This window comes from Lithobates pipiens, unplaced genomic scaffold, assembly GCF_037356315.1.
Source record: "Lithobates pipiens isolate NorthernLeopardFrog02 unplaced genomic scaffold, aLitPip1_a1.2 Scaffold_19, whole genome shotgun sequence".
In the NCBI taxonomy this organism is placed as follows: Eukaryota; Metazoa; Chordata; class Amphibia; order Anura; family Ranidae; genus Lithobates; species Lithobates pipiens.
The window spans coordinates 18,520,932-18,593,020 of NW_027507764.1; the positions used below are offsets into that span (position 1 = coordinate 18,520,932).

General features: G+C 45.8%; 1 protein-coding gene across 1 annotated transcript; it reads left to right on the forward strand.

Annotated features, from left to right (window-relative positions):
- Window positions 1–23,322: 23,322 nt before the first annotated feature.
- LOC143997940 (pentraxin fusion protein-like) lies at window positions 23,323–32,393 on the forward strand. The gene is made up of 3 exons (XM_077493759.1): window positions 23,323–23,395; window positions 24,622–24,895; window positions 31,909–32,393. Exons 1-3 carry the CDS (start codon window positions 23,323–23,325, stop codon window positions 32,054–32,056), a joined length of 495 nt encoding a protein of 164 aa, XP_077349885.1. The 3' UTR covers window positions 32,057–32,393.
- Window positions 32,394–72,089: the final 39,696 nt, after the last annotated feature.

Below are 72,089 nucleotides of genomic sequence, written 5' to 3' on the forward strand. Positions count from 1 at the left end.
TGGGATGAATAGTGCCTTATCATTGGTGTCAGTGGGAGGAATAGTGCCCCATCATTGGTGTCAGTGGGAGGAATAGTGCCCCATCATTGGTGTCAGCGGGAGGAATAGTTCCCCATCATTGGTGTCAGTGGGAGGAATAGTGCTCTAAGGGCCAGATAAAGGAAAGCAAAGGGTCACACCTGGCCGCAGTTTGGAGACCTCGGTTCTAGACATTTCTTTTCACCTCATTCCGGTAGACACAACAGAAATTGAGATGAGACGTCTCCAAAATGAGGGACATATTAGACATATTGCAAAGGTATAAGCACAAATGAACATCCTAGGTATACCGTTCCATATAATAAAGGTCACAACTTATTCATGATATATTGAAGATGGGATAGCCTGCAGAGAGGTAAGCCTACAAGGTGGGAGTCACAATAGTTAAAGCGAGAGATAATACGGGAGAAGACCTGGAGAGGAGCATGGGAGGAGGAGACAAGGGAGCTAGAGAGCAGAAGGTCTTGGGCGGAGCGGAGGGGATGGTTTGGGTGATATTTGGCGATAAGTTTGGGGATGTAGCTCGGGACAAAGTTGCGAATGGCTTTGTATGTTATTGTTTTGAATTTTATTCGTTGGCAGAGAGGGGTGGAGGACACTGAATGGTTGGTAAGGTGTATGGGTCTGGCAGGGGCATTCATGATAGATTGGAGATGGGATAGCCTGCAGAGAGGTAAGCCTACAAGGTGGGAGTCACAATAGTTAAGGCGAGTGATAATACGGGAGTAGAAAAGCTGCTTAGTGGTGTCAACGGTTAGAAAGGGGTGTATTTTGGAGATGTTTTCGGAGGTGAAGTCTGCAAGATTTGGACATATCTAATTTTAGTTTACTTATTTTGAGTGCAGAGTTGGTCATGTAACTAGATAGTATGGTTTTCTGTTTCCCATGAAAAACACTTTTTTATAATAATTCCCCCCACCTCTCCTCAAGATAAGCCTGGATTATGGCTCTAATTCTTTGCTGGTTCCCAACCCTCAGTGTGGAGGGAATGTGGTTTCGGGAGGTAATATAAAATGCAAATTGCTCTATAAATACACAGCAGAGGCAGGTCAAGTTTCAAAAGCTGCAGGACTCTGTACAGGTAAGCACCTTCTTATGCAGTAATACCAGTTGGCGTGCATAGGGGGAGGGGGAATAATAATAGAAACTACTTAGGGTGCACAGCACATGGCACTCAAAGTCATCTATGATATTAAAGTGTACCTAATACCAAAACAGTTTTTTTTTTAATTTTCTAAGAGGCTCTAGAATATAATAGTTAAAGCTCCATTCACTTTTTTTTTTGGGGGGGGGGGGGGGTGCTATCTCTGCCATATTGTACAGCAGGGACCACCAAACTCTCTAAACAAAGGGACACTTTACTGTTCTTCAGACATTGAGGAGGCCAGACTGTGGCCATTGGGAGTAGAAAATGCCCTAGTGTCAATGGGGGTTAAACAATGCCAAATCATTGGTATTACCTGGAGGGTAACTGCACCATTGTTGGTCATAATAGAAGGAATAGTGTCCCATCATTGGTGTCAGTGGGAGGAATAGTGTCCCATCATTGGTGTCAGTGGGAGGAATAGTGTCCCATCATTGGTGTCAGTGGGAGGAATAGTGCCCCATCATTGGTGTCAGTGGGAGGAATATTGTCCCATCACTGGTGTCAGTGGGAAGAATAGTGTCCCATCATTGGTGTCAGTGGGAGGAATATTGTCCCATCATTGGTGTCAGTGGGAGGAATAGTGTCCCATCATTGGTGTCAGTGGAAGGAATAGTGCCCCATCATTGGTGTCAGTGGGAGGAATATTGCCACATCATTGGTGTCAGTGGGAGGAATATTGTCCCATCATTGGTGTCAGTGGGAGGAATAGTGCCCAATCATTGGTGTCAGTGGGAGGAATAGTGCCCCATCATTGGTGTCAGTGGGAGGAATAGTGCTATAAGGGCCAGATAAAGGCAAGCAAAGGGTCACACCTGGCCGCAGTTTGGAGACCTCGGTTCTAGACATTTCTTTTCACCTCATTCCGGTAGACACAACAGAAATTGAGAGGAGACGTCTCCAAAATGAGGGACATATTAGACATATTGCAAAGGTATAAGCACAATTGAACATCCTAGGTATACCATTCCATATAATAAAGGTCACAACTTATTCATGATAGATTGGAGATGGGATAGCCTGCAGAGAGGTAAGCCTACAAGGTGGGAGTCACAATAGTTAAAGCGAGAGATAATACGGGAGAAGTCCTGGAGAGGAGCATGGGAGGAGGAGACCAGGGAGCTAGAGAGCAGAAGGTCTTGGGCGGAGCGGAGGGGATGGTTTGGGTGGTATTTGGTGATAAGTTTGGGGATGTAGCTCGGGGCAAAGTTGCGAATGGCTTTGTATGTTATTGTTTTGAATTTTATTCGTTAGGCAATGGGAAGCCAGTGGAGGGACTGGCAGAGAGGGGTGGAGGACACTGAATGGTTGGTAAGGTGTATGGGTCTGGCAGGGGCATTCATGATAGATTGGAGATGGGATAGCCTGCAGAGAGGGAAGCCTACAAGTTGGGAGTCACAATAGTTAAGGCGAGTGATAATACGGGAGTAGAAAAGCTGCTTAGTGGTGTCAACGGTTAGAAAGGGGTATATTTTGGAGATGTTTTCGGAGGTGAAGTCTGCAAGATTTGGACATATCTGATTTTAGTTTACTTATTTTGAGTGCAGAGTTGGTCATGTAACTAGATAGTATGGTTTTCTGTTTCCCATGAAAAAAACTTTTTTATAATAATTCCCCCCACCTCTCCTCAAGATAAGCCTGGATTATGGCTCTAATTCTTTGCTGGTTCCCAACCCTCAGTGTGGAGGGAATGTGGTTTCGGGAGGTAATATAAAATGCAAATTGCTCTATAAATACACAGCAGAGGCAGGTCAAGTTTCCAAAGCTGCAAGACTCTGTACAGGTAAGCACCTTCTTATGCAGTAATACCAGTTGGCGTGCATAGGGGGAGGGGGAATAATAATAGAAACTACTTAGGGTGCACAGCACATGGCACTCAAAGTCATCTATGATATTAAAGTGTACCTAATACCAAAACAGTTTTTTTTTTTTAATTTTCTAAGAGGCTCTAGAATGGAATAGTTAAAGCTCCATTCACTTTTTGGGGGGGGGGGGGCTATCTCTGCCATATTGTACAGCAGGGACCTCCAAACTCTCTAAACAAAGGGACACTTTACTGTTCTTCAGACATTGAGGAGGCCAGACTGTGGCCATTGGGAGTAGAAAATGCCCTAGTGTCAATGGGGGTTAAACAATGCCAAATCATTGGTATTACCTGGAGGGTAACTGCACCATTGTTGGTCATAATAGAAGGAATAGTGTCCCATCATTGGTGTCAGTGGGAGGAATAGTGCCCCATCATTGGTGTCAGTGGGAGGAATAGTGCCCCATCATTGATGTCAGTGGGAGGAATAGTGCCCCATCATTGGTGTCAGTGGGAAGAATAGTGTCCCATCATTGGTGTCAGTGGGAAGAAGAGTGTCCCATCATTGGTGTCAGTGGAAGGAATAGTGCCCCATCATTGGTGTCAGTGGGAGGAATATTGCCACATCATTGGTGTCAGTGGGAGGACCAGTTTCCCATCATTGGTGTCAGTGGGAGGAATAGTGCCCCATCATTGGTGTCAGTCGGAGGAATAGTGCCCAGTTGTTGGTGTGAGTGAGGGCAATAGTGCCCCATCATTGATGTCAGTGGGAAGAATAGTGCCCCATCATTGGTGTCAGTGGGAGGAATAATGCCCATTCATTGGTGTCAGTGGAAGGAACAGTTTCCCATCATTGGTGTCAGTGGGAGGAATAGTGTCCCATCATTGGTGTCAGTGGGAGGAATAGTGCCCCATCATTGGTGTCAGTGGGAGGAATAGTTCCCCATCATTGGTGTCAGTGGGAGGAATAGTGCCCCATCATTGGTGTCAGTGGGAGGAATAGTGCCCCATCATTGGTGTCAGTGGGAGGAATAGTGCTCTAAGGGCCAGATAAAGGCAAGCAAAGGGTCACACCTGGCCGCAGTTTGGAGACCTCGGTTCTAGACATTTCTTTTCACCTCATTCCGGTAGACACGACAGAAATTGAGAGGAGACGTCTCCAAAATGAGGGACATATTAGACATATTGCAAAGGTATAAGCACAAATGAACATCCTAGGTATACCGTTCCATATAATAAAGGTCACAACTTATATATGACTGCGGGCCAAACTGCTAATATACACTATATTACCAAAAGTATTGGGACACCTGCTTTTACACGCACATAAAATGTAATGGCATACCAGTCTTAGTCCATAGGGTTCAATATTGAGTTGGCCCACCCTTTGCCACTATAACAGCTTCAACTCTTCTGGGAAGGCTGTCCACTAGGTTTAGAAGTGTGTCCATTGACCATGTTTGGCCATTCTTCCAGAAGCACATTTGTGAGGTCAGGCACTGATGTTGGACGAGAAGGCCTGGCTTGCAGTCTCCACTCTAATTCATCCTAAAAGGTGTTCTATCGGGTTGCGGCCAGGACTCTGTGCAGGCCAGTCAGGTTCCTTCACCCCAATCTCACTCATTCATGTCTTTAAACCTTGCGGACGACCTTCCCAGAAGAGGTGAAGCTGTTATAGTTGCAAAGGGTGGGCCAACTCAGTACTGAACCCTACGGACTAAGACCGGCATGTCATTCACCACTTGAGCCCCAGAAAGATTAAGCTACTTGTACAACTGGTAATTGTGCAGTCATGCAATGCTGTATCCAAACGAAATTTGCGTCGTTTTTTCCCCACAAATAGAGCTTTAAAATTGAATTTTATTTATTTTTTTGCACAAAGTTGTCACTAAATGATATATTGCTCACACATACCATAGTTATATGTGTAATTACACCAAAAAATGAATTCTGCTTCTCCTGAGTACGGGGATTCCACATGTGTGAGACTTTTTGGGAGCCTAGCCACGTATGGGACCCTGAAAACCAATCACTGCCTTCAGGATTGTACACCTATACCAGTCCTTACAAGGACCTTTGTGGACCTAGTAGCTAGTGATTTGCAGACTGTACCTCAGTCCCTACACTGATAAAAGACAGCTGCAGAAACCAGCAGTAATCTGCAGCACAGTCCTGCACCAGCACCCTATATATTGTACACCTATACCAGTCCTTAAAAGGACCTTTGTGGACCTAGTAGGGCGTAAAATGGTGATTTCACTTCCTCACTACCTATCATAGTTTCGGGGGCCATTAAATGACAAGATAGCACACACCCCCCCCCCAATGACCCCATTTTTAAAATCAGACACCCCAAGGTATTTGCTAAGAGGCATGTTGAGTCCGTGGAATATTTTATATTTTGCCACAAGTTGCGGGAAAATTAAATATTTTTTTTTTTTTGCACAAAGTTGTCACTAAATTATATATTGCTCAAACATGCCATGGTTATATGTGTAATTACACCAAAAATTGAATTCTGCTGCTTCTCCTGAGTACAGGGATACCACATGTGTGAGACTTTTTGGGAGCCTAGCCGCGTACAGGACCCTGAAATGCAATACCCGCCTTCAGGCTTTCTAAGGGCGTAAACTGGTGATTTTTACTCCTCACTACCTATCATATAGTTACAGAGGCCCTAAAATATGCAGATAGCACAACCTCCCCCCCCCAAATGACCCCAATTTTGGAAAGTAGACACCCCAATGTATTTGCTAAGAGGCATGATGAGTATTTTTGCAGCTTGCATTTGTTTTTGAAAATGAAGTAAAGAAAAAAAAATTTTTTTCTTTTTTCAATTTTCAAAACTTTGTGACAAAAAGCGAGCTCTGAAAACTACTCACTATGCCTCTCAGCAAATAGCTTGGGGTGTCTACTTTCCAAAATTTAGTCATTTGGGGGGGGGGGGGTTGTGATATCTGGACATTTCAGGGCATCTGAATCTGTGATAGGTAGTGAGGAAGTGAACCATTTTACGCCTTTAGAAAGCCTGAAGGTGGTGATTGGTTTTCGGGGGTCCCGTATGCTGCTAGGCTCCCAAAAAGTCTCACACATGTGGTATCCCCGTACTCAAGAGAATCAGCAGAATGTATTATGGGGTGTAATTCCACATGTGCCCATAACATGTTTGAGCAATATATCATTTAGTGATGACTTTGTGCAAAAAAAAAAAATAGCTTGGGGTGTCTACTTTCCAAAAAGGGGTCATTTGGGGGGGGGGGGATTTGAACTGTCCTGACATTTTATGCACAACATTTAGAAGCTTATGTCTCACCCACTCTTCTGACCACTTGAAGACAAAGCACTTTCTGACACTTTTTGTTTACATTAAATTTTTTATTTTTTTTTTCAAGAAAATTACTTTCAACCCCCAAACATTATATATATATTTTTTTTTTTTTTAAAGCAAAGGCCCTACAGATTAAAATGGTGGGTGTTGCCATTTTTTTTGTCACACAGTATTTGCACAGCGATTTTTTTTAAAAGCAATTTCTTTGGAAAAAACATACTTTTTAAAATTTGAATGCACTAAAACACACTATATTGCCCAAATGTTTGATGAAATAAAAAAGATGATCTTATGCTGAGTACATGGATACCAAACACGACATGCTTCAAAATTGCGCACAAACGTGCATCAGCGACAAACTACATACATTTGTAAAAGCCTTTACAGGTTACCACTTTAGATTTACAGAGGAGGTCTACTGCTACAATTACTGCCCTCGATCTGACCCTCGCGGTGATGCCTCAAGTGCATGGTGCAATTGCAGGGGTGCTTTTTTTAATATTTATTTTGCCTTTTTATTTTATTTTTAAGCTGTTCCTTTCATTTTTTTTAATAATTTTTATTATTATCTCAGGGAATATAAATATCCCCTATTATAGCAATAGTTAGTGACAGTTACTCTTTTTTGAAAAAAATGGGGTCTATTAGACCCTACATCTCTCCTCTGCCCTCAAAGCATCTGACCACACCAAGATCGGTGTGATAAAATGCTTTCCCAATGGCACTGTGTATATCCGGCAAAATCAAAGTCATGAAATGCTCGTAGCTTCCGAGTTCTTAGGCCATAGAGATGATTGGAGCCGTTCTGGTCTCTGATCAGCTCTATGGTAAGCTGGCGGAACCACCGGCTGCATTCTTGGGTTCCCTTTTGGGATAGGAGAGCCAGAGAAAACTAAATAGCTGCTAGGGTTGCTTTTAGATAAAAGCCGACTGCTGGCTGAAAAGAATGATACCAAGATGATACCTAAACCAGCAGGCATCATTCTGGTATAACCACTCAAAGTCCAGCAACATACCAGTACGTCGCCGGTCCTTGTTGCATATATTGTAATGTTCTTTTTTTCTTGCAGCCTGTGGACTAAACAAAAAAAAGAGATTGACCGGTGGGTATACCCACCATTAGAATAATGCCCTTTATCCACCCACTTCTAATGATGGGCATACATGCACTTTTTTTTTTTTAACTGTGGTGGTGAAATCACCTCCGACAGCACTAGAGTCATGTCTTTACGTATCGTGGGAGCAAACACTGTTGCTGTCAAGATAAACAAATCTGTGCTGCAGCTGAATGACGTACCTGCTAAGCAAATGATGGATAACAATAAAACAAAGTAACATTACAGTATAACAGTAAGTAAGAAGGATGTTCAAAGGGTTGAGATCTTAAGCTAGACCTCATGTTCCTACTTGACTTTGGAACTGCCACCATTTAATTGTCTGAAAAAGAATGAGCCCATAACTTCTGCTCCAAGAGCAAATCTATGCATGTCAGACCCAGACAGTCCCAAAAAGTGCCCTTAATCTACCAGGTTTCTGCTGGCAAAAGATGGAACAAAACCGCCTCAGAGACTGCCCTAAGTCTGACTGGACTGAGATACTCTCAAAAAAACAAACAAAAAAAATCAGCAACCTCAGATGCTTCCCTTACCCCGGTGGGGAATAGCTTACAGAATTTTGTCTCCCATCTGTATACTCAGGGCCGCTGATAGGCCAGTACAACTGGCCCTGCTGTACCGGGCCTGACCAGCAGGGGGGGCCCGGGCAACCTGAACTGCAAAGTAAAAAAAAATTAAAATTAAAATAAAAAAAAGATTCTCCTCCACCGATCATCGTCCGCACAACCCCACCCCCGTTCGGTAGGGTTTTTTTTTTTATTGAAATTATAAGAATATTATCGGGTTAATTGGCGCTACCTAGAAAACAGGTCTCCATTACAAAAAGGGTCTTATGGAGAATCAATGAATGGGGAGCCAGGGTACGGTCTTTGCAAAAAGCACAGTATTCCCTCTCACCCTATTTATAATGACACTGTATACTGCCAACCCCAGAATCACATAAAGAGCTAAGGACACCAAGAAAAGCCCCAGCTCCGCCCAAAGGAAGATTTGAATCAAACACTAAATGTAATAGCCCACAGATTTATTACATTTAGTGTTTGATTCAAATCTTCCTTTGGGCGGAGCTGGGGCTTTTCTTGGTGTCCTTAGCTCTTTATGTGATTCTGGGGTTGGCAGTATACAGTGTCATTATAAATAGGGTGAGAGGGAATACTGTGCTTTTTGCAAAGACCGTACCCTGGCTCCCCATTCATTGATTCTCCATAAGACCCTTTTTGTAATGGAGACCTGTTTTCTAGGTAGCGCCAATTAACCCGATAATATTCTTATAATTTCACTTTTAAAAGGAACCCTTCTAAGGGGTTTCCTTCCGTCCGGGGGGCAGCAGCCTATGTAGTGTTTTTACATGCAGGTACTTTAGATTCATACAGAGCTTTTTATTTTGATTTGGTTTAAGCCTCTCCTGGTGCTGATTAGCGCGGTTTTTTATATAGATTTTTATTTCTCATTATTTTTTTTTTTATTAGATGCGATTAGTCTATGCTGTATGAGGCTGCAGGGGAGGGACTATTTGTTGTATTTCGGGCGCGGAAGAATACACCTTCTGCGCCCGCTCCTCCTGCTCCGCACACCGCACAAGTCCCCCGAGTCTCTTATCTGGTGCTGTGGCTGTGTTTAAATGGGAGAGAGAGAGAATCGCTCGCTATTCTCCAATTGGGGGAGGAGGCTTCCGCCTTCAATCCACACCCCTTGTCTCTCATTGGCTCCAGAGAAGCTGAATTTGTGGCGCCAAATCTGAGTCCTGAGCAGGAGAGGAGCTAGCTGAAGGAAGCATCGGAAATGTCAGCACTGACAACTCGCACACATAGGACACTGAGCTGAACCGACTGAGTGAGTGAGGGAGGGAGGGAGGGAGGGAGGGGGAGAGCACCACCCAAGGAGCCTGGACATTGTCACTAGTCTGCTCATATAAGACACTCAATGGATAAAGGTGTAACTCGATCTCTTCCATGCTTGTGTGTGTCAGGCAGCACCCGAGCCTCCTCCCCCCTTCCCCTCCTGGGGGGGAGAACAGAGCAAGCAGGACAACACAGTAGCGATCATGGCTACCCATAAAGTAGTCACTGGAGCTCCCCCAAGACAAGATAACAGGACGGATGGCAGACTGCATTCTTCTACTGTGAGTCACAATTGTTCTGCCTTCCACACTGTATAAATATGTGCTTTAAACTTGTCCTGTACATCAGCAGGACAGGTCTGGTGAAAGTAAAATTCTTGAATATGTTAAGAATCAACTGGGACTTTTCACCTACTACATACATCACATGCATTTTCACAAAATAATTCTTTTTAATATGTGTATGTACAATATTTCTGTAGCACCTGAAAAGGCCCAATATATTTCTAACGTATTCATGAATTTGTGCAATAACAGCAAAGGACGTGGTGCCACAATACAGCCCATCTCCAGGAAATTAAGATAAAGTCAATTTTTGCAGTGTGTGTGTGTGTGTGTGTGTGTGTGTGTGTGTGTGTGTGTGTGTGTGTGTTTGCTGTTTTCATGCTCCAGCCAGCTGCACTGCTCTCTTCCTCTAAAACTCCAGCCTCATCACATACCATAAAGTAACATTAACCCTGTATGGTATGATGAGGGGGGCTGGAGTGTCCTCTGCACATGCACCGCCGCCGCGTGGGCAAGCCCTTACACGCTCAGTCATTTTCAAACATGCATGCGCAGTGACATAATGGCACCGGGCGGCACCATTTTTAAATGTAAGGCAGCAGTGGCATTTTGTGCGGTTTCAGGAGTGGCACGCACCTCTCATCACAGCCTAGTAAGACCCCTCCGCAGCCTCTGACCCCTGTACCATGTCCGCAGCCTTTGCAGTGTGTGTGTGTATATTATATATACTTTCTTTACTTTGCTGCTATGGGCTCTAGCCTCAGAATCGAATTTCTCCATCAGTTTAGGCCAATATGTATTTTCTACATGTTGGTAAAAATCCCAATATGCTATGGGATATTTTTATAGAATTTTTTACTAGTAATGGTTAACTATACTAATGACACTGGTAGGGAAGGGGTTAACACCAGGGGAAGATCAAAGGGTTAAATGTGTTCCTAGGAAGTGCTTTCTAACTGTGTGGGGGAGGTGCTTTTAAATGTGGGAAGACATATCTGTGTTCCTGTTTAGCAGACACACAGGATCTCGGTTTTCCTACTAACAGAATGGCAATCTAACTTGTTTACATCGGCAGACCACCGTTCTGCCTCTGATGGAAACAATCGTCTGGACCCAGTGGACATTGGGTCCACCAGACCCACTAATTAGCTCTCGGTGTGTCCAATCAAGGCGGCAGTGGGTCAGACAGCGCACGTACCCGCAAGTGTAGAAGTACCGTACCTGTACGTGATTCTGCTCACAGGAGACGCAGCCCCACAGAAAATGTACGTGGTTATATGTGCGTTTTTTGTTCTTTATTTTCTTAACTCTTTAAACATTTATTTTGAACATACAGTAGAGAAATTATGTGACCAATGCATGTAATGTAACAGTGCAATATATAGGTGTGGCTTGTGCGTGGTGACAAAGGGGGCCCCATGATCCCCTATTGCCCGGGGGCCCCATGAGTTGTCAGTCCACCCCTGCCTATAGTGTTGCGGAGTGATATTTCTCTCTGTCTCTCTGTCTCTCTGTCTCTCTGTCTCTCTGTGTCTCTGTGTCTCTCTGTGTCTCTGTGTCTCTGTGTCTCTCTGTCTCTCTGTCTCTCTGTCTCTCTGTGTCTCTGTGTCTCTCTGTGTCTCTGTGTCTCTGTCTCTCTGTGTCTCTGTGTCTCTCTGTGTCTCTGTGTCTCTGTCTCTCTGTGTCTCTGTGTCTCTCTGTGTCTCTGTGTCTCTGTCTCCCTGTGTCTCTGTGTCTCTCTCTCTCCATGTGAGAAGAAGTAGCAGAGTGCAGGGGCCGGGCGATCGAGCTATTGTGGACACTCAGGAAGAGAGAGGAAGTGATCTCTGCTGCCCTGCTGGAGCTAACAAATACACAGGTGAGGTGTATGCTTGAAGTTCAACATCTACTCATACTCTGCCAATGCTCTGCAATACTTACCCTGCCAATACTCTGCAATACATACCCTGGCAATACTCTGCAATACATACCCCGCCAATACCCTGGCAATACTCTGGCAATACTCTGGCAATACTTACCCTGCCAATACTCTCCAAAATACCATTTTATTTATTCATTAATGGTTTGTATTACATATAGATATTAAAGAGGTATATTCTCATCTGAAAACAGTATTTCTTTTGGATAATCAAACCTATAACTGACTGGAGAAAAACAAATATCACTTGTAGACAAACCTACACTTTGTTTCAAGGCGGGGTCTGGGGAGGGGCAATGGGTGGGGTCAGGGGTGGGGCTAAAGGAGGGACCAGGGGCGGGGCCAGGGTGGAGCTGAAGGGGGCCCCGTCAGGTAGGCTGTACGGGGCCCCATGATTTCTATCAGCGGCCCTGTGTATACTAACCAGGCTTGATCCTGTTTAGGCTTCAATCAACCGAGATCAGGCATGAACAAGGTGATGTGGCCGCAGTCTGCCGAAAAATTCATGCGCCAGGACACCCTGCAATGCCAAACACCATAGTGGTTCCGATGCACCCAAAACCACTGTCCATTGTGGGATGTGGATACCTGCCAGATCACTGAACCTGAGAGCGATGCTCCTGCTTCCCCAGCCTGCCTCTCTCTTTTTTTTTTTAAACCGTTTAACGGGTATAACAGCCATAGGGCAAACCGGGCAATTTCCTGGTGGGCCGCGGCTTCCGGGGCCGCCATGCTGCATGCACAAGGCTCTTTGAGTCTGCGCCGCTCATGCAGCCTCTCCGCGGCTGCGGAGCTGCCAGGTAAACTCATCCCATCGGCGCCGGGGGGATGTAAACATAGAGGGGGTGGAGCTAGATGAGAAGCCTTCGGCTTCTCCGCGGCTGCCCGTATAGGTCGGCCATCGGTGCCAGCCTGCCAGGGGGCGTGACTGTGAAGGGTGAGGAGCCAGAGCAGACACCTGCTGCTGAGTCCTGGCAGAACACCAGATAACAGAAAACGTGAGTTTCGCCCCGTGCTCTGTGCTCACCCCCTTATAACCTGGATATGAGGAGCGGTGGGAGCGGCTGCATATAGAACAATCTCTCCATCTTCCTCCTGCAGTATCAGAATGCCTGCGAGAGGTAGAGGAGAAGCAGAAGAATGCAGGATGAAGATGGAGAGAATGATTGTTCTATATGCAGCCGCCCCCACCGCTCCTCATATCCTGCTTATTACTGCTGCCCCCCCTCCCGGGCTCTCACACCACCCATACTCTTTGCCTCCTCTTGCACTCTGCCACCCCCAGGGCGCTCCACCTCCCCCATGCTCTCTGCCACCCCCCAGTGCGCTCCACCTCCCCCATGTCCTCTGCCACCCCCCCAGTGCGCTCCACCTCCCCCATGCTCTCTGCCACCCCCCCCCCCCAGTGCGCTCCACCTCCCCCATGCCCTCTGCCACCCCCCCAATGCTCTCTGCCATCCCCCAGTGCACTTCACCTCCCCCATGCTCTCTGCCACCCCCCCCAGTGAGCTCCACCTCCCCCATGCTCTCTGCCACCCCCACAGTGCACTCCAGCTCCCCCATGCTCTCTGCCACCCCCCCAGTGCGCTCCACCTCCCCCATACCCCCTGCCACTCCCCCAGTGAGCTCCACCTCCCCCATGCTCTTTGCCACCCCCCAGTGCGCTCCACCTCCCCCATGCTCTCTGCCACCCCCCAGTGCGCTCCACCTCCCCCATGCTCTCTGCCACCCCCTCAGTGCGCTCCAGCTCCCCCATGCTCTCTGCCACCCCCCAGTGCGCTCCACCTTCCCCATACCCCCTGACACTCCCCCAGTGCGCTCCACCTCCCCCATGCCCTCTGCCCCCCAGTGCACTCCACCTCCCCCATGCTCTGTGCCACCTCCCCAGTGTGCTCCACCTCCCCCATGCTCTCTGCCTCCCCCCAGTGCGCTCCACCTCCTCCATGCCCTCTGCCACTCCCCCAGTGCGCTCCACCTCCCCCATGCCCTCTGCCCCCAGTGCACTCCACCTCCCCCATGCTCTGTGCCACCCCCCCAGTGTGCTCCACCTCCTCCATGCCCTCTGCTACCCCTCCAGTGCGCTCCACCTCCCCCATGCTCTCTGCCACCCCCCAGTCGGCTCCACCTCCCCCATGCTCTCTGCCACCAACACAGTGCGCTCCACCTCCCCCATGCCCTCTGCCACCCCCCCAGTGCACTCCACCTCCCCCATGCTCTCTGCCACCCCCACAGTGTGCTCCACCTCCCCCATGTTCTCTGCCACCCCACCAGTGCGCTCCACCTCCCCCATGCCCTCTGACACCCCCCAGTTCACTCCACCCCCCATGCCCTCTGCCACCCCCACAGTGCGCTCCACCTCCCCCATGCTCTCTGCCACCCCCCAGTGCGCTCCACCTCTCCCATGCCCTCTGCCACCCCCCCAGTGAGCTCCACCTCCCCATGCTCTCCACCGCCCTCCCTGTGTTCTCCACCACCCTCCCTGTGCCCTCCACCTCCCCCATGCCCTCTGCCCCCCAGTGCACTCCACCTCCCCCATGCTCTGTGCCACCCCCCCAGTGTGCTCCACCTCCTCCATGCCCTCTGCTACCCCTCCAGTGCGCTCCACCTCCCCCATGCTCTCTGCCACCCCCCAGTCGGCTCCACCTCCCCCATGCTCTCTGCCACCAACACAGTGCGCTCCACCTCCCCCATGCCCTCTGCCACCCCCCCAGTGCACTCCACCTCCCCCATGCTCTCTGCCACCCCCACAGTGTGCTCCACCTCCCCCATGTTCTCTGCCACCCCACCAGTGCGCTCCACCTCCCCCATGCCCTCTGACACCCCCCAGTTCACTCCACCCCCCATGCCCTCTGCCACCCCCACAGTGCGCTCCACCTCCCCCATGCTCTCTGCCACCCCCCAGTGCGCTCCACCTCTCCCATGCCCTCTGCCACCCCCCCAGTGAGCTCCACCTCCCCATGCTCTCCACCGCCCTCCCTGTGTTCTCCACCACCCTCCCTGTGCCCTCCACCTCCCCCATGCTCTCCGCCACCCTCCCTGTGCTCTCCACCGCCCTCCCTGTGCTCTCCACCGCCCTCCCTGTGCTCTCCACCACCCTCCCTGTGCCCTCCACCTCCCCCATGCTCTCCGCCACCCTCCCTGTGCTCTCCACCTCCCCCCATGCTCTCCACCACCCTCCCTGTGCCCTCCACCTCCCCCCATGCTTTTTGCTGCCTCCCTGCGCTCTCCATCTCCCCCGATGCTCTCCACCAGCCCCCTGTGCTCTCCACCTCCCCCATGCTCTCTGCCACCCTCCCTGCACTCTCCACCTCCCCCCATGCTCTCCGCCACCCTCCCTGTGCTCTCCACCGCCCTCCCTGTGCTCTCCACCGCCCTCCCTGTGCTCTCCACCACCCTCCCTGTGCTCTCCACCTTCCCCATGCTCTCTGCCACCCTCCCTGCACTCTCCACCTTCCCCCATTCTCTCCACCGCCCTCCCTGTGCTCTCCACCTCCCCCCATGCTCTCTGTTGCCCCCTGTCCTCTCCACCTCCCCCCATGCTCTCCACTGCCCCTTGTGCAGTTCTCTTTCTCCCTGTACTTTCACCCCACCCCATGTTGTCAATGTTCTTCCCTGTGCTCTCCATCCCCCATGCTCTTTCCTGGTCCCACCTCACCTCCCCCCCCCACACCTCTGCTGGGTTCCCCCCTCCACTCTCTCAGGGGATTTGTCAGGGTGGAGAGTGGGGAAGGGACCGGTTAACATGTCATGGACTGCTCAATCCAAAATGCCTGGGCCTATTTTTTGTCCCAGTCCAGGCCTGATAACAGGTATCCCAATAAACAGTCCTCAAAGGATACAGGCCTAAAGCAAAGATGGTTTACCTTTATACAAGCCCTTAGGTATGCAAGCCCTAGGCATGAAAACATGCAGGTATACAAGTGCTCTTGCCATTCATGCACTCATGTATGCAGTACAGTGTCAATACGCTCATACGTATGTACCCTTAGGCAAACATGCACCCCGGAAAATAGGCCCATATGCATGTAGTCCTAAGTAAATAAGTGCATAGGTAAATAGTCCCGGAGAAAACAAGTACATATGAACAGCTTAATGTAATAAACACAGAGCCACTTCCGGACGGCTTGCAGGGCCCTACCACCACACCAGCAACAGATTAAACCTCAGTGAGTAAGCCCTGGCTATGGGGGTTTTATACTTCACCCCAACCTTGCCTTTTCATATATTTTCTATCTCTCCTCTTATCTCTACAATAACTTTTAGCTCCTGACGAGTGGCATTTAAGCCACAAAACGCGTAGAGATACTGTTACTGTTGCCGTGTCCTTGCCAATCTTATCAAGACTCTTCAAGCGACTATGTAATTTTATCCCCCCAGGTCCAGTGAGGCAATAGGTTCTGCAGGCAATATCATTTGAATTTATTTCTATATCTATTTTCTTTGAGGTGAATTAAGGAATTTAATGAGTTTATACCATGAAAGATTATCATTAACTTCATTGTTAGTATCTTGTTCATTGCATATCATTGTTATTACTATATGCTTTTATGGACTGTGCCCAATGGTCTAATCATTATATGTATGTAACTGTTTATTATTGTTACCAGGAATATGCATGTTCTCAATTTAGCTTTCTAATAATATTCATCCTAGTACTCTCTTGCTGCCCGATGCTTCATATAAAGTCCCACCCTCCTTGTAAATACGCCCTCTTCTCTTAATGCAGTACAAATGAAAACATGCCAGCATGTGTTTAAGCAATATGCTTCTATTTAAGCATGTGTTCATGCAAATATGCATTTGGGCAAATATGAGATATGAATATGTGAATGAATATGTGAGCTATATACACGCATTCATGCAACCCGTGCCCAAGGAAACAGGCATTCTTGCAATAAACAAGCATGCTTTTATGAAACTTGTTTATGCAACATGTATCTATGTAGACATATATAAACATGCATCTTTATGAAACCATATATTTTTATGTGCGATTTATTTTTATATGATCCAACATCTATATGCGATCCGGCATTTTTATGCGATCCAGCAATTTTATACGATCAAGCAGCTTTATGTGACCAAGCAGGTCTAACTGAAGTATTCTTATGCAACTACAGGGGTTATTCACCAAGGGCAAACCCACCCTGCACCACAAGTTTACCGCAAGTGCACTTGGAAGTAAAGTCGCCAGAGATCCGTGGGGGATATGCAAGGAAACTAATAAACAGCATTTCAGCCTGCACATGACTGGATGACAAAATCAGCAGAGCTTCCCCTATTTTCATATCAAGTGCACCCGCAGTGCAATGTGAACATGTATAACCATGTATATTCAAGCAAACATGTATATTTATGCAATCAAACATTTTTATGCGATCAAGTATTTTTTATGCGGCCATGCATCTTTATGTAAAATCAATGTCCATTTATATAAACATGTCCAAACCTGCATCTTTATGCAAGCATTAATAACCATGCATCTCTATGTGATGATGCATTCTATGCAACCATGAACATGTATCTCCATGCAAACATGTAAATTCTTGTACATTTCTGCAAACACAAATAAACATGCATCTTTGTGCATCCGTGCATGCTTAAGCAACCATGCATTCTGTGCAACCATGATCATGTATCTCTAGGCAAACATGTATAACCATGTATATTTATGCAAAACATTCATCTTTGTGCAATCATGCATTCTTGTGTAACCATGCATTTTTAGCAACCGTGCTGTTTCAGCAGGTTTTGCAAGCACCTGCTTAACGGAAGTTGGGCCCAACTAGACCTGCCCATGTTTTCACAAACGTATATATTTAAACATGCATTTAAGCAACAAGATTGCAAGCATGTATACTATGCTGCACCTGCTTATAGAGCAGTCAACACTTTAAGTGAACTGCTAACCATCCAGGGGTGTTTTAAACTTTCAGTTGTACAGTCCCCCCGGATAAGCAGTAAATATGCAGCATAAAATCATGACTTGTCTACACATAGTTCTCCCATAGTAAGTACTTACACTTTGTTAGTATCTTTAGGCTGCTGCTATGTCTTCAGAGGTCAACTGAACCTGTTGCCACATGGCATGACCACCCTTCCATTTCCTGCCTATATAAAAATTGGCCTTACTGAGCGACCCGTGTCTTCTAGTGACTGGAGGATAAACCGCAGTCCATATGAGTAAGAGTACATAGCATGAATAAACAACACACTGCTCCCAGTGGCCACCAGGAGAACAGACAGTCGGGTTTCTCTCTCTCTCTTTTTTTTTTCTTTAAAAAGAGAAACTGCAAACAAATGCAGACTTACCATTCCTGCTGCAGGATTCTGAACACAACAGGAGTCCAATATTCACATATCGTGGTGAGCTTTGTCATAAAGACCTTCAGAGACTGGTCCCCCTCAATCTGGGGGATTGAGGGGGACCAGTATAGCACCCTGCAGGAAAGCACCTTGGTCAGAACAAAGCATAGGCTTCCATCATGCAGGGTCCAGCGCCTTAAGGCTGCATTACAGGCAATACCTCAAGTAATCTTCTCTCTTTCCCATGAGGCTTGGGTTCCATCCATTTTAGTCTTCATTCCATCCGAATGGATCTGATCATAACGCCCTTTACTGGGACATCATTAAGTTTTGAAGAGCTTCAAACAGCTATGACCATGACCTTCAAGACACTGGCGAAAAAACAGAGGTACTTCCTGTATGGGAGGGGTTGACATGGGGGGAACTTTCTTTCTATTGGTTGCCAGTGTCCATTCACCTAAAGGTAGCATATAACCCAGTCATTATTATGGTGCTCTGTGTCCTGTGATGTACGATAAAGAAAAAATATGAACACTCCACTGGGTGACTGTCATGGTTTTGCAATAGTTTGCTTACCTGTTTCCATGTGTTCATCTCTAGAGACCAGCCGACCCTCACCTGACTGCTTTGTAATCCATCCTCTGGCATGACTCCACCCTAGCTCCTATCAGAGAGCTCTATATTAACCTGTGCACTGCAGGCCAGCCCTGCTGATCAACCTTTGTGTGTTAGCTTCCTGTTACCTGCCGTGTGCTTGTCTGTTGTTCTGTTACCGACTTTGGCGTGTCCTTGACTATCCCTGTTTGCCTGTGATCCTGACCTTTTGGGGTGTCCCTGACTATTCCTGTCTGCTTGTGGCCCCGACCTTGGCTTTGTCCCTCACTATCCCTATCCTCCTGTTGCCTACTGTGGGTGTGAGCTGGGGGACCCTGGGGGTCGCAACCTGGAGCCAGTTGCAGCCAAAACCATCCTCACCACTAGAGGCGCTGGTGAACACCTGCTGGCTCTTAGGCCGCGTACACACGGGCGGACTGTTCGCACAACTTTGTCCGCTGAACAGTGTTTCAGCGGACAGTCCGCTCGTGTGTGGGCCTCAGCGGACAGTTTCAGCGGACAGTCTGACGAACAAAGTTTTTCGGAAATCCCGTAAAACTGTCCGCTGAAACTTGGTTTGAGCGGACAGTCCGCTCGTGTGTAGGCTTGTTCGTCAAACTAAGTCTCGCGCATGCTCAGAAAGAATTTACACGCCGAAGGTTGCATTGCAGTGTATAGGACGTCGTTTTTCTAGTCCCGTTGTACGTGCCGTTCACGTCATCGCGCACGGTTTCAGCGGACTGTTCGTTCATCGTGTGTGGTCAAGTCCGCTCATGCTAATTTTGAGCGGACTGTTTGTCAAACTGTTTGACGAACAAGGTTGGGCGAACAGTCCGCGCGTGTGTACGCGGCCTTAGACTCCGCGCCCCAGGGAATCTTACTTTCTAACCCCAGTGGGATCTGTCTCCCATCCGCAGCAGTCAGCCGTAGGGTCCACAACCTTGCGGTGCACTCCTGATCCCTACGGTGTGCATCTGTCACCTCGCCTCAAGGTGACCTGACAGTGACTCAGTGACAGGGGGTGAAGGGGTTAACTGGGGGGGGGATTGGGGGGTGACAAGTGTACCTATGTGAACTGGTGTCAGTGTAGTGTTGGTGCACCTACTGTGAGATGTCGCCTCTCCTCTCTCTGGAACGGAAAAGAGTTCCACGAGTAGAGATGACATCACTTCTTCTGCTGTGTTTATACTTACATATGCTGGGGACGGATTGAATTTGCCAGGACCGATCACCAGGTCCAGGCCAGGGCCTGGAGACTGATCGGTTCCGAAGTGAATCCAATCATTGCTCCCTAGGCGGCTGCACATGCCACATATAGCTATGACCGCTTCACCCAGCTGGGCCAACCTGCCGCAGTGTAAGTGCGGTGGCTGGTCCGGAACTGGTTAAAAAAAATTAATAAAAAATAATTTCTGGGTGTTGGCGGCAAATTCGAAAAGCCGCAGAACACCCTGTACAAGTCTATGAGAGAAATCTAAAGTGCGAATTTTAAAGGCTAATATGCAAGTTACTGTCCTAAAAAGTGTTTGGGGACCCGGGTCCTGCCCCAGGGGACATGTATCAATGCAAAAAAAAGTTTTAAAAACTGCTGTTTTTTTGGGAGCAGTGGTTTTAATGACGCTTAAAGTGAAACAATAAAAGTGTAATATTCCTTTAAATTTCGTACCTGGGGGGTGTCTATAGTATGCCTGTAAAGGGGCGCATGTTTCCTGTGCTTAGAACTGTCCCTGCACAAAGTGTCATTTCTGCAGGAAAAAAAGTAATTTAAAATCACTCGTGGCTATAATGAATTGTCGGCTCCTCGTAATACAGAGAGGTCATTGATAAAAAAAAAAAGCGTGGGGTTCCCCCAAATTCAATTACCAGGCCCTTCAGGTCTGGTATGGATATTAAGGAGAACCCCACATCAATTAAAAAAAAAAATGACGTGGTGTTCCCCCTAAATATCCATGGTATGGATTTTAAGGGGAACTCTACACCAAATTTTAAAAATAAATGGCGTGGAGGTCCCCCAAAAAATTACATACCAGACCCTTTATCTGACCACGCAACCTGGCAGGCCACAGGAAAAGAGGGGGGAAGAGAGAGCGCCCCCCCTCCTGAACCATACCAGGCCACATGCCCTCAACATTGGGAGGATGCTTTGGGGGTCTGTGACCCCTCAAAGCACCATGTCCCCATGTTGATGGGGACAAGGGCCTCATCCCCACAACCCTGGCCAGTGGTTGTGGGGGTCTGCGGGCGGGGGACTTATCAGAATCTGGAAGCCCCCTTTAACAAGGGGACTCCCAGATCCCGCCCCCCCCCCCCCCTGTTTGAAATGGTAAGGGGGTACAAAAGTACCTCTACCATTTCACAAAGAAAGTGTAAAAAATGTTAAAAAAGACAAACACACTTTTGAAAAAGTCCTTTATTAAAAAAAAAATGTAAAAAAGATTCCAGCTGTGGTAAACCACTCTTGCTATCCAGCGACGGACGATCATCTCTCAGGGTCCAGCGATGGCTGATCTGTTCCAGCGATGGGTGATCTCTCCCTCCAGTACAGCGAATCCATCCATCGTCTGTCTCCACCGGAGGAGACACTGCGGGGATCCCGGCGCCTGACATTTCTTATATGAGGAGGGTGGGGCCACCCATCACCTGACCCCGCCCCCCTCTGATGTAACGCAGATTTCCGTTACACCTGGGGTGGAGGAACCTGTAGACCCAAAGATTAGCTGGACTCCTCTGAGTTCCATCTAATTTATCACAAACTTAGAAAAAATGTATATATTTTTTTTTATTTGCTTTGCTTTCAGATGTGTCTTATACAATGCCTTGAAAAAGTATTGATACCCCTTGGAATCTTCCACATTTTGTCATGTTACAACCAAAAACTTCAATGTCTTTTATTGAAATTTTTTGTGATAGACCAACACAAAGTGGCACATAATTGTGAAGTGGATGGAAAATGATAAATGGTTTTCAACATTTTTTACAAATAAATATGTGAAAAGTGTGTGTGGGGGGGGGGGGTACATTTGTATGGCGCCCCCCGAGTCAATACTTTGTAGAACTGCCTTTCACTGCAATTATAGCTGCAAGTCGTTTTGGGGATGTCTTTACCAGCTTTGCACATCTAGAGAGGGAAGTTTTTGGCTATTCTTCTTTGCAAAATATCTCAAGCTCTGTCAGATTGGATGGAGAGCGTCTGTGAACAGCAATTTTCAAGTCTTGCCACAGATTCTCAATTGGATTTAGGTCTGAACTTTGACTGGGCAATTCTAACACATGAATATGCTTTGATCTAAACCATTCCATTGTAGCTCTGGCTGTATGTTTCGGGTCGTTGTCCTGCTGGAAGGTGAACCTCCACCCCGGTCTCAAGTCTTTTGCAGAATCTAACAGGTTTTCTTCTGATGCCGCATACACACGACCGGACTTTCCGACAAACTAGATCCGACGGTCTTCCCGACCGCCTTTCGCCGGAGTTCCGACGGACCTTCCGAACTAACAGACTTGGCCACACACAAACGGACTAAGTCAGTTTGAAACTCCGTTAGTTTTGAATGTGATGACGTAAGGCGGGACTAAAAAAGGAAGTTCAATAGCCAGTAGCCAATAGCTTCCCTTGCGTCGTATTTGGTCCGTCGGACCAGCATACAGACGAACGGTTTTCCCATTGGAATTGAGTCTTGTGGACAGATTTGAAACTGATTCCATCAGACCTAGTCTGCCAGAAAGTCCGGTCGTGTGTACGCAGCATAAGATTGTCCTGTATTTGTCTCCATCCATCTTCCCATCAACTTTGACCAGCTTCCTTGTCCCTGCTAAAGAAAAGCATCCCCACAACATGATGCTGCCACCACCATGTTTCATGGTGGGGATGGTGTGTTCAGGGTGATGTGCAGTGTTAGTTTTCCACCAGCATTTTGATTTTAGGCCAAATAGTTTAATTTTGGCCTCATCTGACCAGAGCACCTTCTTCCACGTGTTTGCTGTGGCCCCCACATGACTTCTTGCAAACTGCAAACAGGACTTCTTATGGCTGTCTTTCAACAATGTCTTTCTACTTGTCACTCTTCCATAAAGGGCAGATTTGTGGAGAGCACGACTAATAGTTGTCCTGTGGACAGATTCTCCTACCTGAGCTGTGGATCTCTGAAGCTCCTCCAAAGCTACCATGGACCTTTTGGCTGCTTCTCTGATGAATGCTCTCCTTGCCCGGCCTGTCAGTTTAGGTGGACGGCCATGTCTTGGTATTTTTGCAGTTGTGTCATACTCTTTCCATTTTCGGATGATGGATTGAACAGAGCTCCATGAGATGTTCAAAGCTTGGGAGATTTTTTTATAACCCAACCCTGCTTTATACTTCTCCACAACTTTACCCCTGACCTGTCTGGTGTGTTCCTTGGCCTTCATGATGCTGTTTGTTCACTAAGGTTCTCTAATAAACCTCAGAGGGCTTCACAGAACAGCTGTATTTATACTGAGATTATATTACACACAGGTGGACTCTATTTACTAATTATGAGATTCTGAAGGCAATTGGTTGCACTAGATTTTAGTTAGGGGTATCAGAGTAAAGGGGGCTAAATACAAATGTACCCCCACACTTTTCACATATTTAGTTAAAAAAAAAGTTGGAAATCCATTTATAGTTTTCCTTCCACTTCACAATTATGTGCCACTTTGCGTTGGTCTATCACATAAAATCCCAACAAAATACATTTACGTTTTTGATTGTAACATGACAAAATGTGGAAAATGTCAAGGGGTGTGAATACTTTTTCATGGCACTATATATGAAATTACAGATCTGATCGAAAGAGAATTTATTTTAATACTAAGAAAAGGTATTTCGAAGTACCAGAGAAAGAAGAGATGATACTGAGGAAGAGATGCAGAATCACCTTCTCGTGTAACATACTATAGTAACAGACTCCTTGTGTCTTGGTTTCTCCTCCAGAATGAAGACTTTGGTGGCTTTGCTTTTCCTGGGGTCGTTGGGTCTGGCTTGGTGCTGCAGCCGTCCACCTGGAGGTAAGAAAAATATAAAGGTAAAAAAGTACATAAAAATGACTTTGGTGCACTAGATGAGGAGGAGGGTCTGAATACACTCTTATGGCAGCAGGTAGGTCATCAAAAGAACTCCTTCAGGTATTTTAAAGAGGAAAAGGAGCAAAAAAGGAGCAAAAATGCAGCAGGAAAAGCAGCATAGAAGCAGCAAAAAAGGTTGGGACTTTATATGAAGCTCATGGTAACAAAATGAATAGAACGGTGGATAGTAAAATATTTAATGATACATAGATACATGTTTACAGACACTAAAATCTCATATACATAGAAATGCACATTTCCATGGAGCCAATTTCTAAAACGGTAATATCTGGTAGTAACATATTTATAAGCATTAATCATGTATCCATGATCAAAAAAAATCACAAGATATCTCATTGCCCTTAGCACCATATGATGCAAGTGTATGCATGACCAGCAATCAGTTTCCGCTGCCTGTGTGTGAAGTAGCGGCACGTTTAGGTGCAATTCTGTGTGGGAACATGCTCGTAAGGTTGGCCCCAAGGACCCTGCAAGGGAACGGAGCCAACCTAAAAGTGATAGCAACTGGCAACACTTACAGGATGAAATTGCGAGGAGTAGCATTGTAAGGTCTCCAGTGTGCTGACAACGTCAGTTTTGAGGGGCAGAATGTGGCCTGGCTGATCCATATCCAAGTGGGGAGAATTCCAGGAAGGATGGCATGTTCCTGCACTTCCCCTACCTGTCTGGAACCTCTCCCTGATGTGAATCACTGTCCCTGACAGATGGGTGACCTGTCCCTACTCTAATCACAACATGAAATGCGCACCAAACCCGGGTGCCAGGGTCTTGATTAGACTCTTCCTGGCCCAAGATGTCCACCAATGCTATATGGGATGCCAGCATGCAATCAGATGCCACCTCTCTGTGACTAAGGAGACCATAGGGGTCTCAAGTACCTACAGAAAAAGGTGGAAAAACCGACAATATAAAAATTAATCTGCATGATCCATATTTTTTATTTGGTTAAAATAAGTATACCCCTAAATTTACCCGGAAGCTGATTTTGAACTCTCCAGCTATAGTAAATCTATCCCACTGTCTCAGTCAAATTATTGACACCATTGCAGTCTACAGTTCTTTTTTTTTGTGAAGGCCCCTTTAGAACAATGGAAATACTTTGTACACGATGTATAATTACTGAGTGTGTTTTGTTTTTCTTTCTTCAGCCACAGATATCGCCAGAAGCGGGGAAGCCTCGGAGAGTTCAGTTTTTGAGGTTGGTCATGCTTACCACGCCATTGATGGTGTGACAGATACCAACTGGTATCATGGCTTCTGTACCCACACATATAAGGACACATCGCCCTGGTGGAAGGTAGACCTGAAACAGAAATACAAAGTGAATGTCGTTGTAGTCACTGGACGAACAGATGACTTTATGGAACGGTTGATGTGCGCTGAGGTCCGAATTGGAAATTCTCCAGACAATAACAACCCGGAGTGAGTACCACGGGGACAGGACACTGTACGGTTACCTGTGTCAATGGGCTTTGGGCTTGTGTCGATGGCATCAGTTTGAGAGGCTTCAGAGATCATTCAGAATTCATTGACAGGTGACCTTTTTCTGGTCTGCATTGAACTCAAGAGAGTTTTGCCTTCTGATAGACTTGTATTATAATAAAAAACACATCTGATGCAAATAAAAGCCCAATGACAAAGGTCCTATGCAGTACCCTGAACCCAAAATAAGAGACATTACTGCATGACTGAATTTGACCTATGAATATATTTAAAGAGAAAGTAAACATTCTAAGCCCTTGTACACACGGTCGGTGATTCCGACAACCAAATCCGACGGATTCTGTCCGTCGGATTTTGTCCGACGGATCTTGCCCGAAACTGTTGCATACACACGGTTGGACGAAGTTGTTGAAAATTCCAATCGTTCAGAACGTGATGACGTTGTTTCGTTACGACGGGACTACGTTCAGGCTAGTAGCCAATAGCTTTGGTGTAGGAATTTGATATGAGCATGCGTGGCACTTTGTCCGATCAAAATTCTCTACACATGATTGGAGTATGTCCGATCAGACCAGTTTGTCAGAAAATATTTCCAGCAAGTTGGAAAATTTGGTCCGATGGATATTCCGACGGAAACAGTCCAATGGAGACCACACACAGTCGGATTATCCGACAAAACTGTCCGATAGGACACATTCCGACTGTTTCTCCGTCCGTGTGTACAAGGGCTTAGGAAACCATCATATTAAACACAAATAAAATGTATATCAAGCCTCCTGGCTTCCCATTACAGAACTACTTCTCAGGCCTCAAGCATAGGTTTTAAGTCTGGTCCCTCACATCACCTTTTAGCACCACTGTGCTTATGTGCAGCCCTGCACCTCTCGGCTCTTTCTCTTGCAGCTCCCTGCTTCTCTATCCAACTCCCTTGATGCTGGACAGGGACCATTTTGTCTCCCGGGTGGAACCCTAAATCAATGTCAGTCCCAGACACAGTCTGCTGGCTTTCATTAATACCTCAACCCAGGGTTAGAGGCTTTTTCCTTTCCTCAGCTCTTTGAAGTCTCTGAACTCCAGAACCCAATCTAATGCCCCGTACACACAATCTGACTTTCCGATGGAAAATGTGCGATCGGAGCTTGTAGTCGGAAATTCCGGCCGCGTGTAGGCTCCATCGGACAGTTTCCATTGAAATTTCCAACACGCCCAGAGTCCCCTCCATTAAAGAATGGTTTACCAGAATCAACAAAACAGCCGAAATGGAAGAATTGATCCATATTTCCAAGGACACCCCCTCGAAATTTAGCACGAAATGGGCCTGTTGGAAACACTTTCAGACCACCACAACCTACGCAGAAGTGTACAACTAATGACATCAGGTCCACAGTTTTATGACCTTGGCCTTACAGGGCCTAATCTATCTTTCTACCATTGAGCTTTATGGTACAGATACTGAGAGAAGGATATAAATCCAAGCTACAAATCCATTACTCTACTTCGGGGGGGGGTCATAGGGAAGGGGGATTCCCCCCCTTCACTTGATCCCCTTTTTGCCTTCCTCCTCCCTCCCCCCCTTCCCCTTTCCTCCCCTTTTTCCCCTCCCTCTCTCCCTGTCTCTATATCTCACTTTCCTCCACCCTCTTCTCTCCTTCCCCCCTGCCCCATCCCCCCATCCCAGTCCGCTACCAGACCACCCCATAGCAGACGTTCACACATGCGATCTCTCACGAATACCACACGCCTCCAACTACGAGTCACCTTCCCCATTCTAGGTAGACCCCTCTAGGGGTCTCCCTAGCGATGTCCCATAACACGCGCTGACCCCTTGTCCCCGCGAAGATTGACCCACCTTACATTACTATTGGCCCCTTGTCCCTCCTTCTCATTGGCCCTTTTACAAGCCTTGGGGCAATTCTTCATAGAGTAATACGACTTGGTGGGCCACGTCTGATGGTTTGCAAACCACCTGTACTCCGGACATGCACCTAACTGGCTTCTTTTTACACACAGATCTGGTCCTGTACTTTTCGAGATGTTCCCGTGCCATGAATATTTTATTACTCTGTACCTATGCCGATTTTGTATCCTACCTGTTGTTGGAAATGCCTGTTCGTCTGTATTTCTTGAACTATTTTCAAAATAAAATGTGTTTTAAAAAAAAAAAAAAAAAAAAAAAAAAAAATTTCCAACACACAAAATTCGAGAGCTGGATCTAAAATTTTCTGACAACAAAATCCGTTTGCGTAAATTCCGATCATGTGTAGACAATTCCGTCACACAAAGTGCCACGCATGCTCGGAATCAAGCAGAAGAGCAGCACTGGCCATTGAATTTAATTTTTTTCGGCTCTCTGTACGTGTTGTACGTCACCGCGTTCTTGACGTTTGGAATTTCCGACCGACTCTGTGTGAACGTGTGTTTGCAAGACAAGTTTGAGCCAACATCCGTCGGAAAAAATCCAATGGAATTTGTTGTCGGAATGTGCGATCGTGTGTACGTGGCATAAGAGTTATAAAAACCGAAGAAGACTGGAAACACAATTTTCTCTGCTCAGAACAGATATTCTGGAGCCCCCACAATTTACATTAAAGAGAACCCTGTGTGCCATTTACTTCTAAGCCCTTGTACACACGGTCGGAGAATCTGTCGGAATGTGTCCTATCGGACCATGTTGTCGGATAATCCGACTGTGTGTGGTATGCATCGGACTGTTTCCGTCGGAATATCCGTCGGACCAAATTTTCCAACTTGTTGGAAATATTTTCCGACAAACTGGTCCGATAGGACATACTCCGATCATGTGTAGAGAATTCCGATCGGACAAAGTGCCACACATGCTCAGATCAAATTCCTACATCAAAGCTATTGGCTACTAGCCTGAACGTAGTCCCATCGTAACGAAATTACGTCATCACGTTCTGAAAGATCGGATTTTTCGTCAACTTTGTCTGACCGTGTGTATGCAACAGTTTCGGACACAATCGGACGGACAAAATCCGACGGATTTGGTTGGCAGAATGTCCGACAGTGTGTACGGGGGCTTACACTGTGGTAGGGCCTAGCACTATATATACACTCACCAGCCACTTTATTAGGTACACCATGCTAGTACCGGGTTGGACCCCCTTTTTCCTTCAGAACTGCCTTAATTCTTGTTGGCATAGATTCAGGATTGAGATGTGGTGACTGTGGAGGCAATTGGAGTACAGTGACCTCAGAAGATGGGGACACTGTAGTCATAAAGGGAAGGACATGGTCAGCAACAATATTCAGGTAGGCCTTGGCATTTAAACAATGCTCAATCGGTACTAAGGGGCCCAAAGTGTGCCAAGAAAATATCCCCCAAACCATTACACCACCACCACCAGCCTGAACTGGTGATACAAGGCAGGATGGATCCATGTGCCAAATTCTGACCCCACCACCTGAATGTGGCAGCTGAAAACCAGACCAGGCAACATTTTCCAATCTTCTATTGTCCAAGTTTGATGATCCTGTGTGAATTGTAGCCTCAGGCCGCGTACACACGGGCGGATTGTCTGTCCAACTTAGTCCGCTGAACCGTGTTTCAGCGGACAATCCGCTCGTGTGTGGGCTTCAGCGGACTTTTTGAGCGGACAGTCTGACGAACAAAGTCTTACGGAATTTCCGTAATTTTGTCCGTCCAAACTTGGTTTTGTCCGTCCAAACTTGGTTTCAGCGGACAGTCCGCTCGTGTGTAGGCAAGTTGGACGGACTAAGTATGGCGCATGCTCAGAAAGGATTTACACGGCCGAAGGTTGCATTGCAGTGTATTGGACGTCGTTTTTCTAGTCCCGTCGTACGTGCTGTATACGTCATCGCGCAAGCTTTCAGCGGACTGTCTGTTCATCGTGTGTGGTCAAGTCCGTTCATTCAAAAGTTGGACGGACAATCCGCCCGTGTGTACGCGGCCTCAGTTTCCTGTTCTTAGCTGTAGACCATCTGCTTCAAGGTTTGATGTTTTGAGATGGTATTCTGTTGACCTTGGTTGTAACAAGTGGTTATTTGAGTTACTGTTTCCTTTCAATCATCTGGAACCAGTCTGCCCATTCTCCTCGGACATAAACAAGGCATTTTTCTCCACACAAATGCCGCTCACTGGATATTTTCTCTTTTTCGGACCATTCTCTGTAAACCCGAGAGATGGTTGAGCGTGATAATCCCAGTAGATCAGCAGTTTTTAAAATACTCAGACCAGCACGCCTGGCACCAACAACTCAAAGTCACTTAAACCCTCTTTCCTCCCCATTCTGATGCTCAGTTTGCTGTCGTGTGATTGGCTGATTAGCAATTTGTGTTACCAAGCAATTGAACAGGTGTACCTAATAAAGTGGGCGGTGAGTGTATATCCTAGAAACAAATAAAGAGATTCCCTCCCAAAATAAATCTCCAAGCCGCAACAGTGATGTTGAATGATGACATTCGCTGTGCACATGGAATAGGTATTTGAAAATTCTGGTCTCCAACCAGAAATATCAAGAAAGAATGCAAACACGGGACTATTAAAACATTAGAACATTAAATCAGCACATTAAACACATCAGCGCATTAAACATATGAACACATTGAGAAAAGAAATTGTGTAAAAGGATTTTGTCTCAATTTATTTGAATATAAAAACAATTCACAATACAACAAATCAATAGCTCATGGGGAAGGTGAGGTATTTCGACTAGTTTCACTTCTCAGCTTCTTCAGGAAATACATACATCTAAGGATATATACATAAACCACAATTAAATCAATAAAAACTGTATGAAGTGACCTTCAGTAACAACAACAAAAATTGGAGAAGACATGTTTACAATACATATCAACATTTTCAGAATCTTACCCAAACGTCTTAGCCCCAGGATAGCTCAAACAAACCGGGGGGAGCCTCCCCCCTGATGACTGTGAGGGGAATTACCCCCGACACAAGCCGATATCTATATAGGAACATTGATATTAAACTTACTGATTTAGGCATTATAACCTCAAAGCCTTTCACAGGTGGTGACCCAATGTGAGATCCATGTGTATTGCCACAAATATTTATATTTTTTTTAACAAATAATAAAAAACACAGAGGTGATCAAATACCACTAAAAGAAAGCTCTATTTGTGGGAAAAACATGATAAAAATGTAATTTGGGTACAGTGTTGTATGACCGTGCAATTGTCATTTAAAGAGTGACAGCACTCAAAGCTGAAAATGTGTCTGGGCAGGAGGGGGGTTTAGGTGCCCCGTAAGCAAGTGGTTAGCCACTTCCCATCTGGCGCACCTGATGTACGTCAGCAGAATGGCATGGACAGGCAAATGGGCATACCTGTGCGTCCCTTTAAATTTGCAGCTGTGCCATCGCGTGCGCACTGCCGGTGGCACACGCGCGAGCCGGCTGTAACCTCCGTGAGTCGGATCGCGGGTCCCGCAGACATGATCGCCGCGGGGATACCCGCAATCGTCTCACAGGGAGGAAGAACGGGGAGATGCTAATGTAAACAATCATCTCCCCATTCTGCCTAGTGACAGTGTCAGGCCGCGTACACACGGGCGGACTGTTCGCCCAACTTTGTCCGCTGAACAGTGTTTGGCGGACAGTCCGCTCGTGTGTGGGCTTTCAGCGGACAGTTTCAGCGGACAGTTTGACGAACAAGGTTTTTCGGAATTTCCGTAAAACTGTCCGCTGAAACCTTGTTTCAGCGAACAGTCCGCTCGTGTGTAGGCTTGTTCGTCAAACAAAGTTCCGCGCATGCTCAGAAAGGATTTACACGCCGAAAGTTATAATGCAGTGTATAGGACGTCGTATTTTTCGTCCCGTCGTACGTGCCATTCACGTCATCGCGCACGGTTTCAGCAAACTGTTCGTCCGTCGTGTGTGGCCATGTCCGTCCATGCTAATTTTGAGCGGACTGTTTGCCGAAACTGTTTGACGGACAAAGTTGGGCGAACAGTCCGCGTGTGTGTACGCGGCCTCACTGTGTCAGAAACCATGAATCAGACCGAGACAGAAGTACAATTAAATCACACTTGTTTATTAAATAGAAATAATAAGGTAAATAGAGTAAGCATAGTCAAAGCATAGCCAGAGTCCAGTAACCGGATCGAATAGTCAGCCAGGCCAGAGTTCAATAACCAGATCGGGTAGTCAGCCAGGCCAGAGTCAGGGATCCAAGTGAAGGAACAGCAAGCAGGATAAGGAGCCAGAAAGGATGTCAGCAAGCCCGTCTTTAACCAGGTACGCAGGAGATGGTTTCTTGTGATGTGACCAAGGCGAAGGCAGAGGTGAAGGGAGCTGGACAGCTTTAAGTAGGCAGGTCAGACGAGCATCATCAGGAACAGCTAGGTAACTGTGGAGAGAGATGAGAGCTGGCAATTATCCGACAGCTGAGCGGCCAGCCCAGAGAAGGAAAGGCTAAGCCAGCCCTGACACACTGATCATAGCTCCCTGTTATCGGAGCAGAGATCAGTGTCGTGTCACACATAGCCACACACCCCCCACAGTTAGAAACACGCCCCAGAACACACTTAACCCCTACACTGCCACCTAGTGGTTAACCCCTTCACTGCGAGTGATTTTTTTCCCCAAAAATATGTAGAAGAATACATATCGGTCTAAACTGAGGGAAAAAAATATTATTATTATAGCAAAATGTAAAAAATAATTCGTTTTATTCAAAATTCTCGCTCTTTTTTTGTTTATAGCGCAAAAAATAAAAAATGCAGAGGTGATCAAATACCACCAAAATAAAGCTCTATTTGTGGGAAAAAAAGGACGTCAATTTTGTTTGGGAGCCACGTCGTATGAATGAGCAATTGTCAGTTAAAATGACTAAGCACCGAATCACAAAAAGTGCTCTGGTCTTTGGCCAGCAACATGGTCCGGGGCTTAAGTGGTTAATGAACACTTTGGGCGCCTTTAGTAAACCTCCTACAATTAAACAAGTGTATTTTCTGTATCATTCTGTTGATCCTTGTTTGTTCTCCACAGGTGCGGTATGATCACCCAAGTTTCTGATCCTACGACAATTTTCTGCTGTAATGGAATGGAGGGTCAATACGTCAGCGTGGTGATCCCGGGGCGCAGTGAATACCTGACCCTGTGCAATGTGGAGGTCTACGGTGACCCCGTAGCTTAGAAGAAGCGTGTCTGCTGATAAACCTCAGAGGACCACGACAGAAGAAATCCTAAAGTTCATCATCAAATTTCACATCCATCATGATGATACGTCTGTTCTCCTATCTAGCTAGAGGAGGACATCCAATTATGTGAATCTTGGATAAAGTTTGCGTGATTCTTGTGGGAAATCATCTATGAATAGACCACTTAAAAATTAGCTAAAGTCATCTACTTTTGTATGAAGTGTAGAAGGGTTGGAACCACTGCTGTCTGTGTCCTCATTGGGGAAATTTTCTTTATATATTTGTTTCCTTACCTAGGTGCTTACTAAAGACAATAAAGTTTCTTTCACACTGTCTTATTTTTTTCTGTGTCATCCATCCTTGTTTTTTTTTTTTTTTATGTATTTTTTTATTTTCAGGTCTATTGTAATTGGTCTTGTTAAAATAAATATTAGATGGGATTATTGTTAAGGGTGTCATTAAAATGCAAAGAAATTCTAACTTTTCTTAAAAAATGTCTGCATAACCCCCCCATCCTACCTTTCCTGCATAACCTGTATACAAAAACACATATTCTTTATACAGGTTAGGCAAGATAGATAGGAGGGGGGGGGGGACTTTTTTCCACTTTAAGCACAAATGTGGAATCACTGATTAGTAAATGGACAGTAATAGCAGTGATCTCTAATAGTCTCATGTAATGGGTCTCTAGTCTATGACTGTCTTCTGAAGAATTTCTCCAGTTTAAAATAACTCCTATAGTATGTGTTATCTCCTGTTACATGTCCAGAGTCTCTGAGTATTTTCTGTAGCATTTTATTTACTGAATATGGAGTACATGATGTCAGGGGCTCCTTATATCAAGAAAGTTAAAGTGACACTAAACTCTGATTTAAAAAAAAATTATAGCCAAATATGTATTCTTAACTCAAAAAAGTCCCTTCTATTACTCTCCTCCAAATCCTCAAATTCCATTTTTTGCTGCTATGGTCCCATTTCCCGTTAGAGGGTAGCTACGTTTGTTTTCCATCAAACACAGGCACTGTACCATCAAACACAGCGACTGTGCCATCAAACGCAGCCACTGTACCCGTCAAACGCAGCCACTGTGCCCATCAAACTCAGCCACTGTGCCCATCAAACGCAGCCACTATACCATCAAATGCAGCCACTGTGCCTTTCAAACGCAGCCACTGTGCCTGTCAAACGCAGCCACTGTGCCATCAAATGCAGCCACTGTGCCCTTCAAATGCTGCCACTGTGCCATCAAACGCAGCCACTGTGCCCATCAAACGCCGCCACTGTGCCCATCAAATGCAGCCACTGTACCATCAAACGCAGCCACTGTGCCCATCAAACGCAGCCACTGTGCCCATCAAACGCAGCCACTGTGCCCATCAAACGCAGCCACTGTGCCATCAAACGCAGCCACTGTGCCATCAAACGCAGCCACTGTGCCTGTCAAACGCAGCCACTGTGCCCGTCAAACGCAGCCACTGGGCCATCAAACTCAGCCACTGTGCCCATCAAACGCCTGTCAAACGCAGCCACTGTGCCTGTCAAACGCAGCCACTGTGCCATCAAATGCAGCCACTGTGCACTTCAAATGCTGCCACTGTGCCATCAAACGCAGCCACTGTGCCCATCAAACGCCGCCACTGTGCTCATCAAATGCAACCACTGTGCCCATCAAACACTGCCACTGTGCCATCAAACGCAGCCACTGTGCCCATCAAACGCAGCCACTGTGCCATCAAACGCAGCCACTGTGCCCGTCAAACGCAGCCACTGTGCCATCAAACTCAGCCACTGTGCCCATCAAACGCAGCCACTGTACCATCAAACGCAGCCACTGTGACATCAAACGCAGCCACTATACCATCAAACGCAGCCACTGTGCCATCAAACGCAGCCACTGTGCCCATCAAACGCCGCCACTGTGCCCATCAAATGCAGCCACTGTGCCCATCAAACACTGCCACTGTGCCATCAAACGCAGCCACTGTGCCCATCAAACGCCGCCACTGTGCCCATTAAATGCAGCCACTGTGCCCATCAAACACTGCCACTGTGCCATCAAATGCTGCCACTGTGCCATCAAATGCACCCACTGTGCCCATCAAATGCTGCCACTGTGCCTCCCCCACCCGCCGTCTGCCCGGCACTTACCCTGTCACAGTGGGGCAGTGGGTCATGGCGGCAGGTGACGTCCTCAATGTCTTCTTCTGCCGTCCTCTCCTCCCATCCTCTCCTATGATTGGACATCTGATAGGCGTCCAATCACAGCGCCTGTCGTTTCAGCCAGTCGGGTGATGGGTAACAAACCCGAGCACCTGATTGGCAGAGAGGCGGTTCAGTGTTAGAAAAGCGAATGTTCATTCGCTTTTCTAACACAGCTGGGGGAACTGCGAGCGCCAAGCATAGCGTTCCCTGTTTACCTTTTTTGAGGCCTATCACAGCCTATGGCTCTAATCAGGTGCTTCAAAAACAACCTCCACGCCACTGTAATTCAGGCGCCCTGGGCCCCGAAAATGAGCCAGGCGCCTGAATAGGGGGTGGCAGTGGCGGTCATAGATAGATTCATGCAATGCATAAATCTATCTATTGGTGATAGAACGGGGTGGCAGGAGAGAGGGGGCAGTGCCCGTGTGCCCTTATAGATGCACCGCCACTGGCACAGTATATAATAGTCATTTCTAAAATTTGGGAATACTGCAGGGATGTCAAGCCTCACTTCTGTAGCAGATTAGGAGGGGCGTCACCAGGAAAGAATAAGTGACTTCAGTCATTTTTATAACTTTCCATCTATTAAATCTTCTGCCCTTGTTGTTGTTTCTTTGGATAGTAAAACATTTTTTTTTTCTGCCAGTAAATCCCTTATACAGCCCACTTCCTGCTTCTTGTCTGGTCATTGGCCTAGGCTTATGACATCATGCTGTGTATGAAAGAAGAAAAAAGGCGCGTGACCTAACGCATGAATAAAAATAAAGAAGTTTATTCTAAAGAAATTGGTATATACAAAAAAAAAATACTACGTGTTCATGAATAAATAAATTACAATATTCTCATTTCATAAAATTGTAAAAATTGATGTGTTTCGAGGGGTTTCCTCTTCATCAGAGCCTTGGAAAACGAAAAATGGTCCGTATACTGTGGTAGGCCTATATAGAGAGAAACCACTGGATGGGTGATGTGTCACATGATAGATGTTATATTTCTATAGGCGGATTCTCCTTTAACCTAGCAGTATTTCTTTCCACATCACAGTGCTCTCAGTGCCATAAAGTATATACAAATGTTGTCGTTTATCGATAATTAGTGTTGGTCGTCAGGACCTGCACACTGGCTAATTACGATGCTACAGCTTGTGGTCAGTGATTACGCACCCAAGTCGATCCTTGGTTGACCCTGCTATCCTCCTGTCAGGATGTTGTGTTGTTGTCAGGAAAATGTTCTCCCATTGGTGGCACTGTCGGTCTCTTGCTTGTCAGTTTGTGCTTTTGGGTTCGTATCTGTTCTTCAGTGCATGTTGTCAGTTCGTTCCTGTCTTTCAGTGTGTTCTATTTATAGTTCGGTTCTGTTTTTCAGTATGTTCCTGTCTGCCCATTTCAGATTTTCAGCTCGTTCTTCTCAGGTCCTTTCTGATTTTCTAGCCATGTTGTGGTAGCGTTCTCGACGGAGACCTTGTGCCATTGTTGGGCTTGGTGTTGGAGTTCTTGCTTTGACCCAAGTCCAGTCCATGAACAGGGGGAGGAGGAGTTCATGGACCAAGAATTGGTTACTTAATCATGACCAATTCTCTCACATGCCTTTGTTGTGGGAGCTCCAGGAAATCCCTGATGATTTCAGGATTTATCTCCGGATGACGGACCCTGTTTTTCACTGTCTGTTGGCTTTGCTTACCCCTTATATTACCAAGCAAGACACCTGCATGCGGCAAGCCATCACTCCCGAGCACAATCTCGTTGCCACCTTGTGGTACTTGGCGACGGGGAGAAGTCCCCAGGATATTACGTTTATGACTGGGATTTCCCCCCAGCCTCTGGGAATCATTAATCCAAAGACCTGTTCTGCCATTATTCAGGTCCTGCGGAAGGACTATATTAAGGTAAGTTTTATCATTTAGCATCACATTCTATGTATTTAATGTTTGCTAATGTATTGGATTTATTTCATCATTCCCTAATTACAGGCAGTCCCCAAGTCACGAACACCCGAGTTATGAACGTCTGCTACTTACGTACGGCCTCAAATGCCGGCCACTTGTGCTCCACGTGGGTCCTGGATACCTTTCGAGCACTTCCGAACACATCCTACACTGCCTTGCTATGCCCCAGATAACATAACAAGTGCCTGGAACATCACACATCCATGCATAGGCGGCAGTTACACTTAAGAACGCAGTGTTCCAACTGGAAGTTACACTTACAAATGCAGTGTTGTGACTTACGAACAACTTCGACTTATGAAGAAACCTATAGTCCATATTGTGTTCATAACCCAGGGCACTTCTGAAAACATCCCACACTGCCATACTACGCCCTAGATAACATAACAAGTGCCCGGAACATCCCACATCCATGCACAGGCAGCAGTTACACTTACGAACGCAGTTTTCCAACTGGAAGTTACACTTACAAATGCAGTGTTGTGACTTACAAACAACTTCGACTTATGAACAAACCTATAGTCCATATTGTGTTCATAACCCAGGGCACTTCTGAACACATCCCACACTGCCATAATACGCCCTAGATAACATAACAAGTGCCCGGAACATCCCACATCCATGCACAGGCAGCAGTTACACTTACGAACGCAGTGTTCCAACTGGAAGTTACACTTACAAATGCAGTGTTGTGACTTACGAACAACGTCGACTTACGAACAAATCTATAGTCCCTATTGTGTTCGTAACCCAGGGACTGCCTGTACCATGATTGTAATATGCTGTGAATGTCCCCTTTGTCCTCATGCATGCTGTAAGCTTTTAATGCTCCTTTTCTGTCCTTCATGCATATGTGCCTTCACTAATCTCCCCAGCATGCTATCCTGGGCCCATAAACAACTAGCCTAGTCACTTAAAGAGGGATTCCACCAAAAAAAAAAATATTAAAAGCCAGCAGCTATAAATACTACAGCTGCTGACTTTTAATAAATGGACACCCACCTGTCCCGGGTTCCAGCGATGCCGGCAGCCGAGGCCGATCGATCGCTCGGCTCTCGGCTGCTGTCGCCACCATTCTAGGTGAGGGAATCAGGAAGTGAAGTGAATCGGCTTCACTTCCCGGTTCCCTACTGCGCATGCGCGAGCCGCGCCGCGCAATAGGAAATCTCCGCGCTGTCACTGGGACCCGTGTGTGTTCCAGCAGACAGCGTGGCAGGGCAGGAAATGGCGTAGACTCCCACGGGAGTCTATGCCTGGAAGTGGGTGAAAATACCTGTCTTTGACAGGTATCTCCACCCCCCTCCCCCCTGAAAGGTGTCAATTGTGACACCGGAGGGGGGGAGGGATCCGATCAGTGGAGGTTCCACTTTAGGGTGGAATCCCGCTTTAACATTGTATTTTGTCTGCTCCATTGTAGTGCTTACGCTTAACACCCCCTAAAATGTGTCCAAATTTTATTGTCCTTAAATTCAGGCAGAGTGCAAGAGGCTTTTTTTGGGGGGCCTAAACGCAGCTCGAACCCTCCGCCCCCCCCCAACCGCTAAATCCCCCGATACCAATCCTCTATCTGCTGAATTTGCCAAACCCATACACACTATACCTACCTCTTTTGTGGTCATATTTATGGATGAATTCACCAAAGCATGTAGTCCAAGTGCCTAAACAATATAATGTATAAGTCCTATGACGAAACATGTCGGGGGCGTGGCTATCTGGCAACTATTGATTGAACCTACTCTGCAAACAAGGCGGAAGTGTAGGGATGAGCTTCGTGTTCGAGTCGAACGTACGTTCGACTCGAACATTGGCTGTTCGTGCGTTCGGCGAATTCCGAACGTTTTGGCCGTTCGCGTCAAAATTCGAGTGACGCGCGCGCGGACCACAATGCACTGCGTTGGCGCAGTGCATTGCTGCCCGATGATTGGCCAAGCATGCACTGTGACCCCACATGCTTGGCCAATCGCAGCGCCGGCAGCGAGGAGAGCCATGATTGGCCACAGGCATCCTGCCTGTGGCCAATCATAGCTCAGGCTGTGTAGTGCACGCCCCACACTATATAAGGCCGCCTTTAAGGCGGCCTCCTGTAGTGTGTTACTTTGCATCTGAAGCAGTGGGTGTTCTGTGTACCTTCAACACAGTACACACCAATCGTTTTTGGCTGATTTCCTATCTTGCTGCTGTGTAGTGGTTGTTGTCTGTGCCCTGACTGCAGTATACACCACTATATTCACCTCACCTATATAGCTAGTGATCTAGCTTTAACCACTTAACAACTGCCCATTGCCGATTAACGGCTTCAGGGCGGTTGTTTAACTCAGAGAGGCCGTTAATTAACGGCCTCCCAGAATTCTGCTCTCGCGTGCCCCGAGGTGTGCGCACTCGAGAGCATCCGTGGCTCATAGCGGCCGTTTACCACGTGATTGCTCCGTCAAATGACGGAGTGATCACTTGGAAACAAACCGGCGTCATGTTATGACGCCTGTTCCTCCCTCCCCTTTCTGTACCGATCGGTACAGCGGAGGGGAAAGAGATCGGTGTCAGCAGCGATGTGGGCTGCATCTGCAGTGCCCACATCGCTGCTCACCGAATTTAACCCCTCAATTCCCTGCCAATACTCTGCAATACCAGTGCATACTCTGCAGTACCCTGCCATTACTCTGCAGTACCCCGCCATTACTCTGCAGTGCAGTACCCCGCCATTACTCTGCAGTGCAGTACCCTGCCATTACTCTGCAGTACCGCGCCATTACTCTGCAGTACCCCCCATTACTCTGCAGTAACCCCCATTACTCTGCAGTACCCCCCAATACTCTGCAGTACCCGCCATTACTCTGCAGCACCCCCAATACTCTGCAGTACCCTGCTATTACTCTGTAGTACCCCGCCAATACCCCGCCAATACTCTGTAATACCCTGCCATAAATTGCCATACCCAGCCATACTCAGAGATACCCAGCCATACTCGGTGATACCCTGAAATACCCAGCCATAGACGCCCCCCACCCCTCACCGCCCTCCGGTGCTTCTACCAACTCGCCAGTACAATCAAAGCCAGAATCTTTTTTTTATTTTTTATTTCAGGCTTCCCAGCCTAGAGGTGAGATGTGGGGTCATATTGACCCCCCAGATTTCACTGTAAAGAGGACCTGTCACCCCATATTCCTATTACAAGGGATGTTTACATTTCTTGTAATAGGAATAAAAGTGATAAAAAATATATTTTTGGGGAAAAAATGTCAAACTAAAATAAATAAAGTAAAATGAACAATAAAAAAAAATAAAATTAAAATTAAAGCGCCCATGTCCCCATGTCGCCGAGAATGTTAGAGCGAGAGCAATAATTCTAGTCCTAGACCTCCTCTGCAACTCAAAACATGTAACCAGTAAAAAAATATTTAAAGCGTCGCCTATGGGGATTTTTTAAGTAGCGACGTTTGGCGCCATTCCACGGGCATGTGCAATTTTGAAGAGTGACATGTTTGATATCTATTTACTCAGCATAACTTCATCTTTCACTTTATGCAAACATTGGGCTAACAAGTGGTTAATAATAGAGCTTGCAGTTAGTAGTGTTAGGAGATAGTGCGTGCTGTCTGCGTGCTCTGTACCCAGTACATACCGCTATAATATAGGGCAGGCCCCTACTTTCAAACATCCAACTTACAAACATCTCCTACTTGCAAACGCAAGGAGACAGCAGCAAGTGAGATGAAAAAAGATGGACGACAAAACAAATTATACAGGGGTGATAATCCTTCCCTATGTTTTCCAAAAAGCTTACAGATATTTTTTTTGACTGGAGCTACACTTTAAAAATGTACCGGTTGAAAATGACAAACAGATTCAACTTAACACAACAAACCTACACAGTCCCTGTCTTGTTTGCACCGCCTGTATACTGCTGTTCTGAGTATATAGGGCCTGGGGGCCACACGCATTTCCTTTTTTTAATATGGGTACGGGGTTCCCCTTAATATGTGTACAAGACCCAAATAGGCTGGTAATGGGCAGGGAGGGCTACCCATGCCATTTTTCTGAATGATTTTCAACCATATTGCAGGAACCAGATATAACATTAAAACCGCAAGCAGTTTTAAATGGTGTTATTTCCGTTTAATGTCATTTTGTGCAGGGACTGTTCTAAACACGAGAAACACATGGCACTTCACAGGCATACTACAGACACCCCCCAGGCACCATATTTAAAGGAATATTTCACTTTTTTTTTTCACTTTAATCGTCATTAAAATCAGTGCTCCCGCCAAAACGGTAGTTTTTAAATCTTTTTTTTGCAGTGACCCATGTCCCCTGAGGCAGGAGGCAGGTCGCCAAACCCTTTTTAGGACACTATCTTGCATATTAGCCGTTAAAATTAGCACTTTCCAATTCGAACGTTCGAGTCCCATAGACTTCAATGGGGTTCTAACGTTCGTACCGAACGCGGGGGTCGTTCGCAAGTTCTGGTGCGAACCGAACCGGGGGGTGTTCGGCTCATCCCTACGGAAGTGTGTGTGCCTCTAACACGAGGAACAGGACTGGAGGGAGAGTGTCACTGAGAGTCTGGCTGTAGGGTACCATACAGCAGGAGGAGGGGTGAGAGATATCACTGACACTGCTACTGTAACCAGTATCCACTGTAACCACCAATGCCTTAGATTGAAGTTTTGCTGATGTGAAGTATTGCAGTGACTTTTAAGTGCTTGTTACAAGTTTTTTTTACATGTGAGTGCATTACCCAGTGGCTTTTAAGTGTGCTATTAAAGTTGTTTTATAGTATTACACCATGGGAAGCCTCTGTTTTTCTTTTTGAGGAACTTGGGGAAATATTTCTATTGGAATCTGCAAAGAGGAATTAATACTCTCTGAATACCGTGTGCCGGACATCTGTGATCCTCAATAAAGTAATTTGAAACGCTTGTTGAGCCTGGTGCGAGAGTGCTAGGCAATCCATCTGGTGAGTGCTCCATCTATAGGGGGTCACTGTTGGTGTGGTGAAGGATTTTCATCGTTTGGGGACACTCATAAGAAAGCACACAGGAGAAGGGTGTGCTGATTTTTTATTCATCACTACGTACTGCTCTTCTTTGGGACACTTCTATTTGAGGACTTGTTTTCTCTGCTTTTTTATAAATAATTGTTTTTTTATATACAAATAATTGCTTTTTTCTTTTTATGCTAAAAACACATGTGAAGTTGTGGTATACACATTTGCATATTATTTTTTTCGTATATTTTTTGAATATACTGTGTTCTTTAAGGGATATGGACACATTTTAATGTGCTATTTAATAGTATTTACTTTTGCACATACACTTATTGAGTGATTTAAGGTCATTTGATTTTTGATTTATATGCTTGTTTTTTTCTTTTTCGCATATATATATATATATTTTGTTTGAGATAAATTGAACAAAGGTTGGAAAGTCCCTTCTGTACACTGTCATTAGATACTTTTGGAAGTGTTTACAGGGGGACCGACCTTACATATTTAGCCCCACAAGGTGATAGTAATTTGACACAGTGAAGGTGTGAGGTTATATTTTCCTTCTGATTGATTGAGTGATATATATACAAGTGGCAGCTGGGGGAGGGTGGGGGCTGGCGCAGTGTTGACACACATAGGTGGCGATATTTGAGGTGTGTATAGTTTTTGGAATATAATGTATGTGTAGGAAAAATGCTGTGAGAATATGTGTAACAAAAACTTTGAAAAGAAGAAGGAAAGACTAATAAAGTCCAAATATTAAGTGAGTACAATAGTCCTTGAGATCCACATAGGACACAGAATGTGGTGTTTCACACGGTGCAAAAACTAGAAAGTGGTCTTGGAGACATCTCACATCAGTGACATCTAGGTAGGTAAAAAGAAGATGGGTACTCTTACCGAAACCACCGGACCTGTGTATGTACACAAGGTCATGCATGCATATATGGATAGATGAATCCCCGCAGGTCTATCCGCCACTGGAATTGCTGTGGGTCCTCTGGTCAAAGAAGGAGTAGTCTGTATCATCCATGAAATTCCAATTCCTCAAAGGTCCCAATGGAATGGACGAGAAGAACCAACTCCAACCCAAAAAAACGGGGTAACAAACAAGGCCAAACTCATGTAGGGGATCACATTTGAGACAAAAAAGAAAAACAGCTTCCCATAGTGTAGATGAAAATATAAAGGTAGCTGTTTATTGGTATAAAATCAGCAAATACAAAATAAAAAGATTGAATAAAAACGTGATCACATAATAAAAAAGGCAATACAGGGAACATGACTACCACGCCCTACGCGTTTCGTCCCATAGGACTTCAACAGATGCCACAGTGCCAGCACCATGGCTGAGGATCAGCACTGGACTGGCACCTCCGGACCACCACAGTGGAGCCCTGCATAGGTGGGGGTAAGGGCCGGGCAGAGGGAGGGGCTCAAGCACAGGTTTGCACACTGGGACACTGGCACAGGACTGTGCTTCCCTGGCTGTGGCAATGATCATCTCCTGCAGCCCCTTCATAGCCTGCCCTGACCTTGCCTCTCCTCCATGGCCTTCATGCGCTCCTGAATTGTCAAAATTTCACAGATAAAAAAAGAGTGCTTGTCGTTGTCAATCCCAGATTCACTTAATACTTAATAATGTGTGCACAGCTAGTATTTTGTGGCTGAAAATATGACCTGGAGGTTTTTAAGGTTCGCCTGCCATTAAAGTCAATGGGGTTCGCCCTGCGAACCTTGTGGTTCGCGAACTTTTGGCCGCGTTAACAGTTTGCATTCGCGAAACATCCCGTCGGAAGTTTGTCCATCACTACTCCTCAAATGGTGATAGGACAGTGCATGAATCCTTGATCAGTAGCCACTGGCGTGGCAAAAAAATCCAAGATCCCCTGACCCTGTCCTGGTGCCATACTCACATAGGTACTCATTGATGGTCCACTGCTGCGAGTGCAGCTGCTGCAGCATTGCCAACGTTGGGTTCAACCTGTCACAAATGAGGTGGTTGGTGGGCAAGTGGCATTCCCTTTGAATGTCAGCCAGTTGAGCACTGGCATTGTATGACCAGCGGAAATGACCATAGACTTTTCTGGCCTGCTTTAGGAGATTGAGTGGGTGGGTACCTACTCAAGAACTGCTGCACCACCAAATTCAAGACATGTGCCAAACATGGAATATGGGTCAAGTGTCCCTGTTGGAGGGCGGAGAGATGGTTGGTGCCATTGTCGCCTACAACCATTCCTGGCTGAAGCTAGCGTAGCATCAATCACCTCTGAACCTGCTCCTGCAAAATTGACAGAATCTCTGCCCCAGTGTGGCCCCTGTCCCCTAAGCAGACCAACTAAAGCACTGCATGGCCTTTTTTTGCCTGAGTGCTTGCATAGGCCCTTGAGTGCTTATGGAGCACTGCTGGTTTAGAGTAGAAATTGGAAGAAGTGGTCATAGAGAAAGAAGAGGAGGGAGTGGAGGAGAGAGCTGTGGCAGAATTGGCACTAGCATTTTGGAGACATGGTGGCGGAACAAGCTTCAACAATACTGAACTATACTATTCAGTTCAAAAAGGCAACGTCCCTGCCCATGCCTGCTGGACCATGAGTCAGCGGTAATATGCACCTTACTGCTGACCGCCCTGTCCAACAAGGCCAAAACATTGCTTTCCACATGCTGGTAGATAGCCAGAATGGCCTTCCATAAAAAGAAATGGCGTTTTGGAAACTGCCACTGAGGTACAGTACATTCCACAAATTTATGGAAGGGGACAGAGTCTACCAGATGAAAAGGCAGCAATTGCAGTGTTAGCAGTTTGGCAGAGCTAGCATTCAGATGCTGTGCATGTGGATGGCTGGGACTGAATTTATTTTACTGGTTTAGCAACTGGGGTAGGGACATTTGCCTGCTAAAATCAGATGGAGGTGTACTGATAGCAGATTGGCTGCAAGTACTTGAGACACCTATTGCTATACCTTCATTCCTCTCAGTGCAGGTTTTTGAGAGGACTGGAGGTATTGTGGTATTGGAGATCCCATATGAGGAGCAAGGAGATGTCCGCCTTTTTCTTTGATGTGGGTCTTTCAAGTGCTGTTTCCAATGGACTGCATTAGAGGTCATCATATGTCTGGTCAAGCATGTGGTGCCCAAGCAGCTGCTGTTCTGGCCATGCTTTATCTGCTTCAGACATAGGTTGCAAACAGCAATGGTGTGATCTGCTGCAAACGTGTCAAAAAAAGGCTCACACCAAGGAACTTTTCAATAACAGCGGGGAGTCAATAGCAGTGTCTTGCACCTGCAGAGCTCTGAGGTGTGAAGCAGTAGGGTGGCTGCCCTTACGCTTCGGCCTAGAGGACATCCTGCCTCATTGGAGTTGTGCCTCCTCCTCTCTTCTATCAGGCACCCAAGTAGAGTCAGTGACCTCATCATCCTCTCCCTCCTCGTCACTGGAGCAAACTTGGCAGTATGCTGTGGCTGGGGGAACATGACTTCTAGTTTCTAGTCCTTCTTGGGCACCCCCTCTCTCTAGGCTCACGTTACTCCCTTCCTCAACCTGGGAACCAACATCAGAGCCTTCTAATCGCTGCACATCCTCCATCAGCATGTACCCGACACTGTGGTTAAATAGTTCAGGGGCTCCTCCATGCATAATTGTGGGGCTACGGAAGGAGTGACTGTGGACAAGGAGCTGGTGGAGTGCTTTGGCAGCTGCATTGGAAGGCAAACTACTCTGAGCCTGGATGACAGAGGATGAGGACAGCTTTGTTATCCACTCCACCAACTCTTCTGCATGTTTTGGCTCAATAACATGGCCAGCAGCAGGAAAAAAGGACAAGCGTGCCCCACAGCCACCTGCAGAGGATGCACCATGTCCATGACCAGCACTGTTGTCTGTAGACACAGAGCCTGCTTGCCCTCTTTTAGTGGCCTGTGAGCATCTGCCACTCTTGGTGGCCTTCCGGACATGATGTATATTTTTTTTGGCAATGCCACACTGCACTGTGTTGTGTGCTGTGTACACCAACAGAAAAGTAGTAGCAACTGCACTTTGGTTGCAATGTTTTGTGTGCTGTGTACTCCACCAGAAAAGTAGTAGCAACTGCACTACGGATGCACTGTTTTGTGTGCTGTGTACACCACCAGAAAAGTAGGAGCAACTGCACTATGGTTGCACTGTATTGTGTGCTGTGTACACCACCAGAAAAGTAGTAGAAACAGTACCCCACAGAATGCACTGTAGATATATACGCTACACTGGATGCTGCAGAGTGTGTATGGAATGTACTTTAGAATGTAGACCTCTAGGTTACACTGACTGGATGCTGCAGAGTATATATATATATATATATATATATATATATATATATATATATATATATATATATATATATATATATATATATACTATACTGTGTATGTGTGTGTGTGTGTATGTATTTATATATATTAAATACACTGCCACTAACTGAATAACCTGCCTGCTCAATCTAAATCAAGCTAAGTCTCCATTCACAGCAAAAACACTACACAAGGCCGCCTTATATAGTGTGGGGCGTGGACTTAGTCCCCCTGAGCCATGATTTGCCAAAGGAACCCTGCCTTTGGGTGGGTTTGGCCAAAGCATACAGGTCAGGTGCATGCTTTGGCCAATCATCATATAGCAATGCACTGCAACCTTGCAGTGCATTATGGGGCATTCTGCACATTCAGATTCTGCAAATTTCCCATAAACGACCCATATTGTTCGATATTCGGCGAACAGGCAAGCACCCGATGTTTGAGTCGAACTCATGTTTGACCCGAACATCAAGCTTATCCCTATTCATCGCCCAGACGGAATTCTACAGGCGTCTCCAGACTGGCAGCTTGGGCTTGCCACCTCCAGCAGACAATGTGGCAGGCCTCCCATTTGTGTTTGTGGCAGATGAGGCATTTGCGCTGGGGGACCATCTGATGCAGCCATTCCCAATGAGGACCCTCACCCCGGACCAGAGGATTTTTAACTACCGGCTATTCCTAACATCAAATCAAAACATCAAATATGGCAGAATACAAACTTAACCATATTATTCTCTGCTGCTGCATTTTGCACAATTTTATGAGAAGAAATGCAGCCAACTATCTGGCCTATGACTCTTGAAGCTGGCCGTCCTGGCTTCCCCCCCCCCCCCCCACCCCAAGTGCCTGTGAAGTACGGCAAAGATATCTAGAATATTTCATGAGTAGGGGGGGCAATTGGTAATCTTTTTTTAATACTTTTTGGTGAAAAACTAAACTCGTATTTCATTTGATTTACTGCTTATGTTTCTTATCTGTCTCCTAGCTTCTCCAATGGCCTTTTATTTTTGGTAATTTTCTTCTAGTGCAAACATAACTTATTTGATACATGATGTGACAATCTCTTCTTCAGCTAACTATTATGTTCTGTTGAGCTATGGGTCTGCTACACACATACACACAATGTTTTTGTTGTTAATGTATGTAATGCATTAATGATAAAAATAATCATCCTTTTAAACTCCATGAATTAATTGCTTGTAGTCCCTAAAATGGCCTGAAAGTGCACTTGTAGTGCAAAGTGGATTTGCCTTTAGTAAATATTCCCCATTGTCCCTGTAACTACAACAACTTACTAAATAAAATGGTATTGAGCATTTTAAGAAGAAGCCACACATTGTTGAGTATAAAACATTTTACTCCAAGCACATTCACATATAAAAGGGTTTTTAAACAAACCAACATATTTGGTGTATAACATGTATGTTTGACAGTAGATATAGGGGGTTATTTACAAAAGGGGTAGATCTGAAATGAGTGGAAGCTCTGCTGATTTTTTCATCCAATCATGTGCAAGCTAAAATGCTGTTTTTTATTTTCCTTGCTTCTCCCCCTCGGATCTACAGCAACTTTACTTCCAAGTGCACTTTCAGTGCAAAGTGGATTTTCCTTTAGTAAATAACCTCCATAGCCTTTTTTATGGCTAAACAGGCATGTTTAAAAACATAACATCCACACCCCCAACTTAGGAACTTACAAAGTTCAACTTTGATAAAGTGAAGGCCATATGAGACATTAGCATGTAAAAACTGTGTTGATTTTGCCTTCATCAGATGGGGTCATTTCACTCCTGTAAAAGCCAAATTTTGAAGATGCACACAAATTGGGACACAAAATCAGTATTTCCATCATGATCCCATGATCAGCATGTCTAAAATGTGTGTCTTTTCCCTACATCTATTTTGATAAAGGCACAAAACACACACAGTGGGGGTTATTTACTAAAGGAAAATCCACTTTGCACTGCAAGTGCACTTGGAAGTAAAGCCGCTGTAGATCCGAGGGGGACATGCAAGGAAAATAAAAAAAATAGAATTTTTAGCTTGCACATGATTGGATGATAAAATCAGCAGAACTTCCCCTCATTTCAGATCTACCACTTAGATTTAGAGTGACTGCACTTCTAAGTGCACTTTCAAGTGCACTTGCAGTGCAAAGCGGATTTGCCCTTCGTAAATAACCCCCAGTGTGTCAACATGTGCTATCTGCCATCGTGGGATATCAATGTACGCGTTTTGTGGGTGCAACCCCTTCCTCGCAACTAAAGTAGATGAGAGGAAAGGGTTGTACCCCCGAAAAAACACATTCATTGATCCCCCATGATGTGAGCTAACACATGTTGACACACTGGCCCTTATTTCTTGTTAAATATATTTATTGAGTTTTCACAAAGGAAAATAAAATAATATAAAGCATGGATACACAGCATACATTCAAAATGTTTTACATTATAGTGGTAAGTATAGAACCATCTTACAACTGTGTTTACTTTATATATACTGTAAATAAAAGATGTAAGAGTAATAATGATAATCAAATAGACTGAATAAAATTGTCTAGTTGTAAGGTAAGCAGTGTAAAAAAGAAGGATAAAGAGTAAGTATTCCTATTTTATATAATGTATTTATAAAAGAAAATAACAAAGAGGGGGAAAAGGGAAAGATAGAAGGAAGGAATTGTCCGGGGTGATGTCCTGGCTCATGGCAGATATGCACATTTAATTGGTAAATATACTATATAACCTAGTGTGGTAGCAACAAAGATTGGTCAAAGTCGGTGGGGAAGTAGTGTTTAACCCATGGTTGCCAGATCTTGCAAAATGTATTGATCTTATTCTCTTCAATAGCTGTCATCTTTGCGTATATGAGTGCTCTGTTCATTCTGTATTTAGCTTTGGCTACAATTAGAGTTTGAGACTCCCATGCCTTGGCAATCATTTGTTTAGCTGCAGTACTAAGTTGAATAAACAATTGAAATTGGGTGTGGGTGAGTGTAGTGGGTTTAAGATTTAGATGTACTATAGCAGGATCTGGAGGAATTGCAATTTCCAGAGCTTTAGAAGCCATAAGAAATATGTTCTTCCAGAATTCTTTGACAACTGGACATTGCCACCATATGAGGAAATGTGTACCTGCCGTGTCACACCCTCTAATACAATTAGGTGAATATGCGGAGACCAATTTAGCTATTCTAGCTGGTACTAGGTACCAACGTGCTAGAACCTTGTAATTTGTTTTGACAGCAAAACAGTTTGGAGAGGAGGTTTTAGTGACTAACCATACATTAGACTAAACTTTATTATCTAACTCTCGATTCATATCCTGCGCCCATTTAATAGCGTATGTGGATAGAAATTTGTTGGAGATCTCATTGAGTTGATGATTTAATAATGAGATAAGAGAGACCCCCACACTCTAATGTGTGGGTCTCTTATACAAATCCGCTCAAATTTAGTCATTTGTTTGAGAGTTGAGCCTGTACTAAGAAATGGTTCGTAGAAATTTTTAATTTGTAAATAACTAAATTTTTCCATTCTAGGTAACCCAAAGGTTTCACATAGTACAGGAAAGTTATGTATAGTGGTTGGAGAGCATAGATTGTATAAGTGAGTCAGGTTCGTAGTAGACCATACAGAGAAGGATCTTGGAAATTTCCAAGCAGGATAAAAGGCTAGATTATTAAGGAATGAAAGCAGGCGATTATGTGGTGATTGGAGATTATGCAAACACTTAAATTTATCCCAAATTGCCAAGGTATGTTTTGTTATAGGATTGGAAAGATGTACTCTATCAGCAGGGCGAAGCCATAACATATTTTCCACCGACACAGGTTCACTATCTACCGATTCGATAGCTACCCATAGGGGTGTTTCAACCATAGCATGATATTTGGGAAGAAGTGCAATCTGTGCAGCATTGAAATAAGAGGAAAAGTTGGGTAATCCCAAACCTCCTCTCAATTTATTGAGGTTTAACCCCTTCCCGCCGAGCGTACGCAGAACTGCATACTCGGCTTCCGGGGGGTATACCGGGATGATGCCCGCACCTGCAGGCATCATCCCGGTACCGTTTTTTACAGCGGGCGATCGGCTATCCAGCCATAACAACCAAAGCCGCTAAAAGACGCTCGGTTGTTATGCCGGAGGATCGGGAGTAAACACGGGAGTAAACACGGAAGCGACGTCATGGCGTCACTTCCCGTTTACACGGCTGCCAATGGCGCCGGTTTTAAAAAAAATATACGGTATTCAGAATCACCATGAAAACAATTTATTAATTTTAAAATAAATTTAAAAAAAAACATTTTTAAAGCGCCCACTGTCCCCACGAGCTCGCAAAGCAAAGAAAACGCATACGGAAGTCACGCCCGCATATGTAAACGGTGTTCAAATCACACATGTGAGGTATCGCCGCAATCGTCAGAGTGAGAGCAATAATTGTAGCACTAGACCTCCTCTGTAACACTAACCTGGTAACCATAAAAAAATTTAAAGCGTCGCCTATTGAGATTTTTAGGTACCGAAATTTGTCGTCATTCCACGAGTGCGTGCAATTATAAAGCGTGACATGTTTGGTATTTATTTACTCGGTGTAACATTATCTTTCACATTATGCAAAAAAATTGGGCTAATTTTACTGTTTCGTTTTTTTTTAATTCATGAAAGTGTCCCTTTTCCCAAAAAGTTGCGTTTAAAACACCACTGCGCAAATACCGCGTGACATAAAATATTGCAACAATCGCAGTTTTATTCTCTAGAGTAGGGATGAGCCGAACACCCCCCCGGTTCGGTTGGCACCAGAACTTTAGAACGGACCCCAAATTCGAACGAACTTTAGAACCCCATTGACGTCTATGGGACTTGAACGTTCGAAATTAAAAGTGCTAATTTTAACGGCTAATATGCAAGATACTGTCCTAAAAAGGGTTTGGGGACCTGGCTCTTGCCCCAGGGGACATGGGTCAATGCCCAAAATGTTTTTAAAAATGGCCGTTTTGGCGGGAGCACTGATTTTAATGATGATTAAAGTGAAAAAAAAGTGAAATATTCCTTTAAATATGGTGCCTGGGGGGTGTCTGTAGTATGCCTGTGAAGTGCCACGTGTTTCCCGTGTTTAGAACTGTCCCTGCACAAAATGACATTAAACAGATATAACATCATTTAAAACTGCTTGCGGTTTTAATGTTATATCTGGTTCCTGCAATATGGTTGAAAACCATTGAGAAAAATGGCATGGGTAGCCCTCCCTGCCCATTAACAGCCCCTTTGGGTCTTGTACTCATATCAAGGGGAACCCTGTACCCATATTAAAAAAAGGAAATGCGTGTGGCCCCCAGGCCCTATATACTCAGAACAGCAGTATACATTCGGTGCCAACAAGACAGGGACTGTGTAGGTTTGTTGTGTTAAGTTGAATCTGTTTGTAATTTTCAACTGGTACATTTTTAAAGTGTAGCTCCAGTCAAAAAAACTATTTTTAAGCTTTTTGGAAAACATAGGGAAGGGTTATCACCCCTGTATAATTTGTTTTGTTGTCCATCTTTTTCGTCTCACTTGCTGTTGTCTCCTTCCGTTTGCAAGTAGGAGATGTTTGTAAGTTGGATGTTTGAAAGTAGAGGCCTGCCCTATATGCTCTGCAGAAATGGCGGAACAAGGTGTTGGTTTTGCCACAACATTGTAAGCCCTCAAAGTGACTCTTGCTGGGCGCTGGAGCGCCCTGCTGTGAACGATTATATCAAGAATTGTAATTACATGCCATTGTTGAACAGTGGTAGAAAAATTGACCTTTGGTGGTTGTGGTGCTGGTGCCACAACACTATAAGTCCTCACAGTTACTCTGGGTGGGCACAGGAACGGGCCCTCCTGTGAAATATTATATCAAGAATTGTAATTACATGTCCCTGTTAAACAGGGGCAGAAAAATTGGGCCTTAGGCACTGGTGCTGGTGCCACCACACTGCAACCTCTCCCATATACTCTAGTTTTATTGCAGGAATTAGCCCTGCTGCAAAGCATTGCATCAAAAATTGTAATTAAACGCCCCTGTTAAACAGGGGCAGAAAAATTGGGCCTTAGGCACTGGTGCCACCACACTGCAACCTCTCCCATATACTCTAGTTTTATTGCAGGAATTAGCCCTGCTGCAAAGCATTGCATCAAAAATTGTACTTAAACGCCCCTGTTAAACAGGGGCAGAAAAATTGGGCCTTAGGCACTGGTGCTGGTGCCACGACACTGCAACCTCTCCCATATACTCTAGTTTTATTGCAGGAATTAGCCCTGCTGCAAAGCATTGCATCAAAAATTGTACTTAAACGCCCCTGTTAAACAGGGGCAGAAAAATTGGGCTAATGGCATCAAACAGAACCAGAAATGTTCTTCCAACATATCAGCGGAGGAGGAAGAGGATAGACAATCAACATAACAGGACAGCCACTCAGCATCAGCATAGGCAGTCTTGAAGGGATGTGATATTTCAAAAAAAATTATTCGGTTACATCAGCTTCAGGTGCTTGGTAGCTGTGAGTGATCCAAGACTGATTCATCTTGATGAAGGTCAGTCGATTAACTGATTCGGTGGACAGGCGCACCCTGTGATCGGTAACAAAGCCACCAGCAGTACTGAAGGTGCGTTCCGAAAGAATGCTGGATGCAGGACAGGCCAGTAACTCAATTGCATACTGTGCAAGCTCTGGCCAGTGATCCATCCTCAAGACCCAGTAAGCCAGAGGATTTTCGGTGGGAAAGGTGTCCAAGTCTGAGCTTGCCCCTAGGTATTCCTGCACCATGTAAATCAAACGCTGGCGATGGTTGCTGGAACCGATCATACTTTGGGGCTGCGGACTAAAAAATTGTCTGAAAGCATCAGTCAGACGGCCACCTTCTCCACCGCTCCTTCTGACCGATGCCTCAGCAACACGTTGTCCAGGACCAGGAGTTTGTAACCTCCCAGTCTCTGGGAACGCATTGCACAGACCTTTCTGCAAGGCCTTCCGGAGATGTCTCATCCTCTGCTCCCTCTGCGATGGCAAGATAAGGTCGGCAACCTTACCCTTGTACCGTGGATCAAGGAGAGTGGCCAGCCAGTAATGGTCCCTCTCCTTGATCCGAAGAATACGAGGATCCTTCCGCAGGCTTTGCAGGATCAGGGAGGCCATGCAGCGTAGGTTAGCTGAGGCATTCGGTCCGGAGTCCTCTGGGTCACTAAGGGCAACATGATCCGCAGCTACCTCCTCCCAGCCACGTACAAGTCCACGTGTTTCTTGGGACTGTAAATCATCCCTACAAGACTGCTGCTGCTGCTGATGCTGAGTGCCAGCCTCCACCTCCATGCTGACACAATCATCCTCCTCCTCCTCTTCCTCCTCCTCATCCTCTTCCTGTGTGATGGGTGGCACAGCAGGAACACTGTCTGGATAAAGGGGGCCTTGAGAGGCAAGGAAGTCCTCCTCTTCCTGCCTCTGTTCTGCCTCAAGTGCCCTGTCCATTATTCCACGCAGCGTATGCTCCAAGAGGTGGACAAGAGGTACAGTGTCACTGATGCATGCACTGTCACTGCTCACCATCCTTGTGGCCTCCTCAAACGGTGACAGGACAGTGCATGCATCCCTGATCATGCCCCACTGGCGTGGTGAGAAAAAACCAAGCTCCCCTGACCCTGTCCTGGTGCCGTAGTCGCACAGGTACTCATTGATGGCCCTCTGCTGCGTGTGCAGCTGCTGCAGCATGGCCAACGTTGAGTTCCACCTGGTGGGCATGTCACATATAAGGCGGTTCTTGGGCAGGTTCAACTCCTTTTGGAGCTCAGCCAGCCGAGCACAGGCATTAAATGATCGGCGGAAATGCACACAGACTTTCCTGGCCTGCTTCAGTACATCCTGTAAGCCGGGGCACCTGCCCAAGAATCGCTGCACCACCAGGTTAAGGACGTGAGCTACACAGGGCACATGGGTTAGTTGTCCCTGTCGGAGGGCAGAGAGGAGGTTGGTGTCATTGTCACAAACCACCATTCCTGGCTTAAGCTGGCGTGGCGTCAACCACTTCTCGGTCTGCCCCTGCAGAGCTGACAAAACATCCGCCCCAGTGTGGCTCCTGTCCCCCAAACAAACCAGCGCAAGCACGGCATGGCATTGTTTTGCCTGCGTACTTGCGTAGCCCCTGGAATGCCTACGGAGCACCGCTGGTTCTGAGGACAGAGCACTGGAAGAGGCCATGGAGGAAGAAGAAGAGGAGGGGGTGGAGGAGAGAGGTGTGTCACAACCAATAGTAGCATTTTGGAGGCGTGGTGGCGGAACAACCTCCAACACTACTCCACCTTGTCCTGCATCCTTCCCAGCTGCCAGAAGAGTGACCCAATGGGCCGTGAAAGACAGGTAACGTCCCTGTCCATGCCTTCTGGACCATGAGTCAGCGGTAATATGCACCTTACCGCTGACTGCCCTGTCCGGCGAGGCAAGGACATTGCCTTCCACATGCCGGTAGAGAGCCGGAATCGCCTTCCGTGAGAAAAATTGGCGTTTGGGGACCTGCCACTGAGGAACCGCACATTGTACAAACTCACGGAAGGGGGCTGAGTCTACCAACTGAAAAGGCAGCAGTTGAAGTGCTAGCAATTTAGCCAAGCTAGCATTCAACCGCTGGGCATGTGGATGGCTGGGAGTGAACTTCTTTCGCCGGTCCAGCAGCTGGGGCAGGGACATTTGCCTGCTATAATCGGACGTGGGTGTACTGCTAGCAGAGTGCCCGGAAACACTTGGCTGTGACACACCTAATTCTACACCTTCATTCCTCTCAGAGCAGGTTTCAGAGAGGACTGAAGGTCTAGTGGGGTTGGAGATGCCAGCTGATGAGGAGCAAGGAGAGGGCCGCTTTGTTCTTTGGTGTGGGTCTTTGAGGTACGCTTGCCAACGAGCTGCATGGCAGGTCAACATATGTCTGGTCAAGCATGTGGTGCCCAAGCGGCTGATGTTTTGGCCACACGAGATACGCTTGAGACATATGTTGCAAATAGCAGCGGTGAGATCTGATGCACTCGTCTCAAAAAAGGCCCACACCAAAGAACTTTTAGAATAACGTGCAGAGGCAGTGCCCTGCACAGGCGGAGCTCTGCGGTGTGATTCAGTCGGTGTGCTGCCCCTAAGCTGGCCCCCGGAGGGCATCCTGCCTCGTTGGACATGTGCCTCCTCCTCCTCCTCCTCCTCTCTCCTACCAGGCACCCACGTGGAGTCAGTGCCCTCATCATCCCCTCCCTCTTCATCGCTGTAGCAAACCTGGCAGTATGCTGCAGCTTGTGGAACATGACTGCCAGATTGCTGTCCTTCTTGAGCATCCCCTCTCTCTGCATTCACGCTACTGCCTTCCTCTAGCTGAGTGTCATCATCAGAGCCTACAAAACACTGGGCATCCTCCTGGAGCATGTACCCAACACTGTGCTCAAAGAGTTCAGGAGACTCCTCAGGATGACGTGGTGGGTCTAGGGAAGGAGTCACTGATGATGACATTGAGAGGAGGGAAGACGATGCGTTGGCAGCTGCTTTGCTAGTACCCTGAGACTGGGTGAGAGAGGATGAGGAGGATGAAGAGGGCTTGGTCATCCACTCTACCAAGTCGTTGGCATGTTGCGGCTCAACATGTCCAGCTGCCGAAAAGAAGGACAAGCGTGTCCCATGGCCACGTGCTGATGACAATGTGCCGCGTCCACGACCAGCACTGTTGTCTCTAGACACAGAGCCTGCTTGCTCTCTTTTATCGGCTCGCACCTGTCTGCCTCTCCTTGCTGGCCTTCCAGACATGGTAATGGCCTGAAGGGAGTTGGGTAAAAAAGCAGTTGGGTAGTGTATATTGTGCTAGAGGCACACAACACCCACTAACTCCTGCAGATGCCTTTTTTATAGAACACCAGAGATAAAGGGGTATATACAGATGTATACTGTGCTGTGCTTGAGGCACACACAACTTCCAATAACTCCTGCAGATGGCAAGTGGGCTCAAATAGAGAACAGCTATGTAGGTGGATATAGCGGTATGTACTGGGTACAGAGCACGCAGACAGCACGCACTATCTCCTAACACTACTGACTGCAAGCTCTATTATAAAAGATAGATCACTAGCTATATAGGTGAGGTGAATATAGCGGTGTATACTGCGGTCAGAGCACGCAGACAACAACCACTACACAACAGCAAGATCGAAAATCGTCCGAAAACGATCAGTGTGTACTGTGTTGAAGGTACACAGAACACCCACTAACTCCTGCAGATGCCTTTATTATAGAACACCAGAGATAAAGGGGTATATACAGATGTATACTGTGCTGTGCTGGAGGCACACACAACTTCCAATAACTCCTGCAGATGGCAAGTGGGCTCAAATAGAGAACAGCTATGTAGGTGGATATAGCGGTATGTACTGGGTACAGAGCATGCAGACAGCACGCACAAGCTCCTAACACTACTGACTGCAAGCTCTATTATAAAAGATAGATCACTAGCTATATAGGTGAGGTGAATATAGCGGTGTATACTGCAGTCAGGGCACGCAGACAACAACCACTACACAACAGCAAGATCGAAAATCGTCCGAAAACGATCGGTGTGTACTGTGTTGAAGGTACACAGAACACCCACTGCTTCAGACGCCAAAACACTACACAAGGCCGCCGCGCTGGCGGCCTTATATAGTGTGGGGCGTGCACTACACAGCCTGAGCTATGATTGGCCACAGGCATCCTGCCTGTGGCCAATCATGGCTCTCCTCACTGCTGGCGCTGCGATTGGCCAAGCATGCGGGGTCACAGTGCATGCTTGGCCAATCATGAGCCAGCAATGCACTGCGCCATCGCAGTGCATTGTGGGCCGTGAGCGCCACACGAATTTGGCGCGAACGGACCAAAATGTTCGGACTTCGCCGAACGGACGAACAGCCAATGTTCGAGTCGAACGTATGTTCGACTCGAACACAAAGCTCATCCCTACTCTAGAGTCTCTGCTAAAAAATATATATATAATGTTTGGGGGTTCCAAGTAATTTTCTAGCAAAAAATATGGATTATAACTTGTAAACACCAAATGCCAAAAATAGGCTTAGTCTTGAAAGGGATAATGTGGATTTAGGTATACGAGGTTTGGTGGTACTCCAAATAAAGGACATAACTCTAAGTTGAGTACGTCTTATGCCGCATACACACAATCAAACTTTCCGGCAAACTTGGTCCGGCGGACCGGAATCCGTCGGACAATTCGATCGTGTGTAGGCTCCACCGGACTTTTTTTTCCCCAAAAAGCACTTTCCCCTTAAAAAGCACAACATATATAAATGGAGGCACTGATGAGATAACGTCGATATTTTGTACAGGATCAATCATAGTTACGGTGGGGACAGAAATAATATTTTGCATGAAATTATTAATTATTAACTTTTAAAATATATATATATATATTTTTGCCAAGAAAAATGTCTGGTCAAAGTGAATTTTATGTTGATGGGGATTGTCAAGAGTCAGCCCTTAGTGGTAATATGAGTACTCAGACAAAATGGATACAAATACAGGAAATGTTGGATATAATGGCAAAAATTTACATTATAAATCATGCCGAAAAAAGTTTGTCTAACGAGACTGGTCTAGAAACACGCAATGAAAGCCTTATAAACCACACCCGTCAATCAATAAAAGACGTGTGGAACGTGGAAGGTCAAAGCGTTGAACTCACAGACAGCTCATCTGAGACAAAGGAAATAGAAAGGCCTGATCACATGCATTTTGAATTAAGAACTAAACTGATGTATCTTTGTAGTAAGTTTAAACGTCAATATACCCAACAAGAGAGTGATATCTTAGAATCCCAATCCCATTTAATAGAAGGGGAATGTGAGCTCACTAAAAAGCTAAAGGAGGTTAATGATAAGGCAGATTATTATGATGAGTCTATAGTGACAATGGTGAAATATGAAACAGAACAGTTGCAAAATAATGCAATAATGCTGGACGAATATCACCAATTAAATAAAAAGTATAAACAATCAAGAGAGAAGGAGAGGTTTTTACAGGAAACCCTAATTAAAGCAGAACAGATGCAAAATAATACAATATTAATGCTGTACAAATGTTACCAATCAAATAAAGAAATAATAAACAATATAAGAGAGGAGAGGGAAAATTTTCTGCAGGAAAACGAGTCTCCTGACGAAAGTTGCCGAGTAATATACAGTGGAAATTTAAAAGAAGAAACAAATCAGCTTAGGTCAGGACAGGAATCCCTAATTAAGCAACCAGAAGAATTAAAAGAACAAGGGGAGTTTATGCCTCAGGATAATGCTTAGATCAGGGGTGTCCAAACTACGGCCCTCCAGCTGTTGCAGAACTACACATCCCATGAGGCATTGTAAAACTCTGACATTCAAAGACATGACTAGGCATGATGGGGATTGTAGTTCCTGAACAACTGGAGAGCCGTAGTTTGGACACCCCTGGCTTAGATGCTTAACCCTGAAAGTATAGAGTCTGACAATACTCCAAAATCTGACTCTCAACCTAAAATTTGGGAGTTACATAATGAAAAAGAATTAGAAAAAGAAACCATATTCTACCCCAAGCCACCGGTAGAGCAAAGGGGGGTAAAAATTGAACCACCACATGAAAGTAAGCCTAATCAGTTTTCCTTGGGATCAGAGAAAAATACAGGCACCCCTAAACAGGACGCCTCAGAAATAATACAATTTTTAAAAGATGCTGTCCCGGTGTTTAAGGAAGAGGGATCCATGCACATTATTGACCACATTGAAATCTATGAAAATGCTTTATCAGTTTTAGGCCTAAATGATGACCAATCTAGGATTAATTTCTTACCGTGGGTATTTGAACCTAAACTCCGTCCATTCTGCGAAGATGTAAAAAGTCTGTTGGGTACTGCCTGGCAAGCAATTAAAAACGCCTGTCATACAGGATTTGTCCCACACAAAAATGTTAACGCAGCTAGAGTGGATATACACAATATCACATGTACCAGTGATCAAAGCCCCACCGAAGTTATGGCTGTGCTCAAAGGTGCTGTCCACTTAGCAGAAAAGGAGCCAAGTTATAATAAACTTGGATTTGAACCCATGTTTTTCGAGGCCCCGCCTACCCACATAAAAGTGAATTTAGCGAAAGACTACAAAGGGGGGTGTTCACTGGAGTCTTTGGTAAAAGAGAGTAACAATTTGTACTCTATCCAACAAACTGGTGAAAACAATGGAAGGCCTGAAAGCCCTATAATGAAATTTGAGGAAGAAGTTTATGTATCTCCTCAATCATTACAGTCCAAATCCAAGAAAAAGAGATACGCTGATATAGTCAGAGGAGAGATGCTACCGAGTTTCCCCAGCGGGAGACCAATGTCCCCACCCATCAGAAGGGGGAAGCAGAGACCACCCTTTAGAGGGGGAGTTCAAAGACCACCTCAGGAGTCTCATCCAAAGGATCCAGACCCGAGGTTTAGGAGAAACTATAGGGTATATCTCCAACGGGTCAGATTTAAACCTAAGGGTAGACACCCTCACCTTTACCGGTGTAATTGGCTTCGGGGGCCTACAAGGGTAAATAGGGAGAAAATACAGGGTAAGACACCCCAAAATCCCCAGAACAATAGGGAACAACTAAGGCCCAGACAACTATCCCAGAATCAAGACAATGTTTCTGATGGTGATATGTCTGATCAACCTGAGCCAGTAGTCCCCAGAAAGTACAGAAACCGGGTCCCACGACCCAATTCTGATCAGCCTGTAAGCAATAATACCAAAATAGACAAAATTATGAATATATTACACGGTTTCGTTGCTATATGGAATGAGAATAACACTTCTTCAAGGGGCAAATCCTGTGGCCAGCCCAAGGGCCACGGAGCCTTTTAAGCACCTATGTTAAAATAAATCAGAGGAATGCACTGAATAAAGATATAGGGAGCAGAGGTTCTACCGAGGGATTGTGGTTATTAGATATTAATTATTCTCCTATTTTTCAGTGGTCACTTCATTCCTCTGACATAAACAGGTCGCTCCAACAGCCCAATTTCAAGAAGTCCCGAAGACGGTAATTCCAGAGGAAGACCGAATCCTAAAGACATAAATATCAGGAGGCCTAAATGGTTTGATATTTTGGTAAAAGATGAGGAGTCAGCCGCATAAGGTAGTTTGATTGGCTCAAATGAGTTGTATTGACACCCCAAAAGGGGGAGATTTTATCTGTTTTATTCCTCCCAAGTAGAAGGTTGACTATGATGTCAAATATTTTGTTACTGACAGTAAGTGTCACATGTCAAACTGAAATGTTTTTAATTGTTATTATTCCAGAACCGCTACAATTAAGCTATAAAAAAAAATGGTTCTGAAGAACATAAGTCAGTCAGAAATGTCTGGTATCCACAGATATTAATAAATGGCCTCATGATAATGAGCCCTGGAGCTTGATCTCCCATAGCAAATGTGTCATACATTGTCTTGATTTCCAGAGTGTTTAGTTTAAGGACTGATAACATAATGGGAAAGAGGAGGGCTCTGAGTAAGCCCAGGATACCAACTTTCTTTTTTTTTTTGCATCAGTATATAGCACGCCTTAAACTCTCGTCAACAAATTGTGGCAAACTTTACGCCCTTATCCCTTCAACTCATCGCCACCGTTTTGCCTGTTGGCAGTGCTACTTTCACATCACATGCAATCCTTTTCAACATTTTCCTCTATTTTATTCTTTATTTGTTTTGTTAAAGTTTATGAAAAAAAAAAACAGAGAAGGAATGTATTACAAAGATATACTTCCTATTCCCTTATATATCCCCAACCTCCCTCCCCCCCAATCTCTCTCCCCCTCCCTCCCCTCTCTCTCTCCCTCTCTCTCTCTCTCGCTCTTCCTCTCACTTCCCCTCAGGTCTACTCATTCTGAGATATTCCCTTGTTTTCTTGAACTCCAGCCATTTTCCCCATTTACTATAGTAAATTTCCACTTGATCTCCTCTTCTAAATATTGACTCCTCCATTGAGCTTAACCACTCTATTTTGCCTAACCATTCCCTCACAGATGGGGGTTCGGGAGTACCCCATCTCTTTGGGATCAGGATTTTTGCTGCTATCAGTAAGTGAGGAGTCAACGAGTTTTTGTATTCCCCTAATGATTTGTCAGTATCATGAAACAGGCATGTCCACGGTTCCTTCTTTACCTGTTCCCCTGTTATCCGGAAGATGTTTTCTATTATTTTCTCCCAGTATGGGCCAATCTTCCCGCACTCCCACCAGATATGTGCAAAGGTTCCCACATTGTCGCATCCCCTCCAACATAATGCTGATGTATCTGCTCTTCTCTTGTGTGCTCTTTGTGGGACAATAAACCATCTTGCCATTAGTAGGGATGAGCCGAACACCCCCCGGTTCGGTTCGCACCAGAACTTGCGAACGACCCCCGCGTTCGGTACGAACGTTAGAACCCCATTGAAGTCTATGGGACTCGAACGTTCGAAATGGAAAGTGCTAATTTTAACGGCTAATATGCAAGATAGTGTCCTAAAAAGGGTTTGGGGACCTGCCTCCTGCCTCAGGGGACATGGGTCACTGCAAAAAAAAGTTTTAAAAACTGCCGTTTTGGTGGGAGCACTGATTTTAATGACGATTAAAGTGAAAAAAAAAAGTGAAATATTCCTTTAAATATGGTGCCTGGTGGGTGTCTGTAGTATGCCTGTGAAGTGCCACGTGTTTCCCGTGTTTAGAACAGTCCCTGCACAAAATGACATTAAACGGAAATAACACCATTTAAAACTGCTTGCGGTTTTAATGTTATATCTGGTTCCTGCAATATGGTTGAAAATCATTGAGAAACATGGCATGGGTAGCCCTCCCTGCCCATTACCAGCCTATTTGGGTCTTGTACGCATATTAAGGGGAACCCCGTACCCATATTAAAAAAAGGAAATGCGTGTGGCCCCCAGGCCCTATATACTCAGAACAGCAGTATACATTCGGTGCCAACAAGACAGGGACTGTGTAGGTTTGTTGTGTTAAGTTGAATCTGTTTGTCATTTTCAACCGGTACATTTTTAAAGTGTAGCTCCAGTCAAAAAAACTATTTTTAAGCTTTTTGGAAAACATAGGGAAGGGTTATCACCCCTGTATAATTTGTTTTGTCGTCCATCTTTTTTCATCTCACTTGCTGCTGTCTCCTTGCGTTTGCAAGTAGGAGATGTTTGTAAGTTGGATGTTTGAAAGTAGGGGCCTGCCCTATATTATAGCGGTATGTACTGGGTACAGAGCACGCAGACAGCACGCACTATCTCCTAACACTACTGACTGCAAGCTCTTTTTACTGGTTACATGTTTTGAGTTGCAGAGGAGGTCTAGGACTAGAATTATTGCTCTCGCTCTAACATTCTCGGCGATACCTCACATGTGTGGCACATGCGAGCACATGGGGAGATGGGCGCTTTAATTTTTATTTTATTTTTTTATTGTTCATTTTACTTTATTTATTTTAGTTTGACATTTTTTTCCCCAAAAATATATTTTTGATCACTTTTATTCCTATTACAAGAAATGTAAACATCCCTTGTAATAGGAATATGGGGTGACAGGTCCTCTTTACAGTGAAATCTGGGGGGTCAATATGACCCCACATCTCACCTCTAGGCTGGGAAGCCTGAAATAAAAAATAAAAAAAAAGATTCTGGCTTTGATCGTACTGGCGAGTTGGTAGAAGCACCGGAGGGCGGTGAGGGGTGGGGGGCGTCTATGGCTGGGTATTTCAGGGTATCACCGAGTATGGCTGGGTATCTCTGAGTATGGCTGGGTATGGCAATTTATGGCAGGGTATTACAGAGTATTGGCGGGGTACTACAGAGTAATAGCAGGGTACTGCAGAGTATTGGGGGGGTACTACAGAGTAATGGCAGGGTACTGCAGAGTATTGGGGGTACTGCAGAGTAATGGCGGGAACTGCAGAGTAATGGCGGGCACTGCAGAGTATTGGGGGGTACTGCAGAGTAATGGGGGTTACTGCAGAGTAATGGTGGGTACTGCAGAGTAATGGCGGGTACTGCAGAGTATTGGGGGGTACTGCAGAGTAATGGGGGTTACTGCAGAGTAATGGGGGTTACTGCAGAGTATTGGGGGTACTACAGAGTAATGGCAGGGTACTGCAGAGTATTGTGGGTACTGCAGAGTAATGGCGGGTACTGCAGAGTAATGGCGGGTACTGCAGAGTATTGGGGGGTACTGCAGAGTAATGGGGGTTACTGCAGAGTAATGGGGGTTACTGCAGAGTAATGGGGGGTACTGCAGAGTAATAGCAGGGTACTGCAGAGTAATGGCAGGGTACTGCACTGCAGAGTAATGGCGGGGTACTGCAGAGTAATGGCGGGGTACTGCAGAGTAATGGCAGGGTACTGCAGAGTATGCACTGGTATTGCAGAGTATTGGCAGGGAATTGAGGGGTTAAATTCGGTGAGCAGCGATGTGGGCACTGCAGATGCAGCCCACATCGCTGCTGACACCGATCTCTTTCCCCTCCGCTGTACCGATCGGTACAGAGAGGGGAGGGAGGAACCGGTGTCATAACATGACGCCGGTTTGTTTCCAAGTGATCACTCCGTCATTTGACGGAGCAATCACATGGTAAACGGCCGATATGAGCGGCCGTTTACCGTGATCCGTTATGCGGCGGTCACGGATGCTCTCGAGTGCGCGCACCTCGGGGCACGCGAGAGCAGAATTCTGGGAGGCCGTTAATTAACGGCCTCTCAGAGTGAAACAACCGCCCTGAAGCCGTTAATCGGCAATGGGCAGTTAAGTGGTTAAAGCTAGATCACTAGCTATATAGGTGAGGTGAATATAGTGGTGTATACTGCAGTCAGGGCACAGACAACAACCACTACACAGCAGCAAGATAGGAAATCAGCCAAAAACGATTGGTGTGTACTGTGTTGAAGGTACACAGAACACCCACTGCTTCAGATGCTAAGTAACACACTACAGGAGGCCGCCTCAAAGGCGGCCTTATATAGTGTGGGGCGTGCACTACACAGCCTGAGCTATGATTGGCCACAGGCAGGATGCCTGTGGCCAATCATGGCTCTCCTCGCTGCCGGCGCTGCGATTGGCCAAGCATGCGGGGTCACAGTGCATGCTTGGCCAATCATGGGGCAGCAATGCACTGCGCCACCGCAGTGCATTGTGGTCCGCACGCGCATCACTCGAATTTTGACGCGAACGGCCAAAACGTTCGGAATTCGGCGAACGGCCGAACAGCCAATGTTCGAGTCGAACGTACGTTCGACTCGAACACGAAGCTCATCCCTAGCCATTCGTTTAAATTACATCTCCACTGACATATTATCCTTAGATATTGTACCTGCTATTCTTAAAATCTTCTTTCTACGTTCCTTATCCCCCAAATCACCTAATTCTTCTTCCCATTTTTTCAGGAATGATGGTTCGCCTGGTTCCTTTTCCTCATCTAGGATTTTATAAAAAAAATTCTTACAGCTCGGGTCTGAAAGCATTCTCTCCATTGGTCTAAGATCTCCTTCCGCACGAAGTGGCCGAGGCAGGGTCTGAGCAAAATGTTTAATTTGTGCATATCTCCAACTATCTAAATTCCTACATCCCCATCTTTGTCTTATTTCTCCTAAAGTGCAGAGTCTATCCCCACTCATCACATCTTTCAACCGAATACCATATATACTCGAGTATAGGTCGATCCGAATATAAGCCGAGGCCCCTAATTTACCCAAAAAAAAAATGGGAAAACGTATTGACTCGTGTATAAGCCGAGGGTGAGACATGCCTGTCCATCCCTGTGTCCATCCCTGTGTGTCCATCCCTGTGTGTCCAGCCCTGTGTGCCCAGCCCTGTGTGTCCATCCCTGTGTGTCCAGCCCTGTGTGTCCAGCCCTGTGTGTGCAGCCCTGTGTGTCCAGCCTACCTGTGTCCCGAGCCTGTGTCCCGAGCCTGTGTCCCGAGCCTGTGTCCTTCTGCACATACAGCGGCCATGCCAGGATCGCCGCACCTCTTCTCGTCTGTGACAGACGGCGGCCATTCCCCTGTTCAAAAGCCACGCCTCCGTCTGTGATAGGCGGAACACTCAATTTCCCAGCAGTCTGTGTTCCGCCTATCACGGACATCCTCTCATCCTCGTCCGTAGTATGAGGATGAGCGGATGTCCGTGATAGGCGGACCACTGACTGCTGGGAAATTGAGTGTTCCGCCTATCAAAGACAGGGAGGCGCGGCTTTTGAAAAGGGGAATGGCCGCCGTCTGTCTGCTCGACACGCTGATCTGGTAGACAGATGGCGGTGACTCGAGTATAAGCCGAGGGGGGCACTTTCAGCCTAAAAAAAGAGGCTGAAAATCTCGGCTTATACTCGAGTATATACGGTATCATCCTTTTTTGCCCATCTAGAAAAATAAACAAATTCCTCCTTCCCTGGTTTAAAAAAACTTGTGTCTAATAATGAAATTAAAGGTGAATTATACTGCCAGTGAATTAATTCTCCTACTTTATCCCATATTTTAAACAGATTGATAGTTAGTGGGTTGGTGCTGCTCCCCAAATCACGATAGTTCCGTGGTATCCAAATTCTTTTTCCTAGGTTAACTCCACTTTGTGTTTTCTCTATATTTACCCACCCTTTATCCCCTTTATCATACACCCACTCCACCACTCGTGAGATTACTGCTGCCTGGTAATATCTTCGGGGCTGCTAATCCCCCTCCTATCTTCCTCCTTTCTAGAGTCGCATAAGAAATCCTGGGATTCCTACGTCCCCATATATATTTTAGAATTAGGGTTTTAAGTTTCGTGAAGAACTCCTGCGGGACTTTTATTGGGATAATTTGGAACACATATGTCAGTTTTGGTAAAATGAACATTTTTAACGCGTTTACTCTCCCTATTAATGACAAGGGTTTATGTCTCATATTTTTGGTGCATTCTTTAACCTTATTTAATATATACGTATAATTGGCCGCGTATACAGATGACAATGTGGGTGTAATTCTTACCCCTAGATAGCTCAGCTCTTCCCTGCACCAGATAAAAGGGAAGGACTTCTGAAGTTCCTCTTGTTCTTTTTTAGGTACTGTTATGTTCAGAATTTCAGTTTTAGACATATTGATCTTAAAATTTGTCAACTTCCCATATCTATGGATCTCCTTAATTATGTTTGGCAGAGTCACCCTGAGTTCTGAAACATAAAATAATATGTCATCTGCATACGCGGATACCTTATACTCCTCTCCGCCTATTCTCATCCCCCTTATGTCTCCATTTTTCCTGATGGAGGCCAACAGGGGTTCCAAGGCCAATACGAACAGCATTGGGGATAGAGGACACCCTTGTCTGGTTCCATTATGTAGCTCCACTACCGGGGAAAGATTACCGTTAATTTAGATTTTTGCCGTTGGGTGGGAATAAAATGCCTTTATCCACCGCAATGTTTTTTCTTTCAGCCCCAGATATCTTAAGGTCTCGAACATGAAGCCCCAGTCTACCCTGTCAAATGCTTTTTCAGCATCCACAGATAACAGGGCAACCGGGAAACCACTGCTTTCCGTTCCATGAATCAACATGAGGGTTTTAAGGCAACTATCCCTGCCCTCCCTTCCCGCAACAAACCCCGTTTGGTCACCATGGACCCATTGGGGCAGCAATGGTTTCAACCTTTCTGCTATCACTTTTGAGAATATCTTCACGTCCGTATTCAGAAGAGAGATTGGTCTATAACTCCCAGGGGTTGTTGGATCCTTCCCCTCCTTCAATATCAGAGTTATAAAAGCCATCAATGCTTCTTCCCTTAGTTATTCCCCTTCTGCTACTGCGTTCATATACTCGCATAATTTGGGCGCTAGTATTTTTTCAAACTTTTTATAATATAGAATTGGGAACCTGGACTCTTCCCAATTGCCATTCCCCTTATTGCCCGCCCAACCTCATCTATCGTTACTGGGGCCTCCAACCTCTCCAGCTCGTCCTCTGGGACTGTAGGGAGATCTGTTCCTTTTAGGTACTCGGTGATGTCTTCCTTATTTCTACTTTTCTCCTTTCCCTGTCCTACCTTGTATAGCTGACTATAGTAGCGGTGAAAGACCGTCGCTATTTTAGGGGTGGAATGCTTCATTTCCCCCTTTTCATTTTTAATTTTTGATATAAAGGACGCATTTCTTCTCTCCCGTACTACTCTCGCTAACCATTTCCCGGGTTTGTTCCCCTCCTGGTACCTTATACTCTCTGCCCAATGGTTAACTCGAACCCTTTCCTTCTCTAAAAGTCCTTCCAGTTCTAGCTTCTTATCTTTCAGCTCTACTCTCTCCGGGATCCCCTTTGGTCTTGTTTGTTGCTCCAATTCCCAAATCTCCTTATTTAAATCTTGTAGCTTTTTCCCTATTTCCTTTTTTTCCCTGTCCCGATACTTATCAAAATTCCTTGTATAAATGTTTTATGGGTCTCCCATAACGTACTCCTCGTGACCTCTGGGGAGTAATTTCTCATAAAGAACTCCTCCAGCTCTGTTTCAACCCTACTTCTAATCTCTGGTTCCTGTATCAACGCTTCATTTAGTCTCCATGTCTCCATGTCTCTCTTTTGGCCTGATCTGTTACTAGTTCCAGCTGCACCATGACTGGCGCATGATCGGACAGGGAGATAGATTTTATTACTGTATCTTTGAGTGCTGGGAGCATCTGATGTTCAATCAGTACATAGTCAATTCGGGTGAATGTCCCATGCACCGATGAATAGAAAGTATAGTCTCTGCTATTCGGATGTTTAATCCTCCAAGCGTCAACTAACTGAAATTCTGAGAGCAGCGCCTTTATCTTTTTATGTCGAGGCCCCCGACCATCGAGGGGACCCCGTTGAGGAGTCCGCCCGAGGGTCAATGCACATATTCAGATCCCCGCCACAATCAATTTACCTTTTCTAAACTCTACCAGTAAGTCCAGGACCTTCTTTAGGAATTTATCTGGGTCCCTATTTGGGGAATATATGTTCGCAAAGGTGTATACTCCATCCAAGATTCTTCCCCTTATGAACAAAAATCTCCCCTCCGGATCAGCCATTTGTTTCTCAACTTCAAACCTAACACTTCTCTCGAAGCCTATTGCTACCCCTCTGGCATAACATGTAGTAGAGTCACCGTTAGAACCATGTAGGGAACCTCCAAGACGTCAATCTCCCTTTAACCTCGTGTGACATATGTGTTTCCTACAGACAGATCACATTCGCCACATACAATTCCAACTCCTTATTTACTCTGAACTTTTTTTGGGGAGTACTTATACCCCTCACATTATATGTTATCACTTTCAACCTTGCTATATCTCACTCAACCCCTCCCCCTCCTCTCCCCCCCCCACCGGGGGGGCGACATGCCCCCTCCGCGCCGGGGGTCTGCATGGGGAGAGAGAGGAGGGGGAGGCGAGAGAGTGCGAGAGAGAGCACACATACCCTGTTTAAGAGAGAGATTCCCCTCCATCCCACCCCCCTACTTCCTCCCTCCCCCCCTCCAACCCCCTTCCATCCTCCCTCCCCCTCCCCCCTCCCCCCCTCCTCTATTCAGGGGAGTGAACAATTCCCATTTTTGTTCCTTGCGTAGGTGTCCCGGTGACCCATAGGTCACCTTTTGCCCGCCTAGCGTTCTTCGGGAGGATCGCCTCATTCACAATCTATCAGAGTGCTCACACCCCCCCCCCACGCACCACGCCACCCCCTCGCCCTCCAGTGATGGTAATTACACCCCATCTCTCCCTCCCCTATCCCCGTCCCGAAACCACTGCGTGGCCCCACTGCTTCCTTCATTCCCCAACCCCACCTCCCATCCTGGTAATGCTGGTGGAGGGATTTCTAACCTATTGCAGAGTCCATTAAGTCCTCTGGGAACCTTAGTACTGCGGTACGGCCATCTCTCCTTCCCCTGAGGCATGCTGGAAATCCCCACTGATAGGAAACATTCAATGACCTCATCAGATCTGTCAGGGGTTTAAGGAGCCCTCTCCTCCTCAATGTTTCCCCTGCCAGATCTGAGAATATCTGTATCTCCGAATGTTGAAACAGAATCCTGTCCATCCTTCGGATGTTTTCCAATACTCGCGCCTTTTCCTCATAAAAATGAAATCGAATTATTACATCTCTTGGTTTTTCTGTGGTTTGGGGCCGGTATCTCGCGACTCGGTGTACCCTGTCTATTTTTAATATTTCATCCTCCGCCCTTCCTAGAATGGGATTGAACAAGTCCTGCATCACCTTGGGGAGCTCTTCATTTTAAAATTTTTCTTCCAGACCTTTATCCTTAAATTTTTCCTTCTCCCCCGATTTTCTTGATCCTCGATTTTATATAGGATCGATCTATTTATTTTTTGGGCTGATTTCACTTGTTCTCTTAGGTCCCTCAGATTCTGTTCATAGCCATTCATTCTTTCCTCCAACTCTTCCACCCTACCTAGTACTCGGCCAATGTCTGCCCTTATCCCAGCTATATCGGATTTAAGTGAGATTTCAACCTTAGCCAGTGCCTCTGTGAATATCTCTCTCAACATACTCAGATTCACTTGTAGTTCCGCCAACTCTAGGTCTCCTTCTTCTAATTCTGGATGGGCATTGGGTTGGGGGGGGCCTCTCCTTTCCTCCCCAATTCTTCCCTTCTTTTGATTTTATCTTCTTCTCGGGAGCTTACCCCCCCATCCTAGTGCGAGTTGGGCACAGATCCTTAGACCTTTCCTCTCCCCGCCCTTCTCCCATCTCCATAGTTTTGCTGACAACCGTGCCTGATTTCCTTAGTGTCTTCTGACTGGGGGTTTCCTGGCTGCTTTCCATCATACTTGTCTCCCCCACCAAGTATCGTTGTATCCCCCCAGGGCTAGCAGGCCCCGCTCCTCCCCTTTTATTCGCCTTCCCCCGCATTCTCCCTTTGTAATAGGTTAGCTCCAAGGCCCAAAAAACCTCCCTTTTTTTTCCCAAGCCAATGTCCGTTTCCTTTCCTATAACTCTCGTGGGGGATGAATTGATTACATCACTTTCCGGGGGGCTTGACACTTCCTGTAAATAGGAGGAGTGCTGAAGGGGGCTTTTTATTTTTTTTAGCCACAAATGTAGGTCATAAATCCACTACAGCATTCGCCCCCTGTGTCTGCCCGCAGAGTCGCTGTCAGAAAGTCAGGATGAGAGTGCTGGGCAGACAGTGGGGTAAGGTAAACAGAAGGGTAAACAGTTGCAGGTGGGCGTGAATCAACACCGCTGCTTTAAACCTCAATATAAAACATGTGTGTAAGAGAAGAAAAAAAAACAGATAATTCCGCACTGTCTTGCTGCTTTTCAGTCCTTCACAAATCCATCCACCTCCCGTCACTTCTCCCCCTACCGGGTTTATATCCAATTGATCAGGCAGCGCTGGTATCAGACTGATGGTCTAATAGTGAGCATCACGTTAATAGCAATTATTAGCAGGCTTATGTGTATACACCTTACCACTTTTCGGAGAGTGATCATTTCAGTGATAGTTTCGTCAGTAATAATGGTAGATATGGTAGATATTCAACTGTCCGTCCACCCTCCTTTCATCCACATTCCTTGCTCACCTGGCTGTTCCGTTGCTCCTCAGCTCTGCCACTACTGTCTAATCCATGACCTTACCAATATATGCAGGGGTGGAGGTGTCATATAGCCATGTCAGCTCAGTGATGAGGGGGGGGGGTGTGCAGAGCTCCGCACAGAGCCGCCATCCAGCCGCTATATCCCTGCTTCGTAGCGGAGCGCTCTCTCTGCCCCTCTCTCTCCGTCCAGAGCGTCCGCTATGCCGCGTGCATGCGAGCATCTGACGGCGGGTAGGCGGTGCTGGCGGTGCCGGCGATACGGAGGGCTGTAGGCGGGGATGATGGGGGAGGAGGACGCAAGCCGCTCCGACGGCTGCTACGTGTCAGCGACTCCTCCCGTCCCCCAAGGCACAGTGCCCAGGATACCAACTTGACACTGAGATCTCAAACACAGATCATGTAAAAAAAATAAAAAAACTTATATATCTTTTCTCATGGAATCCATTTTCCTTTACAGGACTAAGATGTCCATGAGCCGGTCAACCGAACCGAGAGTCCAACATGTGTGAAACATCCAGAGAAGGAACCGTATGGGGGATCCAGGGACACCACTGATGGCCAGTCTACATGGACAAAACCCACCAGGACGGCCAAGATTAAAGGTGCCCGGAATGATCCATTTCCCGTCAAACAACGGATGACGGCCCTGAGATGCACACATCGATCACAAACCCATTTTGTTTTTCAAAGAATTACACCCATCTGCAGGTGTCTATACCTCTTCAATATATATATCCACAATCTGGATCCATCTTCACAACTCAACTTACAAGGCCCGAGCGAAGCCATATTTCTTCAACCTGTTGCATTGGTGAAGTCTTTCAAACGACTTCCGGCATTTGAACACTTCACAAGGGGGGCTTTGTTGTGAATTCATTAAGAAAAAAAAATAATAATAATACATTTAATATTTACTGTCAGAGAGGTGAGATTTGTTTAGGCCTCAGGAACAGATGAACCACGATTTTGCTATCGTTGAACTATTACCCTCTTGAAGAACACAAAATACATGATGACATGTTCACTACATCAACTATTGAAAACTTTTACAAGCATGCATTGGGACAGAAACTCGCTGAAACAATGGTATTTTCTGTCACCAAACAAAAAGCTGTTTACTTATCTTGTTGGTTGTAGTGAGAAGACCAAACTTGCATAAGTATTTATAGCATGGAAATAACCTTTAACTAGAAAACCCCATTGTGCGTAAGTAAAAAGACTGTTTGGATAGTATACAACCATGCAAATATATATGGCAAGGGTTGGGCTATACTTTGGAGTACCTGTGACCAACAGCCATTAAACCTGAATGACCAGAACAAATATCCCATTGTCTCAGAAAGTGAGAGATCAGTAAGCCAAGTAGTCAGTGTTGTCCTAGCTTCTCATGAGACAATGACTAAGATACGAAGTGGAGATCTACCCCAACAGGGCAAATAAGACACCTCCATTAGAAAAGTAAACAATGGGACTGTATCCTGAATGTTCAATGTTCATTTGAAGACACTACGAGGAAACATTGAAAATTGTATATATTTTTACATCATGAATATACGTATATTAGAAGCAGGGATATGATATCTTACTATAGTACAAATGTCTCAAAACATGGTGTGAGAGGAAGATACAAATCAGACATATTTCAAAAATACTTCAAGTGATTAAAACTGTATGTGATATTTGTGGGTCAACAAGGAGATATTGTGGTTTGGTACCTAGTGATCTGGGGAAATTTGTCATGGAGAGATTATATATGAAAATGTGATCATAAGTAGAAGTGTTTTAGCAACAAATTAGTATTATGAAAAAACATATAATCATGATTATAATTGTATAAGAATTTAACCTAGGTTTAGATAAACAAATATTAATTGGATACCCGAATTATACGTGTATCCATATAGATAATAATTGTATGTGATTTGTTTGATATATCTCTAACCTGTGTCCTTTCTAAATGGACTAAAGATTAACAGATA

Bases quoted from the DNA above. Each gene is read 5' to 3' on its own strand.
- LOC143997940 (XM_077493759.1), top strand. From the start codon at position 23,323: ATGAAGACTTTGGTGGCTTTGCTTTTCCTGGGGTCGTTGGGTCTGGCT. The intron at 23,396-24,621 runs GTAAGAAAAATA...TTCTTTCTTCAG, and splicing joins CTGCAGCCGTCCACCTGGAG to CCACAGATATCGCCAGAAGC. The intron at 24,896-31,908 runs GTGAGTACCACG...TGTTCTCCACAG, and splicing joins CCAGACAATAACAACCCGGA to GTGCGGTATGATCACCCAAG.